The sequence below is a fragment of the Lissotriton vulgaris genome, chromosome 3_1 (genome assembly GCF_964263255.1).
Source record: "Lissotriton vulgaris chromosome 3_1, aLisVul1.2, whole genome shotgun sequence".
NCBI lineage: Eukaryota > Metazoa > Chordata > Amphibia > Caudata > Salamandridae > Lissotriton > Lissotriton vulgaris.
In genome coordinates, this window is record NC_141689.1 from 832,781,077 (window position 1) to 832,853,165 (window position 72,089).

The window sequence follows — 72,089 nt, forward strand, 5'->3', positions numbered from 1 at the left end:
TCTTCCGTAGAAGGACACCCTGTACCCGTATTCCCCAGCTACGTGAATCATGTCACCTGCTTCGAATACGTCTGCGGCACGCCTCACGTATGAGTGGCCCACGACCCACACCTCTTTTCTCACAGCCGGTGATGTCTGACCGCTGGCCCGGTGTTGGGTCGACTGCATAGTCCGCCCCGCCTCGTAGGCTTGCGCAACTGAAAACCAAACAAAAGACAAGAAGCGTGAGTATATTATTACAGCTTCACAACATGTGCAACCGCACATATCTCTTATAACAATTGGAGGACCAATGCCCCACTCGTTTTACTTGTTCAACATTAAGACCCCTGGCTGTAGCTTCAGTGGCAGCCCCTATCCGAAAGGAATGGGTCCCAAACTCGCCCGGGTCCAAGCCCGCTGCGGCAATTGACATCGCAAGCACCCGCTGAAACTGAAATTTCGTCAGTGGGGTGGCGTCCGCGTGTCTCAACAATGTCCCTCCCCATGATGCCACCCTTCGTGCTAGGTAATCTTCTAAACACTTTATCGGACACATGGAGGACCCGGGAATCCTGCGAATGATTATGCAGTCACCCATCCCATCTTGATCGGTCTTGGACCTGACAAAGGAGACAGTCATCGTCTCACCCCTGATCTGAACGTGTTCCCGGCACAAACCCCCCACCACATCCTGTTTGTTCCTTGCCACCAGCTCACTTATCCTCATCGCCCAGTGAAATGCAAGCGTAAAAGCGGCACGGAACAAAAAAGTCTCGAACTGAGACGAGCATGTGGCAGGGAGTGTGGCCAGCAACTGGGACAACCTATCCAGACCTATCGGGCGCCTCTCATCTACTCTGCGACCCTCAAGGCGTTGCCACCCACGCAGCGCTTTCTGTACCACGAAAGACGCTGTCGGGTCCTGGATATTATGAGCCCTGGCAACAAAGGAAATGGCAGCACGATGCCTCTGGGCCGTAGCCACCGACTTCCCAGCCCTACGCAAGGACATCAGAAAATGTACTACCCATTCCTCCTGGCCCCAAAGCCCCTCTCTCTCAGTCCCCAAAAAGGCTAAATAGGCCCGAAACGCCCCTTCATATGCCTTCCTCGTCCTTGGTGCTAGACTCTCTCCCACGAGGTGACGAAGTTCGGGGCACCGTGAGACCAGAGAGCTTCGGGAAAGGGTGCCGGCTCTGGGTCCGCTGAGGGAAGGAAACCCGAGAAAGCCTGCATTTGAAAACGAGACAGTGCATCAGCCGCCTGATTCATCACCCCTGGGACATGTTTTGCTCTGAATATCACGTTCAGTTGCATACACAGTAAGACAATTTCTTTGAGCAGCCTTAAAATCAGTTTACAACGTGCTGCCTGACTATTGATGCATTCTACAACGGTCATATTGTCAGACCAAAATATGACAGAATGATCTTTGAACCCTTCGGGCCAGGTTCTGAGGGCCACCAAAATGGGAAACAGTTCAAGGAAAGCAATATTACCCGTCAGCCCCTCTTCACGCCACCATGTGGGCCACCTTTGTGCCGACCATTTTGTGCCGAAGATGGCGCCAAAGCCCATGCTTCCCGCTGAATCTGTCCATAGACCAAGCTCTTCAGAGGACACGGCTGGTTTGTTCCAGACGACTCGACCATTGAAGTCCGCCAAAAATGCTAACCAAATACGCATGTCCTGGCGGACCTCAGCCGATAGTCTCGTGCGATGATGACCCTCCTTTAGGCCAACCATCGCTTGGGCAATTGAACGGGAAAAGGGGCGGGCCATTGGGATCACCCTCAGGGCAAAATTCAACTTCCCCACCAATTGCTGCAATTGATGCAGCGTAACTTTAGATGCATTTATACATACTTGCAGGGCTGCCCTGAATTTCGACACTTTGGCAGCTGGTAAACGAAAACAACCCTCACTAGAGTCCAACTCGATCCCCAGAAACTCGAGGCAAGTCGTGGGACCCACAGTTTTACCTGGTGCCAATGGCACGCCAAATTGACCCATTAACACACAAAATTCAGCCAAGGCCCGGCCGCATTCGTGATCCCCGGCGGCCCCAAGGAACAGAAAGTCATCAAGGTAATGCATTACATTTCGGAAACCCGTTCTCTTCGTGAAGACCCATTGTAGAAAACTACTGAATTTCTCGAAATATGCACAAGATATAGAGCACCCCATCGGCATACACCTATCCATGTAATACGAACCTTGAAACATGAATCCCAGAAGACGCTGGTCGTCTGGGTGTACCGGGAGCAATCGGAACGCTGACTCGATATCTGATTTCGCCATCAGCGTCCCGGGCCCCAGGCGATTCAAAATGGCTACGGCTTCATCAAATGATGCGTACCGCACCGAACATACCTCTGGATCAATTGCATCATTTACCGAAAGACCATGCGGAGCTGACAAATTATGAATCAATCGAAACTCACCTGGGTCCTTCTTGGGGACCACCCCTAAAGGGGAACAGACAAAATTCTGTACCGGGGGTACACTAAACGGGCCGGCGACCCGACCTCGGATAACCTCTTTCCGGATCTTATCCTGCACTACGGTCGTATGCTGCAAGACGGAAAGTTGATTTTTGCACGTCCCGACACCCTGAAAGTCCCCTACCGGGATGCGGAAACCATATGAAAAACCGTTCCGCAGCACCCCAGCAGAAGTACGATCTGGGTATTCACTGAGCCAGGGAATCATCGCCAAGGTATCAATCGGGGTTGGTAAAGGCGCCCCTCGGACTACATTAGACCTGTTTGGCGCCTCCTCTACCCCCATTCTCACCCGTTCTGGCTCTGCACGAGGACTCAGGATGGGGCGACCCGCAACCACTACATTCGTGCTTGAACTTACACGAACCCTGGGGCCTAGTACATTTACCTTTGTTGAAATTGAAGCAGAAACCCCTTTTCCCTGTATTGCCGGCAGGTCTCGAGTAATCGTCGGTACCCGTACCTGACCGAAAGGGCGTCCCCGCGTATTGGCGGGAGGACTCGCCAACATTGCTCCCCACCAACGGCATTTTCAACATTCCTGACTCTTTCATTTTATCCCATGTCAAAGAATCATAACAGTCCCAGGTTAAACTTTTGTTATGCTCCTTCGCCTTCCTGAAGAGGTTATCATAACAGAACCAATGGTTACCTTGGTGCGATGTCGAGTACCCCATAATTCGTGACTGATAGATTGGAAACTCAGGAAGCAACTCAGGCCTACGTTCCCCCAAAATTGACGTAAAAATTCCCCATGCATTGCCCCAATTGCCAATATTCTCATTCACTTTAAAGGCGGCCGTTTTTGCGCGCCAAACACTCGGATGCATTAGATCCTTCTGACCCTTAACATGCTCCACCTCATAATGATCGACAAGCAAGGAGAAAATGTTCACATACTCCCCCGCCCAAATCTTTTCCTTTATTGCCAAAGGAACATGTTGCCCCAATTTTTCTCTACGAGAGGGTGCTGACTCATCCCTCGCGATCGGCAATGGCCGCTTACCTGCACCGGACGCTGCTTCCGCCACTTGCGGCTTGTCTATCCCTGCAGCCGGCGCGGGCACCTTGGCTGCATCTCGTTTCTCGCGCAACTGTTTCATCAGCGCCTGTGCCTCGGCAGCCGTGGCGCCCTCGCTACTGTCGCCCAACCACGCTGCTAGCTGTGCCGCCAGCTCGGGGGGCATATCCTCAGTGGATGTCGGGGTGACCACGACGGGAATCGGATTCCCCTCCACCGGTACCGGGGTTGGCGCCTCGAGCGGGGTACAGGGAACCGGGACGTCTCCCCCGGCTGGTCCCCTTCTTGGCCTCTTGGCTTTTCCTCCAGGAGCTGCTCCAGCCGATGGATGCCCCGATCCCCCCTCCCCGTCTCGCTCCGCCACCCGCTTCTTTAGTTCGGACATCTCCTTCATGAGGACCCGAACCATCTGGTCAGTCGTCATTCTCTTCGCGCCTTTCTTGGGCATCTTTCCGACAAAGTATCTGGAAGACAAAAAGAAAGATCAAAACGCTCAAAATTGGCTCTTCGTTCTGTCTCGAGCTCACGTGCAGCGAGGAGGTGCAGCTTCAGAGCACAAGAACAAGAGGATGTCTTCTGGTCTTGCGTCCCTTTTTATCCGTCTTCAGGGCGGGCGTAAACCCGCCCCTGCCTGCCCCGAGGGCGTGGCTGGCTGCGTCAGTGTCTAGGCCAGCCCACTCTAGGGCGGGAAAAAGCGCGCCCCTGCTACGCCGCTTCGGGCATACCAGCCGAGACGCGCCTCCCGCCCAACAATGGCTTCCCAGGGGGATCGAGGCACTCCGCCATACGTTCGGGGGGACCGAGTGGTCGCCCCTTTCCATTAACCACATGAGGGTGGCCATCCCCCTCCTCTGGATTTCATAGTGGAAGCACAAGAAAGTGGCATTCAACCACAAAGTCATAGCCGATTACCTTGCATGCAATTTTGAGTTTAGGATTTGGTGGTTAAACCCTTTAAAGAAAACTGCTGAAGCCCTGGGCAGACATCACTTATTCACATCACGCGGGTCTGTTAAGAAAGGTGACAGCTTTAAGGTGAAGGAGCTCTTCATGAGGCTGTCTGCTGCCAACAGAGAGCATAAGAAAATGATTAAACCAGACCCGAGGGATTTAGTTGTTATTCAAACTGACTTGAGAACCGAACCATGCCTTCTCTAGTGAATAATGTCTAGAAAAGGACACTTTTGATCAGATTTCTCTTTGGCAGTATAAGAAGCTATCTTTGTTCCCCCCCTTGGTCAATTGGATTGGAGGTCTATATTGCTTTGCCCATGTGGCAAAACTTATTTTTAGTCTTTAGTACATTTCTTCTTTTTTGTAAATTTTATGAGCCCATCAGACATAAATATTTGGAACCTTTCTTTAAATTTGTGGAATTTAACAATGTAAACGTGCCTTTTGTTTTCTCTGTATGTTGTCTGAACCTCCTGTGTGTTATCCCGAGGGAGGAATTTTAAAAAATGCTATATGCTGGCACAGAACTGCTGGTTTTTAGCCTTTATGTAAGCATCAGCTCATCTTATATCCCCTCTAAGGATGTATGTTAATTCTTTTTTACTCAAAGTTGTCATAATTACTGCCTGAAGGTAATTTTATGTTTATGCACTTTAGATAGATGCATATTTTTATTTGATTCATGGTTTTATACAATATTTGCACCTAATTAGCAATTGTAAATTTTTTATGTCCTTTACTGCGCTCTGATTTGTTTGTACATTTAGAAGATGATACAATTGTAAGTGTGAAATTTTAGGAATTGTTTTTATAATTATTTTATGCGATCATCTGTTTTTAATCGATTGTATTTTCTCTGCTCTTTTTATGATTATATGTGTATAGTCAAAAAAAGATATTCAATCAATCATTTGTCAACGTTGGCAATGTGAAATCCCATTTACTGCATTTGTCAGAAGGTTCACAATTTAAACTTCTTGCGTATGGTGTTTGTGAAGCAGTTCATATTGAAACCCTCCTTCCTGTTATATTTTTCAGAGCTCACAATCTACAACCACTTTGTATGTTTTTTTGTCAAGCAGTTCAATGTAAAACCCTTTCTTATAATATTTGTCAGAGATTGCTCACAAAGTGAAACTCCTTCCCACTGCATTGGTCATGGAGTTACACCATGCAAAGCCCCTTCCTCTTGAAATTGACATCCTCTTCCTAATGTGTTAACAAAGTCACTATTAACTTTGAGCAATGGAACTACTCTTGAGCAGACTAAAATAACAATTTTTCAGTCAAATATTTGTAGTACTGGTAACTCTAATACTGTGTCAGGAGTTAAGGTGAGGATTATGATCATCTTTCTTCACTTTATTTCATACAGCAGCTTTGAAAATACAACTCACTTTCCCAGAAAACCATTAGAGAAGAAGAGAAAACATTATACCCAATCATCAGTCAGTTTATGTAATATAGTTCATTATCACTTTCTTCGCTGCTCAGCAGTCATAAGTTAAGTGCCCTTGATTGTCGTGTTATCTCAGTGTATTTGTACTGCCTTAATTGTGTTATTTGGTGATTTATATTGATTGATGTATTGTTTTTTTGGTTGTGTGTGTTGTAACACTGACTTTAGAGGTCTCGGCTAGAAACGCGCGAAGCGCGTTCTCGCCAGAGAACTATAGTTGCCGTCTCAGCCAACAACGAGAGGGAAGTGGAGACAAGACCTAGCCGCGCGCAGCGTTTCCTCATAGGATAACGTTGGGCGCGGCCAGGTCTTGCCTCCACAGCATGGCAGACAAAACCGGATCGCGACGCGCGCCTCTTGGAATGCAGGGGGAGTCTACAGAGAGGCGTGCGGCGCTGATAAAAGCTTCGCTGACGTGCTCTTTGTTTCTGGTTGCCCTAACCTTGAGCGGCCCCCTCCTTCCTGTTGCTGGAGCAGCTCTGTTTTGTTCTTGGAAGCATGTGGGTATTATAGACAGAATATGTGCTGTACGCGGAATACCATGTCTAAAAACCAGTGTGCCGCCACCGGATCCACCATGTGCATCTTTAAATGCGCGAGCTCGTACAAACTGTGCTAGCAAATGCTCCGAAGCCTAGAATAAGGGGGGGGGGGGTATTATCGTCTGGCTTTAAGCCTTCCATAAAAACCAACTGTAAAAAGGCGTAATTTGAAAACCTCAAAACATTGCACAACGTCAGGGAGAGTTTGCACAAGCGGCCTGCATATCTGAATTCGGCGCTGCATTAGTTTTCCTGCACGTCCAAAAATATGGACACATCCTGCTTTCAAACTTCCAAGTGCTGTCCCCTGCCGGTCACTCACGTCTCTCCTCCACATCTGCAAGTGCAGTCGGCTTCCTTTGTTAATTACCACCTCTCCAGTTGACATTACGACTGCAGAAACAAATACGCTTTTGGCACTGATACACTTGCACACGCTGTCCCCTCCGCCCCTATCTTGGCTGCAAGGACTGCATTCTGCACGCGGAAAGCAAAACAGGTTGATTCCTAGCATGTCTAGTGAGTATCTCTGAACGGGATCTCCGCGGCCCTCCACACACGTCACGTCACTGAAGCAGGGCCACAGGGCCAAACACACAGCAGCATCGGTAGGGAGCCAATTAGTTAAAAGCATTTAAATAGTTACAGCAGCAATGGGCCATGCCGAAAATGTTCCAGAATTACATGTCAGCTAATACAAGTTAATACATGTCAAAGAGAAGTTCGTGTTTACATGACTAAATAAGATGTTTCTTTTAGTAAGTCTGCAACTGTTTGAGACAAAATGAGCAGATTGGATTTCAGCTCAGATTTAAAAGAGATCGCCACGTTTCACATCCGAGGGGCACAACAAATAACACACAGGTCTCTAGCTTGAAATCAGGGGTCGCCTCCGAGGCACCGGGAACAATACTTTGGGGGCTATGATGTGGGACTTTGACAGCCTGGCTCGGGGCACTTTCAAATACATGGGAGGCAAACATTGAGAAACGAGTGAGAGAAATCTCCATCAAACATGTCAGGGATATCTGGTGTGCGAAGTGAGAGGACACATGAATGATTTGTAAGGGTAGTGAAGGTTGAGAAGTGAGGGAACATTTCAGGGGCAAGAAAGGGAAACTGAGGGCTTGTGAGGAGAAACTTAGGGAAGTGAGGGGAGCATAAGCATAACGAGACTTGTGGACCAAACCTTAGCATACAAGTGATGTAAATCTAAAAAGTCAGGTACAGAAAACGTAAACAAAAGTGCGACATACATAATAATAGTCTTCGCTTCGAAGCCCTGCACAATGGTGCCGGGATTTTCACAGCACGTCACCAGAGCACAAAGCGCCCTCTAAGCCCCGAAGGAGAAGCCTAGATCTAGTGGTTTCACAGCGATGACAGAAGCGGATGGCCCGGGCTACCCAAGGATGAGAAGATAAGCGTGTCCCCTCAGCCATGAATACGGTAAGAGGGTGAACATGATGAGTCCAGCCTGTTCCACAGCACCTTCCTCGTCTGTCTCTGATTCTTCTTATTCCCGTGCTGAGGACATGCACTGGCTTTGATGTCAGAGTCCAATGCCATCCCACATCTGGCCACCCTTGCTCTACTACGGGTCCTTTCCTTACCCTTAGTGCCCACCACTGACTAGTTTGTGCCACCCTCTCTTCGCCATCCCACCTCTGGCCACCCTTGCTCCAAGGGCCCTTTCCTCTTACTCCCTACCACCGACTAGCATGTTTTTTTTATTGTGCGTTAATGCTGTAAATGTATATTTATACATAAGTGTGCCCCTCTTGTATAGATCTGTTCCGCTCTGTTTTCTATTTGCAGTAAATCGATAGAAATTGTCCAATTGTATAAAAGGATGAAGTTGTTTGGCGTCCAGCTTCTTCACGGCTAGGAAAGGGTGAAAAATTGATTTGTTGTTGCCACTTTTTTTTCTTCTTGATTTGCAAAACCTCTGCTAACCTTCTCCCCTTACCGGCTGCCGGTCTTTTGTTCCCTGACAATGGAGCTAAAGTGTTTTTCTCCCCCACCAGAGGCAACCTGGGGAACCCCTCACGCGCTGGGGTGGGGTTCACAAGTTCACAGCTTTCATTGCACCGCTCTTACCATAGACCCGTCTCCGAGAGGCGGATATGAGTGCGTCCATGGAAATACACACATTGCAGTTCTTTTATTTGTACTGTTGCATTGGTACTTAAATGCGTTTGTTGGAATTCTTAAAAATAATTAAGAACATATTGCACTATGATTACGACTAACTGTACGCTTACCTATGGGTGATGTTCTAAAGAAGTGTACATTTCCCCCTGGCGGCATTAATTCAAAAGAGGTGTGCATTTTTACTGGCGACATACATTTTTCCCCTTTCCTCCCTAAGGAAATGTTAATGCTTCCTGAATTTGTTTAGCAGCAGGCTTATTTGGAATAAGATTTCTCCACTCCCAAAAATATCTGGAAATTCGATATACTCATGTAGCGTTCCCACATGGTTTTCCAAGGAAACATTTTTTTGCGCGACATATTACCATTTTGTATATCTGCCCCCTGTATTTTAATCTTGTTTCTTACATTTGAATAGTATTCTTCAAGCTTGTGTTCACAATAGTGGACATTTCTTGATGTGACATTGACATTTGCGGGATTGTGTTTCATGTAGCGAGTTATTAATGTTAAGTAAAAATCAAGTCAGCAGCTTTTTGGATTATTTCTCAGGAATCCTGTGCACTACAGTACATCCAGTCCACTTGTTCACTCCAAGCGTGCTCTTGTTTTAAAGTGCTGCACTTCTGCCTCACTGCCTGACCAGGCTCCTTTGCAGTCATGGCTTCTGTATTGGATCATCACTTGCTTGCGTTATTGATTACACCAAAGCACATTTTTTAGTATGTGCAGAGTGAGTGCAGAGTGAGTTGAGAGTGAGGGTGAGTGCAGAGTGAGTGCAGAGTGAGTGCAGAGTGAGTGTGACTGCAGAGTGAGTGCAGAGTTAGTGTGACTGCAGTGTGACTGCAGTGTGAGTTCAGAGTGAGTGCAGAGTGAGTGCGAGTGCAGAGTGAGTGGGAGTGCAGAGTGAGTGTGAGTGCAGAGTGAGTGCAGAGTGAGTGCAGAGTGGGTGCAGAGTGAGTGTGACTGCAGAGTGAGTGCAGAGTGAGTGTGACTGCAGTGTGAGTGCAGAGTGAGTGCAGAGTGAGTGCGAGTGCAGAGTGAGTGCGAGTGCAGAGTGAGTGTGAGTGCAGAGTGAGTGCAGAGTGAGTGTGAGTGCAGAGAGAGTGTGAGTGCAGAGAGAGTGCAGAGTGAGTGCAGAGCGAGTGCAGTGTGACTGCAGTGTGTGTGACTGCAGAGTGACTGCAGAGTGAGTGACTGCAGAGTGAGTGACTGCAGAGTGAGTGACTGCAGAGCGAGAGTGACTGCAGAGTGAGAGTGACTGCAGAGTGACTGCAGAGTGAGAGTGACTGCAGAGTGACTGCAGAGTGGGAGTGACTGCAGAGTGACTGCAGAGTGAGAGTGACTGCAGAGTGACTGCAGAGTGAGAGTGACTGCAGAGTGCGAGTGACTGCAGAGTGACTGCAGAGTGCAAGTGACTGCAGAGTGCGAGTGACTGCAGAGTGACTGCAGAGAGCGAGTGACTGCAGAGTGACTGCATAGTGCGAGTTACTCAGCAGTGTGAGTGTTCCAGAGCTAGCAGGGTATGCTTGTGCGCTTACACAGTGCACTGACACACAGGAGCGAAAACAAAGAACAGCTGAACACGTATCTTGGGAGCTTCATTGAGGCAGCCGGCCCTCTGTGAGGAGAGCAGCAAAAAGTGGACTCCCCAACCAATCAAGCGCAACTACTCACTACCTACTGTACGATTACAACACAGCCCGAAGGGCAGAGCTAGTTTTAGACTTGTAAGTAACACACACTTAGGTCTACTCTGGTCTAGGACAAGAATACATCTGCCTTCCATTAACACGATAAACTATAGTTGATTCCCACACATGTCACACTCACATCCCAAAACAATGCAAGGGCCAAGAATATAACGCTGAATCATTCTATCCCTGGGTCCTCTTCTATTTCACTGCCCCTTTAAGTGCATCCCACATAGACCAAACAACAAGGCATCGTCCTTCCAACAAAGCGTAATCTGCGAGTACATAGCAGTCCTAGACACATTTCAACTAGCCTTACCAGGTATCAGCCGGATCCCCCGGCTCCTGGAAGTTCTGTGTGAAGCTGTGTAAGGCAAATGCCCGTCCACCTTGTGATGGGAAAAGTAGCATAGACATGGCCGAGCGTGGCCCTGCGGGGGCGAACGATACGATTTCTTTCCTGGGAAGGATGCTCATTATAGAGTGCATAATAATTGGATCTACATTGCAGATCGTGTCCCAGGGCCAAATGTTGATGTTCTCTAGCCGACGCCTCTTCGTGGCTCTGCATCAATGTGTAATCTTGTTTAAATCCAGGCACGGGCTGTGCCGGGCGTTACACTGGGTCGGTGACGTTAAGTAGGGGAGGGTCAGGGTGGGGGGATGTAAAATACGGGATAAGGACCATTAGAGGTAAGTATCGAAAAAAATAAATAAAACGATTTTGTTGCCCACTCTGCATCACATTTGGCGATGCAGAGTGGGCAATGAAATTCGTTTTTTTTTTCGATACTTACCTCTAATGGTCCTTATCCCGTATTGTACATCCCCCCACCCTGACCCTCCCCTGCCTGACGTCACAGCCCCAGTGTAACGCCCAGCACGGCCCATGCCTGTTTAAATCAGCATGCTTATAACAAGCAAGACTAGCACTCTATCTTGCTGCCAACTTTGTTTATCATAAGCAACAGCTAACCATTCACAAACAATGTTTATATACCAATTGCAAATAAGATAAAAAAATTAATGCAAAGCATTGTCAATTACAATGCCAGTAACTCAAACTTTAATGCTGCGAGACCTATTGCATTGTAAATGCTTGTTTATTTTAGCCAGCCGCAGGAGTGTGTCTGAGCACTCCTCATATGGTTTAGATACTCTGACGGGGGCTGCATGCTCACAGTTCCACCCTCCAGCTACTAGAGGGTGCTCAAAGTCAAACGAGACGCTCCTTTGGCTCTGTGTGTGTTGAGCCCCATTTCTGCAGTCGCAGAGGCACTTTTTCACATCCCGGAGCCTTGGCCATTCGCGGATGCCCTTTTTCGGGCTAGAAGCCTTTGCACCCTGTCTAGGGTCTGTAATAATAAGGCAAAACGCTCAGTGCTCAGTGCAGTGACAGCCATGTCCGCAGGGTCGGGAATGTAAAATGTAACTACATACGCACCAGAATTACTGTGCAGGTTCTCCCTACAGCATTTTGACAGTCTCTTAGTGTCTTAGGCCTTTTTAGGGCTCGGCCTTCGTCAACCCTGCGTCAGCAGGGGAGGCGGAGCTCCGAGATCCTAATGTTAAAGAAAAAAAAGGTATCTCTAGGGCTCTGGCCAGACACATTCCTTACATTCCTTAGTGTTTTATGGCATCTGCCTAGTGATTCGTCTTCGCTGTGCTGTCTATTTAGTAGCCTTGACGTGATAGGCTATATTTAATTTTCGTCCGTCATTGATGTTAGTTTCATGGCATATTCTGTGCGCGAACGAGCACGCAGAGTGATTAATCTTAATTAGGAGCTGTCAGAGTGCCCGTGTAATGCAATGCAGATGGTGCATGCGCGTTCACCATTGCATTGCATCAAGATTTTTTATCTAACTCCCTTTTTGCATGAAAGTAGCTCTAATTGGAAAATAACTTCCCAGGGCTGGGCCAGGCACCGAGTTCAATCGAAACATTCCGTGAACTATAGATTCTTGGTTTACCAGAGCCTAAAATTGAAATGCCATGGTGTCGCAGTTTAGACCTCGTGAAAAGCAGAGCTAGAAACGCCGTTTCAAAGGCCCTGAGGCCTTGCTCAGCAGTATCAGGCCGCTCTCTCACTGTTCAAACCAATTTCGACGCGGGCAGAGACGAGCGGTTCCACTGGCAAACTAGGCACGGTGAAAATAGCAGATCCACAAAGAAAAAGTCTGCTTTATTCTCAAGTAATGCAATTTTTACAGAGGAAATGAGGAAACGGTCATGGACCATTAACTGCTCCTCTTTTCTCCGTGGCAAATGATGTGTTTACGAACAGCTTATACGTCTGGTGGCTTAATGTATTTCACCTCTTACGGTAGAACATACGGTGCCCGACTGAGCCATCTCGGATTTCTAAATCTGCCCACAAATTAGCTGTTTGCATATTTCCATTTTGATCTTGACAGTGCAGCAAAAAAGCTCGGTGCATATAATCATAGAAAACTAAACAGGTCTGATTCACTCCCCAGCATGCCACACACTCACAATCCCTGCACTCAATTACTCAAATCACTCATCTATTCATCCTCTTTTGCTTCATTCTTGCCTTCACCCACAATAATGCACACACAATCTAACCAATTAGCAAAGAGGCAGTTTTAGTTACCACCATACCTGCCAGCTTTTTTTAAACTATTTTTTGAGGGGTCTGAGAGTGTTTTGGTAGAGTGTGACTACTAGCCCATGGCATGAGAGAGTGTGATAATGCTATTGGTGGTGTTCAAGTGCTGTCAGTGGGTTGTTCTGTCCTTGGTTTGTGAGTGAGTAGAGTAGTGAGTAGTGAGTAGAGTAGTGAGTAGTGAGTAGTGAGTAGAGTAGAGTAGTAGAGTAGTGAGTAGAGTAGTGAGTAGTAAGTAGAGTAGTGAGTAGAGTAGTGAGTGCAGAGTAGTGAGTAGTGAGTAGTGAGTAGTGAGTAGTGAGTAGAGAAGAGAGTAGTGAGTAGAGTAGTGAGTAGTGAGTAGAGTAGAGTAGTAGAGTAGTGAGTAGAGTAGTGAGTAGTGAGTAGAGTAGTGAGTGCGGAGTAGTGAGTAGAGTAGTGAGTGCAGAGTAGTGAGTAGTGAGTAGTGAGTAGAGTAGTGAGTAGTGAGTAGAGTAGTGAGTAGTGAGTAGAGTAGTGAGTAGTGAGTAGTGAGTAAAGTAGAGTAGTAGAGTAGTGAGTAGTGAGTAGTGAGTAGAGTAGTGAGTAGAGTAGTGAGTAGTGAGTAGAGTAGTGAGTAGAGTAGTGAGTAGAGTAGTGAGTAGAGTAGTGAGTAGTGAGTAGAGTAGTGAGTAGAGTAGTGAGTAGTGAGTAGAGTAGTGAGTAGTGAGTAGAGTAGTGAGTGCAGAGTAGTGAGTAGAGTAGTGAGTGCAGAGTAGTGAGTAGTGAGTAGTGAGTAGAGTAGTGAGTAGTGAGTAGTGAATAGAGTAGTGAGTAGAGTAGTGAGTAGTGAGTAGTGAGTAGAGTAGTGAGTGCAGAGTAGTGAGTAGTGAGAAGAGTAGTGAGTAGTGAGTAGAGTAGTGAGTAGTGAGTAGAGTAGTGAGTGCAGAGTAGTGAGTAGTGAGTGCAGAGTAGTGAGTAGAGTAGTGAGTAGAGTAGTGAGTAGTGAGCAGAGTAGTGAGTAGTGAGTGCAGAGTAGTGAGTAGAGTAGTGAATAGTGAGTAGAGTAGTGAGTAGTGAGTAGAGTAGTGAGTAGTGAGTAGAGTAGAGTAGTAGAGTAGTGAGTAGTGAGTAGTGAGTAGTGAGTAGTGAGTAGAGTAGTGAGTGCAGAGTAGTGAGTAGAGTAGTGAGTAGTGAGTAGAGTAGTGAGTAGTGAGTAGGGTAGTGAGTGCAGAGTAGTGAGTAGAGTAGTGAGTGCAGAGTAGTGAGTAGTGAGTGTAGAGTAGTGAGGAGTGAGTAGTGAGTAGTGAGTAGTGAGTAGAGTAGTGAGTAGAGTAGTGAGTAGAGTAGTGAGTAGTGAGTAGAGTAGTGAGTAGAGTAGTGAGTAGTGAGTGCAGAGTAGTGAGTAGAGTAGTGAATAGTGAGTAGAGTAGTGAGTAGTGAGTGCAGAGTAGTGAGTAGTGAGTAGAGTAGTGAGTAGTGAGTAGAGTAGTGAGTAGTGAGTAGAGAGTAGTGAGTAGTGAGTAGTGAGTAGTGAGTAGAGTAGTGAGTAGAGTAGTGAGTGCAGAGTAGTGAGTAGAGTAGTGAGTAGAGTAGTGAGTAGAGTAGTGAGTAGTGAGTGCAGAGTAGTGAGTAGAGTAGTGAGTAGTGAGTAGAGTAGTGAGTAGAGTAGTGAGTAGTGAGTGCAGAGTAGTGAGTAGAGTAGTGAATAGTGAGTAGAGTAGTGAGTAGTGAGTGCAGAGTAGTGAGTAGTGAGTAGAGTAGTGAGTAGTGAGTAGAGTAGTGAGTAGTGAGTAGAGAGTAGTGAGTAGAGAGTAGTGAGTAGTGAGTAGTGAGAAGTGAGTAGAGTAGTGAGTAGAGTAGTGAGTGCAGAGTAGTGAGTAGAGTAGTGAGTAGAGTAGTGAGTAGAGTAGTGAGTAGTGAGTGCAGAGTAGTGAGTAGAGTAGTGAGTAGTGAGTAGAGTAGTGAGTAGTGAGTAGAGTAGTGAGTGCAGAGTAGTGAGTAGAGTAGTGAGTAGTGAGTAGAGTAGTGAGTAGAGTAGTGAATAGAGTAGTGAGTAGTGAGTAGTGAGTAGAGTACTGAGTAGAGTAGTGAGTGGAGTAGTGAGTGCAGAGTAGTGAGTAGTGAGTAGAGTAGTGAGTGCAGAGTAGTGAGTAGAGTAGTGAGTAGTGAGTAGAGTAGTGAGTAGAGTAGTGAGTAGAGTAGTGAGTAGAGTAGTGAGTAGTAGAGTAGTGAGTAGAGTAGTGAGTGCAGAGTAGTGAGTAGAGTAGTGAGTAGTGAGTAGAGTAGTGAGTAGAGTAGTGAGTAGAGTAGTGAGTAGTGAGTAGAGTAGTGAGTAGAGTAGTGAGTAGTGAGTGCAGAGTAGTGAGTAGAGTAGTGAATAGTGAGTAGAGTAGTGAGTAGTGAGTGCAGAGTAGTGAGTAGTGAGTAGAGTAGTGAGTAGTGAGTAGAGTAGTGAGTAGTGAGTAGAGAGTAGTGAGTAGAGAGTAGTGAGTAGTGAGTAGTGAGTAGAGTAGTGAGTAGAGTAGTGAGTGCAGAGTAGTGAGTAGAGTAGTGAGTAGAGTAGTGAGTAGTGAGTGCAGAGTAGTGAGTAGAGTAGTGAGTAGTGAGTAGAGTAGTGAGTAGTGAGTAGAGTAGTGAGTGCAGAGTAGTGAGTAGAGTAGTGAGTAGAGTAGTGAGTAGAGTAGTGAATAGAGTAGTGAGTAGTGAGTAGTGAGTAGAGTACTGAGTAGAGTAGTGAGTGGAGTAGTGAGTGCAGAGTAGTGAGTAGTGAGTAGAGTAGTGAGTGCAGAGTAGTGAGTAGAGTAGTGAGTAGTGAGTAGAGTAGTGAGTAGAGTAGTGAGTAGAGTAGTGAGTAGAGTAATGAGTAGTAGAGTAGTGAGTAGAGTAGTGAGTGCAGAGTAGTGAGTAGAGTAGTGAGTAGTGAGTAGAGTAGTGAGTAGAGTAGTGAGTAGAGTAGTGAGTAGAGTAGTAGAGTAGTGAGTAGTGAGTAGAGTAGTGAGTAGTGAGTGCAGAGTAGTGAGTAGTGAGTAGTGAGTAGAGTAGTGAGTAGTGAGTAGAGTAGTGAGTAGAGTAGTGAGTAGTGAGTAGAGTAGTGAGTGCGGAGTAGTGAGTAGAGTAGTGAGTGCAGAGTAGTGAGTAGTGAGTAGTGAGTAGAGTAGTGAGTAGTGAGTAGAGTAGTGAGTAGTGAGTAGAGTAGTGAGTAGTGAGTAGTGAGTAAAGTAGAGTAGTAGAGTAGTGAGTAGTGAGTAGTGAGTAGAGTAGTGAGTAGAGTAGTGAGTAGTGAGTAGAGTAGTGAGTAGAGTAGTGAGTAGAGTAGTGAGTAGAGTAGTGAGTAGTGAGTAGAGTAGTGAGTAGAGTAGTGAGTAGTGAGTAGAGTAGTGAGTAGTGAGTAGAGTAGTGAGTGCAGAGTAGTGAGTAGAGTAGTGAGTGCAGAGTAGTGAGTAGTGAGTAGTGAGTAGAGTAGTGAGTAGTGAGTAGTGAGTAGTGAGTAGAGTAGTGAGTAGAGTAGTGAGTAGTGAGTAGTGAGTAGAGTAGTGAGTGCAGAGTAGTGAGTAGTGAGTAGAGTAGTGAGTAGTGAGTAGAGTAGTGAGTAGTGAGTAGAGTAGTGAGTGCAGAGTAGTGAGTAGTGAGTGCAGAGTAGTGAGTAGTGAGTAGAGTAGTGAGTAGAGTAGTGAGTAGTGAGCAGAGTAGTGAGTAGTGAGTGCAGAGTAGTGAGTAGAGTAGTGAATAGTGAGTAGAGTAGTGAGTAGTGAGTAGAGTAGTGAGTAGTGAGTAGAGTAGAGTAGTAGAGTAGTGAGTAGTGAGTAGTGAGTAGTGAGTAGTGAGTAGAGTAGTGAGTGCAGAGTAGTGAGTAGAGTAGTGAGTAGTGAGTAGAGTAGTGAGTAGTGAGTAGAGTAGTGAGTGCAGAGTAGTGAGTAGAGTAGTGAGTGCAGAGTAGTGAGTAGTGAGTGTAGAGTAGTGAGGAGTGAGTAGTGAGTAGTGAGTAGTGAGTAGAGTAGTGAGTAGAGTAGTGAGTAGAGTAGTGAGTAGTGAGTAGAGTAGTGAGTAGAGTAGTGAGTAGTGAGTGCAGAGTAGTGAGTAGAGTAGTGAATAGTGAGTAGAGTAGTGAGTAGTGAGCAGAGTAGTGAGTAGTGAGTGCAGAGTAGTGAGTAGTGAGTAGAGTAGTGAGTAGTGAGTAGAGTAGTGAGTAGTGAGTAGAGAGTAGTGAGTAGAGAGTAGTGAGTAGTGAGTAGTGAGTAGTGAGTAGTGAGTAGAGTAGTGAGTAGAGTAGTGAGTGCAGAGTAGTGAGTAGAGTAGTGAGTAGAGTAGTGAGTAGAGTAGTGAGTAGTGAGTGCAGAGTAGTGAGTAGAGTAATGAGTAGTGAGTAGAGTAGTGAGTAGTGAGTAGAGTAGTGAGTGCAGAGTAGTGAGTAGAGTAGTGAGTAGTGAGTAGAGTAGTGAGTAGAGTAGTGAATAGAGTAGTGAGTAGTGAGTAGTGAGTAGAGTAGTGAGTAGAGTAGTGAGTAGAGTAGTGAGTGCAGAGTAGTGAGTAGTGAGTAGAGTAGTGAGTGCAGAGTAGTGAGTAGAGTAGTGAGTAGTGAGTAGAGTAGTGAGTAGAGTAGTGAGTAGAGTAGTGAGTAGAGTAGTGAGTAGTAGAGTAGTGAGTAGAGTAGTGAGTGCAGAGTAGTGAGTAGAGTAGTGAGTAGTGAGTAGAGTAGTGAGTAGAGTAGTGAGTAGAGTAGTGAGTAGAGTAGTAGAGTAGTGAGTAGTGAGTAGAGTAGTGAGTGCAGAGTAGTGAGTAGTGAGTGCAGAGTAGTGAGTAGTGAGTAGTGAGTAGAGTAGTGAGTAGTGAGTAGAGTAGTGAGTAGAGTAGTGAGTAGTGAGTAGAGTAGTGAGTAGTGAGCAGAGTAGTGAGTAGAGTAGTGAGTAGTGAGCAGAGTAGTGAGTAGTGAGTGCAGAGTAGTGAGTAGAGTAGTGAGTAGTGAGTAGAGTAGTGAGTAGTGAGTGCAGAGTAGTGAGTAGAGTAGTGAGTAGTGAGTAGATCAGTGAGTAGAGTAGTGAGTAGAGTAGTGAGTAGAGTAGAGAGTAGAGTAGTGAGTAGTGAGTGCAGAGTAGTGAGTAGAGTAGTGAGTAGTGAGTAGAGTAGTGAGTAGTGAGTAGAGTAGTGAGTAGTGAGTAGAGTAGTGAGTGCAGAGTAGTGAGTAGAGTAGTGAGTAGAGTAGCGAGTAGTGAGTAGTGAGTAGAGTAGTGAGTAGTGAGTAGAGTAGTGAGTAGTGAGTAGTGAGTAGTGAGTAGTGAGTACTGAGTAGAGTAGTGAGTAGTGAGTAGAGTAGTGAGTAGAGTAGTGAGTAGTGAGTAGAGTAGAGTAGTAGAGTAGTGAGTAGTGAGTGCAGAGTAGTGAGTAGAGTAGTGAGTAGAGTAGTGAGTAGTGAGTAGTGAGTAGAGTAGTGAGTAGAGTAGTGAGTAGTGAGTAGTGAGTAGTGAGTAGTGAGTAGTGAGTAGAGTAGTGAGTAGTGAGTAGAGTAGTGAGTAGTGAGTAGAGTAGTGAGTAGTGAGTAGTGAGTGCAGAGTAGTGAGTAGTGAGTGCAGAGTAGTGAGTAGAGTAGTGAGTAGTGAGTAGTGAGTAGAGTAGTGAGTAGTGAGTAGAGTAGTGAGTAGTGAGTAGAGGAGTGAGTAAAGTAGTGAGTAGTGAGTAGAGTAGTGAGTAGAGTAGTGAGTAGAGTAGTGAGTGCAGAGTAGTGAGTAGTGAGTAGAGTAGTGAGTGCAGAGTAGTGAGTAGAGTAGTGAGTAGTGAGTAGAGTAGTGAGTAGAGTAGTGAGTAGAGTAGTGAGTAGAGTAGTGAGTAGTAGAGTAGTGAGTAGAGTAGTGAGTGCAGAGTAGTGAGTAGAGTAGTGAGTAGTGAGTAGAGTAGTGAGTAGAGTAGTGAGTAGAGTAGTGAGTAGAGTAGTAGAGTAGTGAGTAGTGAGTAGAGTAGTGAGTGCAGAGTAGTGAGTAGTGAGTGCAGAGTAGTGAGTAGTGAGTAGTGAGTAGAGTAGTGAGTAGTGAGTAGAGTAGTGAGTAGAGTAGTGAGTAGTGAGTAGAGTAGTGAGTAGTGAGCAGAGTAGTGAGTAGAGTAGTGAGTAGTGAGCAGAGTAGTGAGTAGTGAGTGCAGAGTAGTGAGTAGAGTAGTGAGTAGTGAGTAGAGTAGTGAGTAGTGAGTGCAGAGTAGTGAGTAGAGTAGTGAGTAGTGAGTAGATCAGTGAGTAGAGTAGTGAGTAGAGTAGTGAGTAGAGTAGAGAGTAGAGTAGTGAGTAGTGAGTGCAGAGTAGTGAGTAGAGTAGTGAGTAGTGAGTAGAGTAGTGAGTAGTGAGTAGAGTAGTGAGTAGTGAGTAGAGTAGTGAGTGCAGAGTAGTGAGTAGAGTAGTGAGTAGAGTAGTGAATAGTGAGTAGAGTAGTGAGTAGTGAGCAGAGTAGTGAGTAGTGAGTGCAGAGTAGTGAGTAGTGAGTAGAGTAGTGAGTAGTGAGTAGAGTAGTGAGTAGTGAGTAGAGAGTAGTGAGTAGAGAGTAGTGAGTAGTGAGTAGTGAGTAGTGAGTAGTGAGTAGAGTAGTGAGTAGAGTAGTGAGTGCAGAGTAGTGAGTAGAGTAGTGAGTAGAGTAGTGAGTAGAGTAGTGAGTAGTGAGTGCAGAGTAGTGAGTAGAGTAATGAGTAGTGAGTAGAGTAGTGAGTAGTGAGTAGAGTAGTGAGTGCAGAGTAGTGAGTAGAGTAGTGAGTAGTGAGTAGAGTAGTGAGTAGAGTAGTGAATAGAGTAGTGAGTAGTGAGTAGTGAGTAGAGTAGTGAGTAGAGTAGTGAGTAGAGTAGTGAGTGCAGAGTAGTGAGTAGTGAGTAGAGTAGTGAGTGCAGAGTAGTGAGTAGAGTAGTGAGTAGTGAGTAGAGTAGTGAGTAGAGTAGTGAGTAGAGTAGTGAGTAGAGTAGTGAGTAGTAGAGTAGTGAGTAGAGTAGTGAGTGCAGAGTAGTGAGTAGAGTAGTGAGTAGTGAGTAGAGTAGTGAGTAGAGTAGTGAGTAGAGTAGTGAGTAGAGTAGTAGAGTAGTGAGTAGTGAGTAGAGTAGTGAGTGCAGAGTAGTGAGTAGTGAGTGCAGAGTAGTGAGTAGTGAGTAGTGAGTAGAGTAGTGAGTAGTGAGTAGAGTAGTGAGTAGAGTAGTGAGTAGTGAGTAGAGTAGTGAGTAGTGAGCAGAGTAGTGAGTAGAGTAGTGAGTAGTGAGCAGAGTAGTGAGTAGTGAGTGCAGAGTAGTGAGTAGAGTAGTGAGTAGTGAGTAGAGTAGTGAGTAGTGAGTGCAGAGTAGTGAGTAGAGTAGTGAGTAGTGAGTAGATCAGTGAGTAGAGTAGTGAGTAGAGTAGTGAGTAGAGTAGAGAGTAGAGTAGTGAGTAGTGAGTGCAGAGTAGTGAGTAGAGTAGTGAGTAGTGAGTAGAGTAGTGAGTAGTGAGTAGAGTAGTGAGTAGTGAGTAGAGTAGTGAGTGCAGAGTAGTGAGTAGAGTAGTGAGTAGAGTAGCGAGTAGTGAGTAGTGAGTAGAGTAGTGAGTAGTGAGTAGAGTAGTGAGTAGTGAGTAGTGAGTAGTGAGTAGTGAGTACTGAGTAGAGTAGTGAGTAGTGAGTAGAGTAGTGAGTAGAGTAGTGAGTAGTGAGTAGAGTAGAGTAGTAGAGTAGTGAGTAGTGAGTGCAGAGTAGTGAGTAGAGTAGTGAGTAGAGTAGTGAGTAGTGAGTAGTGAGTAGAGTAGTGAGTAGAGTAGTGAGTAGTGAGTAGTGAGTAGTGAGTAGTGAGTAGTGAGTAGAGTAGTGAGTAGTGAGTAGAGTAGTGAGTAGTGAGTAGAGTAGTGAGTAGTGAGTAGTGAGTGCAGAGTAGTGAGTAGTGAGTGCAGAGTAGTGAGTAGAGTAGTGAGTAGTGAGTAGTGAGTAGAGTAGTGAGTAGTGAGTAGAGTAGTGAGTAGTGAGTAGAGGAGTGAGTAAAGTAGTGAGTAGTGAGTAGAGTAGTGAGTAGAGTAGTGAGTAGAGTAGTGAGTGCAGAGTAGTGAGTAGTGAGTAGAGTAGTGAGTGCAGAGTAGTGAGTAGAGTAGTGAGTAGTGAGTAGAGTAGTGAGTAGAGTAGTGAGTAGAGTAGTGAGTAGAGTAGTGAGTAGTAGAGTAGTGAGTAGAGTAGTGAGTGCAGAGTAGTGAGTAGAGTAGTGAGTAGTGAGTAGAGTAGTGAGTAGAGTAGTGAGTAGAGTAGTGAGTAGAGTAGTAGAGTAGTGAGTAGTGAGTAGAGTAGTGAGTGCAGAGTAGTGAGTAGTGAGTGCAGAGTAGTGAGTAGTGAGTAGTGAGTAGAGTAGTGAGTAGTGAGTAGAGTAGTGAGTAGAGTAGTGAGTAGTGAGTAGAGTAGTGAGTAGTGAGCAGAGTAGTGAGTAGAGTAGTGAGTAGTGAGCAGAGTAGTGAGTAGTGAGTGCAGAGTAGTGAGTAGAGTAGTGAGTAGTGAGTAGAGTAGTGAGTAGTGAGTGCAGAGTAGTGAGTAGAGTAGTGAGTAGTGAGTAGATCAGTGAGTAGAGTAGTGAGTAGAGTAGTGAGTAGAGTAGAGAGTAGAGTAGTGAGTAGTGAGTGCAGAGTAGTGAGTAGAGTAGTGAGTAGTGAGTAGAGTAGTGAGTAGTGAGTAGAGTAGTGAGTAGTGAGTAGAGTAGTGAGTGCAGAGTAGTGAGTAGAGTAGTGAGTAGAGTAGCGAGTAGTGAGTAGTGAGTAGAGTAGTGAGTAGTGAGTAGAGTAGTGAGTAGTGAGTAGTGAGTAGTGAGTAGTGAGTACTGAGTAGAGTAGTGAGTAGTGAGTAGAGTAGTGAGTAGAGTAGTGAGTAGTGAGTAGAGTAGAGTAGTAGAGTAGTGAGTAGTGAGTGCAGAGTAGTGAGTAGAGTAGTGAGTAGAGTAGTGAGTAGTGAGTAGTGAGTAGAGTAGTGAGTAGAGTAGTGAGTAGTGAGTAGTGAGTAGTGAGTAGTGAGTAGTGAGTAGAGTAGTGAGTAGTGAGTAGAGTAGTGAGTAGTGAGTAGAGTAGTGAGTAGTGAGTAGTGAGTGCAGAGTAGTGAGTAGTGAGTGCAGAGTAGTGAGTAGAGTAGTGAGTAGTGAGTAGTGAGTAGAGTAGTGAGTAGTGAGTAGAGTAGTGAGTAGTGAGTAGAGGAGTGAGTAAAGTAGTGAGTAGTGAGTAGAGTAGTGAGTGCAGAGTAGTGAGTAGTGAGTAGAGTAGTGAGTGCAGAGTAGTGAGTAGAGTAGTGAGTAGAGTAGTGAGTAGTGAGTAGTGAGTAGTGAGTAGTGAGTAGTGAGTAGTGAGTAGAGTAGTGAGTGCAGAGTAGTGAGTGCAGAGTAGTGAGTAGAGTAGTGAGTAGTGAGTAGAGTAGTGAGTGCAGAGTAGTGAGTAGAGTAGTGAGTAGTGAGTAGAGTAGAGTAGTAGAGTAGTGAGTAGTGAGTGCAGAGTAGTGAGTAGAGTAGTGAGTAGTGAGTAGAGTAGTGAGTAGTGAGTAGAGTAGTGAGTAGTGAGTAGTGAGTGCAGAGTAGTGAGTAGTGAGTGCAGAGTAGTGAGTAGAGTAGTGAGTAGTGAGTAGTGAGTAGAGTAGTGAGTAGTGAGTAGAGTAGTGAGTAGTGAGTAGAGGAGTGAGTAAAGTAGTGAGTAGTGAGTAGAGTAGTGAGTGCAAAGTAGTGAGTAGTGAGTAGAGTAGTGAGTGCAGAGTAGTGAGTAGAGTAGTGAGTAGAGTAGTGAGTAGAGTAGTGAGTAGTGAGTAGTGAGTAGTGAGTAGTGAGTAGTGAGTAGAGTAGTGAGTGCAGAGTAGTGAGTGCAGAGTAGTGAGTAGAGTAGTGAGTAGTGAGTAGAGTAGTGAGTGCAGAGTAGTGAGTAGAGAAGTGAGTAGTGAGTAGTGTGTAGAGTAATGAGTAGTGAGTAGTGAGTAGAAAGTAGTGAGTAGAGTAGTGAGTAGAGTAGTGAGTAGAGTAGTGAGTAGAGTAGTAGAGTAGTGAGTAGTGAGTAGTGAATAGTGAGTGCAGAGTAGTGAGTAGAGTAGTGAGTAGTGAGTGCAGAGTAGTGAGTAGAGTAGTGAGTAGAGTAGTGAGTAGAGTAGTGAGTAGAGTAGTGAGTGCAGAGTAGTGAGTAGAGTAGTGAGTAGTGAGTGCAGAGTAGTGAGTAGAGTAGTGAGTAGTGAGTGTAGAGTAGTGAGTAGAGTAGTGAGTAGAGTAGTGAGTAGAGTAGTGAGTAGGACATCACAGGCAGCAGCTGTGCAAGCTTCTTACACTCACAAGGAGGCCACAGGCAGCAGAGGTGCAAGCTTCTCACACTCACAAGAAGGACATCACAGGCAGTAACGGTGCAATATTCTCACACTCACAAGGAGATCACTGGCAGTACACACCACATGAACACACTCCATAACACATAGCAACAATACATTGGCATTTACAATGCCATTATCTCAAACTCAAATAAATCCGAGCCCGATTGCATTTCTAATGCTTGTTTTTTATTGGCCTGTACCTGCAATATATATTGTAGTTGTGGTCCCATTGTTTTGAGTGCATGACTCATTTTTCCAGCTAGGTTGCCTAGGGCTACAGGGATTCCTAACATGGAGGAATCAGAAGCTGAATATCAGGAGGAGGAATCTGTCTCTTTCCTGCCTTTGGACAATGAGTTTTGCGAGGCAGTGGATGCCTCAATACAACACCCTGTGTCCCCAGCCTTGGCACCCATGGAAGAGAAATTGAGAAGCTGCCACAGGCGCATCGAAACCCAAAACCTCACCATGTGCCCAAGTACCCTTCAGACCAGGACTTCAATAAAGACATTTTTGAGCACCTCATGAAAGCCTTTCTGCAAGCTCAGCCACAGACTCATCTGGTCGAACCTGACGACAGCAAAACCGGCTGAAGAGCCAGCTGTGCCAGCAGCCGCAGCCCATGCAAGTAAATGAGGTGGGGCTGGGTGAGGGGGATTTCGACAGACGACAACTAGTGAAACTTTTTTATTTATTTAATTTCCCCTCTTGGTCGTCTATTGAATCCCCCCAACCCGGCCCCACCACTCTTACCGGTATGGGCCGTGGCTGTATTTGGCGATGGGTCCACAGCAGGTAAGAACAATGCCTGCACATCAACTGACTGGAGCTCCTGGTAGGCTTCTTAGTGGTTCAGTGTTGGACTCAGGACCAAGTGAGTTGCTCAGTGCTGTTTAAGCTGGACAATATCTCGGCAGTGAGGTACATCAACTGCTTGGGACGGGTCCATGATTCCGGATGCTAGCGCAGCTGGCGAAAGGGTTTTGGCATTAACGCCTCGAGCGCAACGTCTCGGTGACAGCGGAGTACCTTCAAGGGAAGTCGCTGAATGGTATTCATGCCACATACAGAATGGAAACTTCACCCGGAGGTGTTTCAGATACTTCAGAGGATATGGGGGTTGTTCTCCGTCGATCACTTCTCCTCTCGTTTTGGCTGCCAACTTGATTGGTTCTTAAGTTGGAGGCCGGATATGCAAGTGGAGGCAACAGATGCTTTCTTACAAGGCTGGACCGTGGAACAAGGGAAGTTGTTAAGAAGTATGAAAGCAATGTGTGAAGGATCGTGAACGGTGGGGGTGAACGGCAATAATGCAGATTAACTGTTAGCATTAGCGGTGTGTTTGACAAATGCTGTTTCAAAGTGGGAGAGGAGATGAGACATATGAAGAATGGAGGGTAGGAAGGGGCATGAAACCGGATACTGCTAGAAATTTGGGGATGGTTTGTTTGTTTTCTGAAAACACTCCGGCTGCTACTCGGTAAGTATGAGTTTTGGGTTGCCTTTGGGGCACAACATTATCAGTAGAAGGTCACATTGTCCTTTTTTGCACAGAGCACACCTACTTAAAAGTACGCCACAGCGCAAAACAGGGACAATCTGCTCTATCAACAATACTAGAGGATCTGGGGCCTTATTGCAGCGCATTTTCCTTCATTGTGCCGGGAGCACCTTTTAAAAGGACATTCATGGGGGCAGCACATTCATGTGAAAAACAGAGCATCTGCTTTGAACCTGCTCTGTGTTTTCAGAATGCAGGCAGGAACACGCCTGCACTTTGTAGGGGGAATAGAGATCCGCTTGCAAGCGGGTGCAGTGTGTGTCTGAACCCACCTGCAAGGGGATGTCTGGGGGACTTTACCCCTCCTGAGAGCTGCCATCAAGTGCCTCCTAGGAGCTTCTTTGCATCTGCGCCCGCTTCTGTAATACTGCACTGGTGCAGAGGCAAAGGGATTCCCTCGTTTGCATGGGGCACGCCCGATGCAAATGAGGGAGCACCCTCTGAAGATAGCACTGGCGCTATATGTGCACCAGCACTATCGGTATTACAGAAGGGGCAGCACAAGCATCCGCTGCCCCTTTTGTAATACCAACGTGCCCTGGGTGATTTTGTTCACTTTAAATGACAAAACTCCGATATTAAACAGTGGCGGCGGGTGCGGCTCTGAGGTGGTGCGGCGGGAGCAGGTGGGATGGTAGGGCACCGGATTTGCACATTGTAACATATGTTTGGGAAAAATAAACACTTACCTTGCTGCCGGGTCCTGCGTCTCTGTTCCAGCTCTTCTGGGTCAGATCCAGGACCATCATGCAGGATTAGTTAATATAGAAACATTGTTAGCTGCAATTCAGCCAAAAGTTGTCAAAATATTTAACATCGATTGTGTTGCAACTCGGCTCACAAAACTAGAACTATTCGATTCAGTTCAATACAAGCTTTATTCAGAGGGATTATAGCATGCATAGAAGTATCGTACAATATAATCAATCAAGATGCAATTCATAAAATACAAGAATAAATACAGTAATTAAGATGATAATAAAAACTGTAGAAAATACAATAACCAGCACCCATTTTTCAGACAACATGGACCTGTGAGCTCGATCAGCAGATTTAAAAAAAAAGCCCCGATGTGAAAAAGAGCTTCATTGTTATGTAATAATAATACAAATCTAAAAGCAGGCTTGCATTGACTGATATTGTGACAGTTCTTTTTTTAAACGGAATAAAAAAAATGTTTGGTGTATCTTACATAAATGTTACAGAAGAAGGTAAAATGAGGCATGATTGGCCTGATACATTGTCACAGGGGGAAGGCATAACATCTACATTCTCTAAGCAGAGCAAATATTTAATTGTGTCGGATCTAAAACGGAATAACAGAACGTTCTGACTGTGCCCGCACCAAATGTGGTTAGTTGAACAATCAGATTGACTCAGATTTAGGTATTCAGTCACATTGGGCCTTCCTTCCCCTAATCCGTCATGATTCCTCAAGATTATATGAAGTGCTTGTGCCACAGCGGTAGTACTATTATTTATTAGTATTGCTGTACCAGATAGCAAGGTGGCCTTTTACTTTTTCAGGTTGCCAAAAAGTCTGCCCTTGTTTAAGAAATGCTAAGTGGTGAAATGCTCTCTGAACTTGACATAAGGAGGGGAAGCAATGTTACTTGAGACAATCAGTTAGTTCGTCCGGAAATTAAAGAGCAAGAGCTATAAATATTATTTGACTTAGTAAATTGACTTGAAGAGATAAAAAGAATCTACATTTTATCTACATTTTAAAACTATATTTAATGAGGTGCACTATCGACGAGCAGGCAAATATTTAGGCGTCTTTACTTAGCTATCCACCTGAAATTAACGTGCAATAGACACAGAAGATAACCTGCTATGCACGTGTTATCTCAGCGATAAACTACACGCACGAATGTTTGTTGTGTAAAGCTGACTTTTTTATGGTACTGAACGGTGTAATCTAAATTATAATAGCTGAACAAGCATTTCTAAACACACCAGGTTTGATCATATCCGAGAGGATTCATTATTTTCTTTCATTTTGTTTGTGTTTAAGCAAAGAATTGCTCCGACTACAGGTATATATACATACATTTTTTATCCTACTTTTTAATTAAATGTGGATACAAATAGGAGGTGCCTGGGCGCTGAACAATATATACTGTGCAAGGCATCTAACAGTATGAATACAGAAATAAAACCCATAGTAAAGTATCACTAATCTCCAGGGTACAGAGGATGTGAAATTCGTGTCCAGGAAGAACTATTGCTAAACCCCCAGGTCATCATGGCATGGTATGCTCCACCGCCACACGTACCCTGTTGCGATGTTGTGAAATCCCTTTCAGTCGAGAGGCTAATGTAGGAAATCAGCTCTGGAGTTTGTCTACAGCTCTTTGGACCCTACACAGAGAGGTGCATGCTCATTTGAGACCATTGCGTACCTCCACAGACGTCTCGCTGTCATTTCATCTGTGCACCTCATAGCAGGATTCCTGACCAGGGGATTTATCATAGTTTTACGTCTCCCTTGAGCCACACAAGGCGACATAGGGTAACGCAAAGCCTAGAGTCAGATTTCCTAAGGCTACCCTGAGTGGCCCTGTGTGGCTTGGTAAATGTGGTGTAGGGTAAAGCAGCACAAGTCACCGCCTTGAGTTAGACTGCAGGGTGAAAGCATTACATAGGTGGACTGTAAATGGGAGGTGGGCAACATTCTCTTGAATGGGTCTGGAACATGGGTCCCTCTCCATGTACTTTGCAGGGAGCACCACTCAAATTGTGTTAAGCCAGTGATACCATTGATGCTGCTGAAGCCAGAAGTTGGAGCTGTATGTTGCCTATTTCCTCCTGGCTCACATCACACCAAGCCAAGAATTGCTGCCCTCCATTATGCCATTATACTTTCATTTTCAATTGTATCTCTAGCCTCCTGCGGGTTCTTCAGCTTTCCCTTTGTATTGGGCCATGAGCAAGAGAGTGGAAGTTTTAAACCCATGATTACTGTCAAGATCAGAGTTGAATATGTCCAGAAAGGGGGGGGGGCATAAATGCGTTAAAATATTGAATCAGGGACACACCACGATTGACTGTGTGCCAAAAACCAAAACAAACAGTTCCTGGAGCTCTTGGTGAAACCTCATGCTCTATGGGAGCAAAATCTTGTCCCCCAGAGACCTGTCTATACAATATGAGTGAGGAGGATGTGGAAGGGCTGACTTTCATGGTCACCAGTTTCCATATCCACATCTGCCTTTTTGGAAATATAAAAGCTGCTCTTGGTGGACTGTGGTGTTGTGGTTCACTTGGAAAGAGGTGAAACCACCCAATCCTTCTTTCTCTGAGATCTTGGTCTTGTAGGAATGGCCTCTGGGATGGTGGTTTAAGGAATCTGAACTAAGCAATGAACATTGATGCTTGTAGGCAATTGAGCTCTAGTAGGTAGATGGATGGCTTAAAATCCTCTGGCCCTGCCTAAAAATAGAGCTGAATGTTCCCTGAGCAAGCTTTGTAGGGGCAACCACAAAGCGAAATTGGTCTAAGAAATTGATTCCTTTTTTGTATTATCCATGACCAAACATCACAGAGATTACAATAAAAGTACAAGCACACCATGCGGCTGGGACACCCATGTGAACTACTTTTCTTTGCGCATCATCATACCTTTTCCTTTTCCCTATCCCATCCATTTACTCACCTCATCCCAAACAGCTATTAGCATTTGCTCCTGGTTCGACTGCTCAGCCAATGTCTTTAGAGATTGTTCTCTCTTCATTCTCCCTTAGAATTGCTTCACTCGTTTTTCCTATTCCTTCACCAACCCCTGGCCATTTTAATAATATACATATGATTATTACTTTTTTATGTACTATTTTAGCACAAACTATTAACTTAAGCCTAGTACTCTCAGTACAGCAGTGTATCATGCAAGGTTTGTTGAAGTATTTATATTCCTTAAAAATTATTCCACGGAGTGGAAATTGCCCACATGTACTAACACTATAATGTGCTCCAATGTCAGGGCTTTTTCCTGGTCTTCCTTTCTTGGTTGTATTTGATCCTCTTCTTCCAGCTCATAATAAGTTCCCCAGTGTCCCGATGTTTTCCTGTTCTTTGTGGGCAGCCTATGCATTCCTAAAATACTTTCTCTGCTTCCATATACAAGCTCATTCCAGATTGCTGAGTATGCTTCATTTGGACTTGTTGGATGCTCCACTCATTATCAACACCTTCTTGTTCTGCTTCAGCACTAACCCCAAGGCAATCCCAATCCTCGCTCCTATCTACCTTATATACCTTCCTAGGTCTCTTAATTTTCTTTCCAGAGTGCCTCCACTAAAGCTGCGCCACCACCTTGTCTCTTACTGCACGGTTAATGCCCACGCTGATAGGATTTCATTCTAATGGTGCTGCCTCTACCACATTTTTTTTAATACAATTAGTTCTTTATTTACTCCTTGATAAGAGGGCTGCCTTCACCCTCCTGGTAGCATGGGAAAAAGTCTCCCTGGAGGGCTGCCTGGTACAGGGTGTTCCAAGGGCTTTCATCATCGTTTACAGGTTCAGGTTTGACCACCCCCCCAGAACAGCTGAACGTCATCGGGGTAGGCCAAATCATGACCCTAGGTCTTTTGTGGATTCCCACAAATGAATCCCCACATCAATCTAGCACTGCAAGTTAGTTAGGTGGGGATGAGAATGAGGGGAGTCAAAGTGCCAAGGGTGACACTTCCTGAGTTTCGGTTTTCTTTAAAAAACAGTTCCTGGGGGTATTGGTTGGGTGACCTGCATTTCACTAAGGACTGCAAAGGGCTGTAAGCTGTACCTGGCCACACCCACACAAAAAATAATGTTCCTGGGTTTCTACAGATCTATGTTGGAGACTGCAGGCCTGGGCTGATATTTATCATTTGTTCATACAATGCAAAGCAGCAAGACAACTTGCTGCACTGTGCTAATTCAAAGGGAGAAGTCAGGAATGTTCTACCACAAAAAGAGAGTGTGAGGAAAAAGTCCTATCTACCATACAACCTTCACTTATAACGTGTGTTGATCTTGGCCCTTTTTGCAGGGTCATCCCTGAACTTTTTGCCTTCCTCCTAGTATTTATTCTGACCTGGTGTTGGCAGTTTTAGGACTCTGGGCACTTTATCACTGCTGTCCAGTGTAAAATACATGAACTCTCTATAGTAAAACATGGTAAGATTGGTCTACACCTGTTTGGCGTATTTAGTTCACATATCAGTCATATACCCAGAGCCAGTAAAATAAATGCTACTGGTAAGCTTGCAGCGCTTATTGCTCCACCCACCAAAGTAGCCTTTCAAACCTGTCTCAGGCCTGCACATGCAGTTTACTGCTGCTGTGACGTGGCACATAAAATGGGTGTCACGTCTGTGACTCCCCTTTTACTACAAAACAGTAACCCCTAAAGTAGGCCCTAGCTAGCCCTATGGGCAGGGTGCAATGCAGGTAAAAGGTAGGACATGTGCCCTAACTGTGTGGCATGTCCTAGTAGTGACAAACAGCCATTTTGGTTTCTCATTACAGTGAGGCTTCCCTCTTATAGGAATACATTGGGGATTTCCAGACATGTGTGTCAGTGGTAATTCCTGATATGAGAGGAGTAGCGGGATCAAATTTGGTATGTTTGGAACAGTGGTAATAAATGCTGCGTAATGGTGTTCACAGATTTATTATGACTACTTCAGAAATGCTACTTTTAGAAGTGGTCATTTCTGTGTACTATGTGTCTTTGTGCCTGCCTGATGTGTATTGCATGTCTGGCTCCGGAGTGACAGGGCTCCAGATGGGCTGGGTGAGACAGTGCTAGGCTGAATAGACAGATCTACATTTGGAGTAGGGGGAGTAGTCCCTCTCCCTGATTAGGTCTGTGCCTGGCTTGTACAATGCTGGCTCCACCCCCCCGTGGTGTGTCTGGGGCTAGGACCTACTCTGTCAAAGGGAACTGTTGTGCACTATAAACAATGAGTTGAGTACCCCCCAGAACTGGGTTGAACTGGGTCCCCAAGCCCTGCCCAGGGCAGAACAAAGACATTTGAGGTATAAATATTGGGGCTGTGACCCCATGTTGATTGTACCTGTTTTGGAGCTTAAGGACTGCTGGGCATCAGAAGGGACTGATGTGGGAACCAGCTGCTGTCTCCTGGGGGTCCCAGGTCTGCCCCAGGGAACTTTAGACTTAGCGCCTCGTAGGTGCTACCTCTTCATCGCCTGGTGTTTGAGACTAATGAGGGGGCTCCAGCTGCCACAGCTCAGCAGGCACAGTAGCCCGAAAACAGTGACATCGACGGATGCAATGAAAATTTTCACTCATAAAATTTCACTCACAAACAAATACTCAGTTTCAAAATGGGTTAAATATTATGGGTGGGGCTGATTAGATGGCGTGAATGCGATTATAACTTTCGCTTACATACTAATACCCAGTTTTAAAATGGTTTAATACTATACTTGGGGCTGACAATCTCCATTTTTTGGATAAAGTTAATACATGACTGCTGCTATGCTTGCAACAGTATAAAAGACCCGGGCTATATGATGAGTGATACCCCCTCTCAACATCTAAATCGAGGTGGGAACTTGTTCTAAAGCGAGAAAATGAACAATTGTGAATACATTTCTTTGAGAATGAATGAATTGACATGGACAATCAGAATATATGTATTATTAATAATTCCCCTATTACAACTATAGGGGTTTACACAGAGTATAGAGTTCTGAGTATATCGTAGAGGTGGGGATTCCTATGAACCCCGTGGACATGCAATGCTGTGATTTCAAATGTTTAGGAAGAATAACTCACCAACTGCATTTATGTTTGGTGTTATGTTTCCTTCCTAGAGCGGTGCCTCCTTTGCCCTGAGCTTGTTGCCAGGTGGGGTGAGGCCTTTCCTCTGTACTCTTGAGGTAAGGGGGTATTGTTACAAACCTATTGAGGTTGTATATGGGATGGTCAATTTTGACTACCTAAAAAAAGGCACTTATGTTTTTCCTTCCAAGACTCTCTGTTCTGTATACCTCTTATTTTCTTTTTAGATCGTCCAAGAGGTTGAAGGAATTGTTACTGTGGAAAGTCTATCCCACGGAGTATCCTTTTACAGTATTCATTTAATGTTTCACTATTTACAGTAGCAGCTTAATTATTGCTTGGGTCCTGATGAAAGCACTGATGCCCTTTTCACCACTTAGTGCTGAAACATGTTGACCAGTATACATCTAGGGATGGCTATTTATTAAAACTATCCCCCTGCACTGTTTTTATTGATCGTACGCTGCAGAAAAGAATAAATTAGGTGTCTGATAACGCTTCAATTTTATTATTCACTTTATATATAATTTTTGCACTGCATTTTTGTTCCCATACACTTCATAAATAATATCTGCGCACATCTCTATTAACGAACTTTGAAAACATCCTTGGGCTCCTCCATCATTAGGGTGGAGTGTTAGCCCTGTTAAAGGAGACCCAGATGATGAAGCTTGTCACCTGGAATGGTGAGTGATGGGAATCCATACAAATTTGTTGTATTTTTTGAGAAAAGTCTTGGTTTGGTTTTTTCATGTGTTGCCTTTCTCTGAGACTACGGGCTATATAGTGTGTTATTACTTTAGAAATGCCACTTTTAGAAGTTGGCATTTCTGTGTACTATGTGTCTTTGTGCCTGCCTGATGTGTATTGCATGTCTGGCTCCGGAGTGACAGGGCTCCAGATGGGCTGGTTGAGTCAGTGCTAGGATGAATAGACAGATCTTCATTTGGAGTAGGGAGAGTAGTCCCTGTCCCTGAATAGGTCTGTGCCTGGCTTGTACAATGTTGGCTCCACCCCCCTGTGGTGTGTCTGGGGCTAGGACCTACTCTGTCAAAGGGAACTGATGTGCACTATAAACAAACAGTTGAGTACCCCCCAGAACTGGTTTGAACTGGGTCCCCAAGCCCTGCACCAGGGCAGAACATAGACATTTGAGGTATAAATATTGGGGCTGTGACCCCATGTTGATTGTACTGAAGGACCTGGTTTTAGAACCCAGCGGCATCAGGGAAAACGCCCGATGCCTTCGAGTTCCCCTGCTTTGGCAAACAGAGACACGGGATACTTCTTGATGACGTCAAATACCAAAGTTTATTGGCTGCCACCAGGAACAGAGATCTACGAAGCACACACGGGTGGTTCGCTAGAGACTGCACAAATTCAATGAGCGGAGCATGGTCTTTTATGCCAAAAATCAAGCCTCAGGCAACATTCTAAATTAGCATTGCGTTTATACAAACTGACCAATGACAGTGTGGCAATTCAAAAGTAGCGTATGACGACAATCTCACTTTCCGTTGTCCAGCCCACCAGAAATGACCAAGCACATTCCAGGTTTCTTGTCGGATCAGGCCGGACAAACCCATCATAAAAACCCTCAACCCAAATCAATGATTATGTCGTAAAGGAAAGGCAGAAACAGATTGGAAGTGAGATAGAAAGGTGGATGCAGTGTACTGTAAACTCGGGCATGTCCTACTCTTTGATCTTTATCAGACCAGCTGTTTAACAAGGAACTGGCTCAGCAAAGTCAGCCTCGGGCAAGGAGTCAGTTCGGCCAGGTCAATCAGAAGTCAGCTAAGGCATACGTGTCTCAAGAACTCGCTCGGCCGCAGTCATCGGCCTATGTGAGGGCAACCATACAAAATGGCTGCCGTTCACAAAATGAAATCCGAAGGTTCAAACTAAATCCTTGAATACGGAGTGTTCTCATTGATCGATTCATGCGAAAACACTCCGACACACTACACTCGTCATTTGCGGTCTGCTGACATCAAAATCATCTATTTCCAACGACCTTAATTGTACAGGTTCGGAACCATCGAACCTCACTCACGAACCATGGAACTACAGTACCTGTTTTGGAGCTGAAGGACTGCTGGGCATCAGAAGGGACTGACGTGGGAACCAGCTGCTGTCTCCTGGGGGTCCCAGGTCTGCCCCAGGGAACTTTAGACTTAGCGACTCGTGGGTGCTACCTCTTCATCGCCTGGTGTTTGAGACTAATGAGGAGGCTCCAGGTGCCACAGTTCAACAGGCGCAGTAGCCCGAAAACAGCGACATCGACGGAGACTTTCGCTCTGTGACTTGCGGCATACTGGAAGCCGGCAAGATCATGCCTGGTGGATGGCAGATCTCCACTGTGCCGGGGAGAGACCCACATGTTGCCAGAGAAGGAGACGCGGTCGACTGAGACTCCGCTCTATGCTGAGATGTCTTCGGCATTGGCCAAGAAGGAGGGCGGGATCCTACTCCGCATTTTGGTGCCTGGAGAAAGCAGCTGTGGTGGGGAAGCTGGAAGTCAGGCAAAGTTTTTGCCTGACTGTGGGTGGGGCGACCAGCAAGGGAGACGGAGCCTCACAGGCTTTTCCTATCCTACCGGGGGAAGTCCGGAGCTTCAAGGGCATTCAGTGCCGAAGGAGAAGTCAGCTTAGGGAACTCCTGTAAAGCTCCAGAAGCCAGCCCGATCGCCCCTACGAGGGTAAAGAAGCCCTGGTGAGTGGGGCTTACGAGGCACACTGGTGAAGCCTGCGTGTGCACATTTCCCTGCTTAGGTAAGTCCAGGTGAGGGGGGCTTATAAGGCACTCTGTTGGTGCCTATCTTGTGTCTACAGCTGCACCACCAGATCGCGGCCAGATGCAATTTGGGGAGCATTTCTTTTTGTGTCTATGAAGAGATACGGGTGAGCTGCACCCTCACCCCCATTTTTGGTACCGGCCTAAGTGGGGCCTGCAACCTGCTGCAGTGGCAGCCTGGTCGCAGACGGAAGCCAAGTACTCATAGAGCACTGACTTTGTGGACATAGGGCATTGCGGGGAAGCCCAAGACGGGCCCCCGTTGAAAGCCAGTTGGCCTGGGATCACTCAGTGTTCTGGAAGGGCGTAAGGCCCTCAGGTGATGTGTCCGCTCCTCAGCCTCAGAAGGAAATGAAAAACCTGGTTGTTTCAGTGAGTGTAGAACTCTTGTAGTTGCTTCCAACTGCTCAGTCTATAGGGTTAAGTCAGCGCCGGGACACTCGTAAGAGTAGCTGTGTGCTTTACAAATACCCCCTATAACATATAACACCCTACCAGTGTTACTGTGGTGCACTTCTGGATTAGAATGTGGTTTATGTCTAATGTAATTTATGCATAATGTGTTTATGCCTAATGTGAATGCCTAATGTGGTTTATGCCGAAGTACTAATACCAGTAGTTGCTGGTTGTTTAATTTTCACTACTTGCATTCTAAGGTTATGACAGTGGCCCGATTGGCCCTGTCATGTATATAATCCCCTGTAAATTATATCTGATGCCAGGCGGCACAGTGTACATATGTGATTAAATTCTAATGTGTTTATGACTAATATAAAGTCAATCCTTTTATATAACCTTGTGTGGAGTTTCTTTTGTGGTGTCGCTGTATGAGGGTGTTGCGCAAATGCTTTACACATTGCCTCTACGATAAGCCTGACTGCTTGTGCCAAGCTACCAAGGGGGTGAGAAGGGCTTATCTTCGGTGTGTAACTCCCTTGCCCTGACTAGAGTGGTGTTTCTACCTGGCTTAGGCGCTTGCCCTAGCCAACCGGAAATCTAATTTCTAACAACGTTAAACACACAACAGATTGGAAGTGATCTAAACACTATTGAGGTTTGAAAAGAATGTCTAAAAAGAATGCCCTACAAGAGCATTATATAAAAAAGATGTGAATCCTCACCCACATAGTTGTGGCAAGATGGTCTCTTGAGAACATCTTAGTGATACTATCTAACCAAGATGGAACAGAATTGCCTATGATGAAGCATGTTACATTTATTTGGGTGAAGCTTTTCTGTCGACTTTTATAAAAAGCTCCCAGCAGGGCTTCGGGATTCTTTTCAAACCTCAATGCTGTTGAGATCACTACCATAACAGGTGTGTGGCTCCTCCCTGTCCTCTCCTTGAGCTGATGCACTCAGGGCAGTCTAGGGCCAATTCAAACACCTTTGCCTCATGGTGCAAGGGCGCCTGTGTTGCTAGGAAGGTGGTGCACCTTCCTAGCAAAAACAATCCTTAGAGGAAACTTCCTCTTGAGAAAGCAAGAAGGAGAAGTAAAGATACTGCTCCTCATTGGGCCTCTGGTGGAAAGGGTAACAACTAATGCATGCCCAGGTCTATCAATGTTGGCAAATCTAGGAATGCATCAGAATGCATTAGTAGATACGTGGGAAAACATTGACCTGAAGCAAAAATATATTTGGGGTTTTAAGAAGCTCACAAAGGAACCTCGGAATAATCAACTTCAAACTGGACACAACTACAATAGTCAACATTGTAACTGATTCCTACTTCCACACCCTGAAGATGATTTGGAAGATCTTCAAATGACTTCCAAGCAATACTAGAAAAACTGTTACTTATGACCTAGTGCCAAATGTAGAAAGCCTAAAAGCGCTCGCAAATGCTGAAATTCGCAGAATTTCAGCCTTTGCGAACGCAAATAGGACAGTGTGCTACGTAGCACACAAAAACCCACATGCAAAATTAGGAATCGCAAAATTTGGGATTCCTTATTTTGCAATTGCATTTAAGGAATCATAAATTGCGATTCCTTAAATGCAATGTAGGAAGCACCCAAGTTGTGCGAATTTTGGCTTAAGGAATCGCAAAATACCACCAACTTCAAGTTGTGCATTTCTTTCAAAAATGCACTTTTTGGCATTTTTCAAAGTGCCATGTGGGTCACATACATGCCCTTAGGGCATGTATGTTGGCCACATGTTCACACATGTTAATTTCAGGGATGCAAAAGGGTATCCTACTGACACCCTTGCAACCCTGAATTGCATTCTCAATTTGCGTTCTCTAATTGAGAATTGCATATTGAGAATGTCTTCCCATTCATTCCTATGGGCCTTATAGCCCATAGGGATGAATGAGAAGGTATTCCTTATTTGCGAATCTCAATTTGCGATTCGCAAATAAGGAATAAGTGGGATTCGCCAAAAAATGTGCTAATCCTACCTACAATGCGTTTTGCGTTTCTCTAATTGCGATTCCCTAAAAATCGCGATTTGAGAATCGCAAAACACAAATTACCTACATATGGCCCTATGTCACCAGCAAGTTGGACTATGAGAATGCCCTCTTCGCCTATATCACCAAGCAATTCACTGGAAGACTACAAATCATACAGAACTTAGAAGCCAGACTCAACCTCATACTCCCACACATAACTCATATCCCACCACACCTCAGGAGACTACACTGGCTCCTACTACAAAACGTGCTCACTTGAAAGTCCTTGCACACACATTCAAGGTTCCACCCAACTCAGGCCCCACCTACTTGAACAGTAGCATCTCCTTTCACCAACCACACAGACATCTCCGCACCGCGGTACTCACCCTTACACACATCCCAAACATACAAAGAACCAGATAAGGAGGATGGCCATTCTCTTACATCACTCCTAAAGGATGGAACAACCTCCCACTCTACATAAGAGCTGCCTCCTCTCTTCTTTAATTCCCCAAGAAGCTGAAGTTCTGACTTTACAATAAACTAACCTACCATATTCTCTTTCTGTTCTATTCTATTCTATTCTATTCTCCGGGATTTCTAAAGTGCATGGCCACCCAAAAAGGCTTCCCAGCGCTAAGCTAACAATTAGGACTTTTAACCTTGCAGCAAGTTATTCCAAAAACATAGTTTTTAACAATTTTCAAAATTTTAATTCGGAATCAGTTTGCTTAATTTCCCTCAGGAGAGCGTTCCAAAGCTTGGGAGCAATGTAAGCAATGGATAGGTCCCAAGTTCTAGCTTTCTTTATCCTGGGGACTATCATCAACTGCTGGTTAGTGGAGAGTTGCAGCCTTGAAGGATTGTGGGATGCAATGAGTCCCTGGATCATCTTAGGCCCTTTTTCATACACAGCTCCATGGGCAAGGTTGAGTGCCTTAAAGTGAATTCTTTTAGATACCGGGACCCAGTGCAAGCTTGCCAGTGCTGCAGTTGCAGACTGATGTTTGGGTATTTTCAGAAAAATATGGACCTCAGTATTTTGCATGACCTGCATTCTTTTGATAGCTGACGTGGTACTCCCAAGATAGAAGGAATGTCCATAGTCACGTGACGAGATTACCAGATCTTGCACAACTACTGTGCGTGCTGATTCCAGCAACCATCTCAGTAGCCTTCTCAAGGGCGGGAGATAGTCAAACCAGTTGGCTGACAGTTACTTGTAAGTTTCTTGTCTAGCCAAACTCCTAGACTTTTAAAATCTGCCTTAGAGGTGGGTTGATTGCCCAAAGAATTTGTCCAGTGCATCTTCACCCACCTGGTGGGGTTATTTCCCACTACCATCATCCATTTAATTTAAGATTGCTTGCTACCATTGGGTCTTCTACATGCTTAAGGCATACTACATGCTTGGTCTGATAGATGTGAGGGAAGGTAAGAGATGGTTTTTACTACACACTTCAGAGTCTGACTGATCAAAATAAAATCAATCCTTGATTGATGATGATATTTATAGTTACGAAATGAGACACCCAGTTGTTGTCCAGACCTTATTCTCCATATATCTAAATAGCCGTACTGTTTCATATTATCCAATAGGAAGGCCCTAGTTTTAGAAGGAATTGAGGCCCGACTATTTGGTGATTTATCGAGGAGGGGATCTAAAACTATATTGAAATCTCCGACCATTCAGCTGTATGGATGGAAATGGAAGGCTTTGCCAAAGCTTCCCCCAGAATTTGGTTGTTTGATCGCTCGCTTCTCTTGGAACACGAAGAGACTTCCTTTCTGGTAAATGAAACTGAGTGGTTCATGAATGTGAACATTGGTTCAGCCTCATTAGGCTGTGTTTGGGACTCCTACGAGGCCTTTTTAAGGGGCCAAATAACTAGTAGGGCTACCTATAGGTGGAAACTATACAGAGAGGAGGTATCCTCCAGTGAGGCTGAAATTATTATGGTACAAGGGGAAATAGATTTGCATTCAGATGCCTCGGTCGACACATTACAGGAGTTACAGAACAAGTTAATGCAAGTAAAGGGGCACTTGGATTCAGTGTTGAATACACGTGTTTTACAAAGGTGGGAAGCGAGTAAAATCGCTCATTTACAATATGGAGAGGGTGCAGGTAGACTTTTTTCTTGGAAATCCAAGACTGACCAGGTGCAAAATAATATTGGTTCAGTTACCCAGGATAATTTGGTATACACATCGGATGAAGATATTCAGAGGATTTTTAGGCTGTTTTTTCAAGACATCTATAAGGAGGATAAATGTATTAGGATAGTATTGAAGATTGGTTGAATGAGATACCATTGCCTTTGTTGACCTTGGAACAACGTGCCTCTCTAAATCGGGTGATCACGCAGGACGAGGTCAAAGCGGCTATTGTGAGTAGTAAGAAGGGAAAGGTGGCAGGCCCAGATGGCCTTCCTGCTGAGATCTATAAGGTTTTGGAGCAGGCAATTGTTCCTTTCTTAACTACATTATTCAACCAGATCCTCCATGAAGGGGTGTCACCCCCAGCCTCATGGGATAATGCATCCATAACCCCGATTTTCAAACCTGGTAAACAGGCATCAAATTGTGGGTCTTATAGACCGATTTCCATTCTCAACGTTGATTATAAAATCTTTGCCTCCATTATGGCAAATAGATTGGGGTCGGTTGCAGGTGACATCTTGCACCAAGACCAGAGGGATTTCGTCAAGGGTCGACGACTCTTTGAACTGACCTATGACCTGATAGGAGCTATTGATATTGCATCCACTGATTCTCTTCCTTTGGCTGTTCTTACGCTCGACGCCACTAAGGCCTTCGACAGGGTTAATTGGCCATACCTGTCGGGGGTCTTAGGTAAGTTTAACATCGGAGACAAATTTCGTCGAGGGGTGAGATTGCTATACCAGAACCCTTCAGCCTGCCTTTTGGTGAATGGAGCATTGTCTGACCCTTTTAACATCACAAGGGGAACACATCAGGGCTGCCCACTCTACCCTCTCCTGTTTGACCTATATATTGAACCCTTCGCCCAACGGCTGAGGGAAGACCTTAGCATCAAGCCTTTTAGGTACAGGGAGTGGGAGAAGAAGGTGGCCCTGTACGTGGATGACATCTTGATCTTTTTTTCGGAACTGTGTACAGCCCTTCCGTCGGTTACTAAATTAGCTCAGGATTTTGGTGAAATCTCCGGATATGAGATTAATGCCTCTCAAACAGAGATCATGGCCTGGAACAACGAGGAATCAGTGGTAGGGGAGCATCCCAGTTTAAAAATGAGGTACCTTGGTATTAATATTGTCCAGGATGTCAATAAAATAGTTGAAACTAATCTTTCTGTAGTAGCGAAAGACTGTCGAAAAGTCATGAGATCATGGTCTTCACTACCTTTGTCCATTTTGGGAAGGGTAAATCTTATAAAAATGTCCATTTACCCAAAATCACTTTTCTGTTTAATACTATTCCTCTTTATTTTGAACCTTCTTCTTTATCTAAGTTGCAGCGTGATATTAATTCATTTATTTGGGCTTACCATATACCCAGGATTGCTTGGAAAAAATGTAGGCGCCGAAGAGAAAAGGAAGGACTAGTAGCTCTGGATCTTCAATTGTATGCATGGGCATTCCAACTTACCCACTACCGCATGCTATTGAAGATGCCCACTAACATCGGGATTGGCTGTATGTTCAAGGCTATGCTTAGTGGGGCAAGTCTATCGCAGGAGGGGTTTCTGTTTAAATTTGGGAACCCAAAATAAAAAATAAAAAAAACGAAAGGTTTTACAGGGTATGGCTAGAACGTGGGCCAAAGTGCGTAGCTCTGTAATGGTAGGGAATATCTCTAGTAAGGCACCTCTGTGGGATTCGCCTGGGGGCCTGGGTTGGCTTAAGGACAGTCTTGCTTTGCACTTGAGAGAGGCAGGTGTGGAAGTTTTGGGTGACTTGTTTCTAGAGGGGGTTCTTGTATCATGGGAATCCCTCAGAGATAGAGTCGGTTTAAACCTTTCTAGGTTTAAATACCTACAGATAGCTAGCTGGGCTCAGTCACAGTCTACACTAATGGTAGATTCCCAGTAGGGGGAGATAACCATCTTGAGGTCCAACTTCTTAATAAAATCCCAGCTAAAAAGGAAATCTCTTTTTGGTACCATGCAATTCTAGAGGAGATTGAAGGTGAATTTCAACTTGCTGATAAGCTTTGGGGGAGCTCCGTCTTGGACCAGGATGTGGGAAGCCTCTGGCTTAATTCCTTTAAGCTACTGTGGGATATTGTCAAACCAGCATGGCTCCGAAGGAATCACCTCTCCACCCTGCATAGGCCCTATTACTCACTACAGAGGCTCTCAAAATTCTCAAAAGACTCATCAATATCTTGTATGAAGATGTGGGGCAATAGCTGCCTCGGACTTACAAATGTTTTTTGATTCCCCATCTTTGTCTCCCTTTTGGAATGTCTGACATAATATCGACAGACAGAATATCGATATGCAAAAATATCGGAGCAAAAATATCGACAGCAAAAATATCGGAATCCTATCTTCATTAAGGTAAGTACAAAAATATCGAAAAAATAATATCGAAGTACAAAAATATCGGAATCAAAAATATCGTTTTTTTAAATGTATTAATAATAATGTACAAATAAATTTAAAATACATATAATTTTACAACTATTAAATAAAAATATTAAAACAAAATTAAAACTAATACATATACATTTAAAATAAATAAAACACTTAATAATTTAAAGTAATTTTAATTTCTTTCATGTAATTTATTTGATTTAATGTAATTTTTTTTGGTTTTTACCCTGTACGCCTGTACCCCAAAAACCCAAAACTGACCCTGAACCCTAAAAATAGCCCTGTACCCCAAAAACCCAAAACTGACCCTGAAACCTAAAAATACCCATTTACCCAAAAACTGAAAACTGACCCTTATCCCTTAAAATACCCCTTTACCCAAAAACTGAAAACTGACCCTGAACCCTAAAAATACCCCTTTACCCAAAAACTGAAAACTGACCCTAAACCCTAAAAATACCCCTTTACCCAAAAACTGAAAACTGACCCTGAACCCTAAAAATACCCCTTTACCCTGAACTGAAAACTGACCCAGAACCCTAAAAATACCCCTTTACCCAAAAACTGAAAACTGACCCTGAACCCTAAAAATACCCCTTTACCCAAAAACTGAAAACTGACCCTGAACCCTAAAAATACTCCTTTACCCATGAACTGAAAACTGACCCTGAACCCTAAAAATACCCCTTTACCCAAAAACTGAAAACTGACCCAGAACCCTAAAAATACCCCTTTACCCAAAAACTGAAAACTGACCCTGAACCCTAAAAATACTCCTTTACCCAAAATTAATTAATATTATTTAATTACCAATTAATTATTAATTAACAATAACAATAAAGTAAATATATTAGCACATTTGCTCTAATTAATTTAATTTAATAATTAATATTATTTTTCCCAATTAATTAATTAAGAATAACAATAAATTATATATAAAAAACATTACTATAATTAATGTAATTAAATCATTAATATTAATTAATTACCAACTAATTAATAATTATAAATATGTCAAAAATTATATTAATTAATTAACTAATTAATAGAAATTAATTACCAATTAATTATTAATTAAAATATGTACAAACATATATCAATTAATTAATTATTATTAAATTACTTCCCACCCTATTCCCCTATAAACCCATAACCCGCTACAGAACATATTTATCAATTAATCAATTAATTAAAAATAATTAAAAATTATTTCTCAATTAATTAATTAATAATTCCTACTAATTAATAATTAATTTAACATAATTAAATTACTTCCCACCCTATTCCCCTATAAACCCACAACCCGCTACAGTAGTAAAAGACAATATTTAATTAAATTACATTAAAAATAAATAATAAAACATAATAAATACAATATAATATACACTAAATTTATTTAAAAATTGATATTAGTAACATCAAAGTTATTAATTTCGATATTATTGACATCGATATTTACAACTTCGATATTACTGATATCATACCAATATCGATATTAAGACTGTCGATATTACTTACCTTCGATATTTTGTACCATCGATATTTAAACTTCGATATTTTTGTATATCGATATTTTGTCTGTGTACCCCCTTTTGGGACTCCAAAGGTAGTCTACTGTCAACTTCTCTCGGCTTCCCAAACACAATATTTCCCGTACTTGCAATATTTGGTGTGATGGATGGTGTCATGGGTCCTGCCAAACATCTTCTTTTCTATACCATCCTCCTGATTAAGAGAGAAATCTGAAAAGAGTGGAAAGACTCTAAACCACCCTCCTTTCCTGATTGGCGGGCATCAGTATTCCAGGTTTCTAGGCTAGATCTAATGAGATCGGGCAACCAAAATAAAATAACCTTTTGGTAACTTTTAAATTGAGGTCAGCAGTGAGTTTTCGGATGGGGTTTTTTCCCCCTGTCCAATGATTATGCTGCCCTTGCTTTCTCTTCCTTTTCAGGCATATCCAGATATATCAGGTCGCGCCCTGATCGCTGGGACACAGGCACAGCAATGTGGCTCCCCTATGGTCTCTGTACGAAGGTCTCGGAGGCTTTGACATCACTGATTGGTGAAGGCTACCTGATCAATAGCCTTGCTATCCAGTTTACTGAGGCAGTGTGTCACTCTCTTCAGACTTTAACAGAATGTCCAGGGTGGAAAATGAGGAGAAAGAAAAGGCATACTACATGCTTAAGGCAGTTTTTGAGGTAAATAGAGGTGCTTTCCATTTGAAGGGAGAGACTAATGATAATTTGCATATCGTCTGCATCGGAGATTGACATAAAGCCATATGTCTTCCTGCTTATATGAGCTTAACTTAACATAACATAACAGCACTTCAAACACATCGAAGGCACTACTGGGTGTATATATACGAGCCTCTGACACCATTACTTTAGTACATTTCCATACCTGTGGATACTCTGTCAGACAGAAGGACTTCTGTGCTGCTGAAAGGACTGCCACTCTTTTGGACTGCTACTCTGAAGAACCTGCTGCCTGCTGTGCTGACCTACTGCTTGCTGCCCTCTTGCCTGGGTGAGGACTGGACCTGCATTGCTTGAACCCAGAACACCAGAGTTACTCCAAGGGCAAGTTGACTGGCCTCCCTATCTGAAGCCTCAGGTACACAACAAGCTTCCAACATCCTTGTACCTTCCCCCGGACTCTATCATTGGTCAGACCACTGTCAGCTGGAGTGATTGCATGTCGGAGATGCAGCGTCTCTGGTCACTGTGACTCTGGTCACTGCTGCGGTGTCACTCGGGACACCGCAGCAGGACTACAGGTTTACGGAGCTAGCAGACCGACAATTTCGGTCCTCTCTCCCCCTGCCAGGTGACCCATGAGGCTTTAACAGCTAATAGCGAGTTAAAGCGGAGGGAATCCCCCTCCACACACGTATAGCACCTTAGCGTGTGCGACACTTTCTAAACACGTATCACTTAATATAATTTATAGTTTTTTCACCCACACACTCATTGGTCCTGAGGAAAGCCAGTTGTAAATATAAAAGGCCTGGCTGAAACATGTCGACCACATAGGACGTGGGAGTTCATAATTCGCTCCACCGCGTCCGTCTGCCTTTTTATTCGCTAGCGTGGGCCCAGATATTAAAGTTTTCTATATACCCTCGGGAACTGGGACCTACTGCATAGCTTTTAAATCACTTTCTTACACACCCCCTCACAGCACACTCAGGGAAGTATACCAGCTCCTCAGTAATCTGGAGTCGAAGCACACCCGGGACACATTCGGTGTCACTGTGGTGGGCCCGATGATGAAGCATGCCACCAACTAGGTTGGTGGGTGAGGGCTTAACAACCAAACCAAATGGTTTGCCATCATACGTACTGAGTCTTCCCATAAACACAACGAGGCTAGTCCTTTTTTGATAAGTACATAGTTATTTAATAACTTCATCCCTAAGTTTAGGGCAAGTTCTGCTCCATACTCATTTTGTATTTGTCTTAATACTTCTGGTATTACTGCTAATGAAGGAATACCATGAGTTCTGGTATTTATGGCAGCAAAGACGGTACCCCAAGAGGTGTAATCCTCTAACTGTGGTGTAATCCCCATGGGCAAGCAGATTGTTAACATTCTGTGTTTTTCAAATGGTGTTGTACTTGGGAATACTGCTTCTAACTGGGTTATTTTCTCAGCTACCCAGAAAGGAATGTGCTCAAGTTGTGTGGGCACTTTGCCCATTACCGCATGTAATATTTGTGGAGTAATTTTAGTACCTGTGCTCTGGGTAGGAGCTGCATTCGCTGTTGGTTGGACCGCAAGTGTCCTTAAGACGAAGTGTGTCATGTTTCTGTAGAGTTTTATCAACTCTTTGTGTTGAACAAGCAGTTCATCACCTGGCATAGTGTCAATGTCTGGGTGTGGTGCATAGGTCGCTAATATCGGCCATGTTGCTCCTGGTCTTCCTAAAAGACCAAGCCTTGCTCTTGTTCTTGGATGGGTAGGGCACCATTAAACAGAAAATATGTTCCTGGTAAGTACGCAGAATCTCAATCTCCTCAAACAGATTGTAGACCCCTGGAACTTCTTCATGTTTTTAATAATGAAAAGTTTTTGTTACGGCATTCGCTGCTGGGAATGTAATCCATGAGTAGAATACCTTTGTTTTGAAATCTTTGTGTGCCTCAATCATGTATATTACTAAACCTTCTCTGGGTACCAACCCATGTTTGAGTAGTCTAACTGTCAGAGTATGTCTCACATTGGGTGCAGTCTGTATTGCATCGGTATCTTACTCGCCCTCTGAGTGATTAAGCACCTGGTCTATTGGGTTTAAATCTCCATTCTCAATAGACATTGTGTTTAAGACACAGAATTACTGTCCAAGGAAATTTAAAAAAGATTGTTATGCACAATTTTGGGAAAATTGTCGTTCAAGCTTGATTAACCAACATCCAATAAATAGTATATCTTGCCTACTCAGCTGTGGTTGAGTTTTTTGCCTACCCACTCCAGACGTCTCTAGGTTTTGTAAGTAGGCTCTCTGAGAATAAGCATGACTGAGCAACGTTGGGCGCTATGCAGTGTAGTTCCTATAGTACCCTTCATGCTGGACTGAGCTGTTTAAGGATAACATATACTGTGTGTCTGGTGGTAGACTGACTCTGTACACCCCCGCCGAATATGTTAGCCTATGCTTTGCATTAGCTAGCTTGCAGTGCCACTAGAATCTCCTATTATCAGAGAGATTAGTTTTTGGCAACCTTAAAACACAACAAACCCTAATTCCTCAGCCTCGTGGAAACAATATACTACTTTTCACCCAGTCACTCGTGCTTGCTTGTTTTGTTCTCAGAGAGATACTCAGAAAAAACAGTCAGGTGTCTTTATAATAAGAATTTATTGTACCGTTGTTCTTCTCATGCAAAACAAATGTGCTGCTACAACTGTGACTCAGTAGTAGAGATATAGAACCAGCAGTACAGTGAATAAAAAGGAATAGTATTGTTCTACCATTTTGCAATAGTCATAAACACATACATGAATATAATATGCATTCATAAAATAAAGTGCATTCTCCTAAAATGCCTGTCTAGATGTACCTAAATGTTCCTAGCATGTAAGTAGGTGTGAACAGAGCCTAAGCCTAAGATTCTAAGAGTATAAGAGCATCAGAGTCTAAGAGCCAGGAATCTCACTAGGATTTAGTCAAATCCCATTACCTGAAGAGTGAGAGTGGGGGACTTCATCCTGGACTTGAGTTGGACACCCCCAAAGGATAGTCAGACCACTGTCAGCTGGAGCGATTGCATGTCGGAGGCGCAGAGTCTCTGATCCGTGTGTTGACCTTGACGTCTCCGTTCCCTCCTGACTACTGATAGCAAGATGTGCTGTATTTATACGGTCTATGTGCGTGTGTTACCCATTGTTTAGTATGAGGATGACATTGGGGATCAAACCTTGTGTGTCGATGGGAGAGGTGAAGTATACCTCCTGGAGAGTGTACTCATAAATTATACATATGTGCTAAGGATGACGTTTTAGCAATATCAATTGCGAAAAACCCACCCTCTGATTGGAACTAGGTGAAAGGTTTAGTCCATAAAAGGCTGCAGTCCTTTAAGGCCTCATGTCCCTATAAGGCATTTTGTCCTTATTTGGAGTTATGTCCTTATAAGGCTCGTTCATCTGAAATGAAGGGGAGCTGATGTAGGGAAAGTGTACGATGTTCCCTGGACCTATATTAGGGTACCGATATGAAATATAACAGACCCTTGGAAGTTGGCCTAAGGTGCCTGCCAGCCTCTGTGGATCCAGCAAAACTGACGCATCTCCTCTGCTGTGAAATCCAGAAAGGACTACTTCAATGCTGATGCTACGTGGATTGGACCCATCGCTAATGCCCGCATTCCCTAAGCAGTCTCTTCAGAACCCCAGCTGCGTGATTCATCTTTGGCGTAGACCCTTGCATCCCTCATCGACAGCCGTCTCAAGGACGACACAAGACTCTGCATTTCAGACTCAAAGTTCTTCAGAACTGAAGCATTGCCACAACTGCGCGACACATCTTTGTAGCTGGACTTCACATCACAAGCCTTCATTGACGAGATCCTCGACAATGACGAGAGATCTCGCAACGCAACCTCACTGCCCCTTGGAGCCGACGCATCGCTTCGGCAGCTCAATGCATCTTCAACGCAGATCCCCACAATGCTTCGTTAACCAGGATTGAAGGTACTTTTCGTAGCTGGCCTAACTGGGTCCCTAAAGCCAGGCTCCTTCACGGTCGGCCCAAACTTGTGATTTTGTCCTGATTTAGTGAGACCCCAAATATCCACAGGTGATGATTTGTGCTCTTTGATGCTATTTTCACTAAAATCTTTAAAATTGCATTTTGTTATTTTGGTCTTGTTTTATTATTTAAATACTACTATATTTTTCTAGCGTGTTGGATGCTTTTTCTGTGGGTTTTTTTGCTTAAGTACTGTTTGAAGTGTTGCACAAATGCTTTACATGTTGTCTCATGTTTAAGCCTGACTGCATTGGGCCAAGTTACCAGAGGGCTGAGCACAGGTACTTTTAATGTTGGCTTGTGCCTCATCCAGACATGGATTGTGGTTGCTGCTTGACCAGAGTTCACTCGCCAGTCAACCAACAACCCAGTTTATTAATCTGGTTTATAAAATTGGTTGTACCCTTAGCATATGATGTTACCCCTTTTATAAATGGTTTCACATCAACATACTTTGGAAAGGGCTCAAATGGAATTAACTCCTGCTATGATTGGTCTTCCTGGCAGTTTGTCTTTGTCTTTCTGTATCTCAGCCCAAAAAACCTTACTGGTGTTCTAGTGCTCTTATTTATCAGAATATCGTGTTCATTTTTAGTCAGCCATCCTTCCTCAGGGGCTTCGTCAACTGCATTCTTCATCTCTGCTTCTATTTCTTTAGTGGGGTCATACTCAATTTTTCTATTGCTGGCATTATTGTTCAGAATTTGGAAAATTCAAGTGTGAGTTCAATGACCAGCAGTAAATATTGGTCACCTTGGATGTGGAGAGTCTTTATACCAACATTCCCCAAATGATGCACTGGAAACCACGGAGTGAAATTTGGAATCACGACCATAGTCACACTTAGGGCCCTTTTACAATGGCGGGTGAATCCCCACAGCTGGGCGGGCAGTGGCTACCGCCGGCCTGGCGGTGGTGATCCGCCCTCCAAATGTCCCTGGTTCTTCCCCAGTCATATTAGTATGGCGGGGGCACCGCGTGGACAGAAAGACCGTCCGACGCTTTTCCGCCGGTCGAATTGTCGACCAGACGGAAAAGGGACACAATATGGTGGCGTTGTCTGCAAGACACCACCATTCATATTATTATGTAGGCAGAAATTGACCTTCCCATGGAAAGGCATGCAGTCTTTGATGTTGGGGGCCCATTGCAGGCCCCCAGGGTGTTGGGGGTGCCCATGGGGGGTACCTATGGTACCCCCCTCATTTGCAATGCACTATGTGGCAGGCACCACGTGGTGTCTAAAAACACAACAGGGATGCTAAGGGTCTAAAGAGAAAGCTACAAAGAACCAGTACATTCATAAGTAGTTGTGTAAGGAGAGCAGGAAGAATGTGAAATAATACCCATCAGCCCACCCAATGGCGGAGTCTCATCATCTGGGTTTTGTTAAGAACTGGTATCTGCTAAGTACCTCCTTGATTGTATGTAGAGGAATACTAGCGACAGATCCACCAGTGATAGAGAGCCAGCGAAAAGTATAGGTGTGTTGAAAATGGAGTATTGTTGCAGTGCTAAAAAGAAATTTTGTGCAGTGGTGAAAGGGTGTGTATGTTAAGATTGCCTAGTGTGATGCCAAGAAACGACTTTATTAAGGGGAGGTCATCATACTGGCAAGATTAAAAGCAGAGTGAAGATAGTGTGTTAAACAAATATCACTATCAGTTGTGAAAATGGAATGGTCAACATGTTTCAGCCATACAAGGCTTTCGTTAGGACCTGTTGGATTTACACTACTGTAATTTACACTACTGCAACTATAAAAAGTGAAAAAAAATAATAAATGACCGACCTGTCCGTCGGTAGGTAGCAGGAGGTACCGACGGACAGAGCGGGCCTCTTTTTGACCTGAGCGACTGCCAGGCGAGGTAAGGCTATCTCCATATAGATTCATGGGAGAGTTCTTTGTTCATGATGTTGAGACCACCATACAAATAATGTATTTCTGGTAGGTCATTTATTATTCTTTTCACTTTTTATATTTGCCGTAGTGTAAATCCAACAGTTCCTGACTTGTATGGCTGAAAGTAATGGCAAGAAAGTAAATAATATAAGAATGAAAGACAATCTTATAGTAAATCTTTCAGACTATACCCTCACCGATGACGAAAAAAGTGTCCTCAATAACAGTCTATCTTTTTGTCCTGAAAAACATCATGATTACGTAGAGACAAGGATTGACCTATATAAGTATATAAGAAAACTAAAGTTAAGAAAATTCTTTTCGAAACCTCCAGATCCAAAAAGTCCTCCAATTTTGAATTCTAGTCAGAACCAGAAAATTCCGACACTGGAAGACAAAACCTTACAAAAAACGAACGTACTGCCCTTACAAACTAAATGAAAAATGAAAAAATACCTATAAAGCCTGCAGATAAGGGTAGAAATGCAGTAATAATGAATACAACGGACTATGTCGATGAGGCCCAAAGACAACTCACAGTACAAGAGAACTATATCCAACTACAGGAAAATCCAATTAATGATTTAACACTAGATCTTGCTAAGAAGATACAAGTATGGAAACAAGGTGGCCTCTTAAATGACAATGAAGCTACATTTTTGCTGAACGACAGTCCTGTGATACCAACGATTTATTTTCTGCCGAAAATACACAAGACACTAATTAATCCACCTGGGAGGCCAATAGTATCTAGCTGTGAATCACTATATGAAAATGTATCCATATATGTCGACAAATTCTTGGCACCTATAGTGATGAACTTAAGCTTGTACATTAAAGACACGGGAGATTTTTTGTGGATACTAGCCAATATGGGATGGCAAAAAGGTTTTCAATTGATAACAATCAATGTTGTATCTCTCTATACATCAATAGACCATAAACTAGGTCTCAAAGCTGTGGAATACTTTCTCCGTCAACGGAATATCGAAGAACTAAAACATTCGAAAATGCTGCTGGAAATGATCAAATTGTTCTTACACAATATTATCTTTCTCTTCAATCATAAACTATACAACCAGAGACGTGTACCGCCATGGGAATATCTTTCTCACCGAGCTATGCTAATATAACCATGGGCTGGTGGGAGAAATTTGTGGCGTTGCAAGAAAAATTTGAACAATACACGAGCAAAATAGCACTTTGGTTGAGGTACATCGATGACCTTTTTATTATTTGGAATGGGAGCCAAAACGATTTTAAAGATTACTTTGAACTCCTTAACAAAAATGAAGTAGGATTGCAATTTACCTACAGCATGAGCCCAAAAAGAATCCAATACTTGGACGTCGAAGTATTTATAGAGAAAGAACAGATCCAAAATAAAATCTATCGAAAACCTACTTCAACAAACAGCATTCTCCATGGAACAAGTTTCCATCCGTCAAAACTATTGAAAAGTATTCCGTATGGAGAATTCGTTAGAATGCGACAGAATTGTGCAACTGAAGAAATGACACATAACAGCTTCTTAGACAGTAAAAACTGGTTTCTAAAAAGAGGATACAAACACAGTGATGTAGAGATGGGACTGTCACGTGCGAAGGAAATCCCCAGAGAACAAACTTTAATCAACAAAACTAAACCAATGAATGATGAAACAACGAGATTGATCCTAACATATAGCAAGGAAAGCTATAAAATCAAAAAGATCTTGAACAAATATTGGAGTGTCTTAGAAAAAAAAATATAGGAACATCGATCGGAAAATATGCTCAGATCACATATCGAAAAGCCCCCTCATTGAAGGATAAATTGGTAAAAAGCCATTTTTCATCAGCAAAGAAAATGACATAGCTGACACCGAAACAAATGGGATTTGTACATTGTAACAAATGCAAAGCTTGTAAAATCAGAAAATCGATATCCAAATTGAAAGATGGAAGAGGCAAATTTTTCGAAATTAGAGAAAAAATCATTAGTGAGACGCGGTATGTAGTCTATATGTTGGAATGCACATGCGGGATGCGCTATATAGGAAGTACTATTTGCCCTTTGAAAAAACGCATCTTGGAACATCTAAGGGCAATTCATAACAAAGACATGTCATATGCAATCTCTAAACATCTTCATCTACAACATCAAACAAATTGGGAAGACATCCGCTTTTTGGAATTGCCACTGTGCCGGCCAAAGGAAAGAGGCGGTAATCGAACTATAAAACTGAGAAAACTTGAATCACGTCTTATCATTCGTTTCAAACTAAGACCCCGTATGGTTTGAACAGGGATGAAGAAATGCATGTTCATTTATAATATTGTTAAGAATAGGTGACCCTACGAGTTAAAAATTTAATTATTGTTAAAATAAGGTACTATACCTCATAGCAGATCAATAGCAGATCTTGGGTACTAAACCGAGACATGTCTGCAAAGAAAACGTCTGATAATATGCCGTTGTATAGACTATAACTAATGTTACAATATGTTTACAATAATGCATCAAACTCAGGAAATGACAACAAATGCGTAAATACTTGACTTTTCCAATAATGATAAATGTAACATAATATGCAAAAAAGTAAAAGCAATAAGAGCTACATGCATGTTATCTATTTGATAAATTTGTATCTGAAACGAAAAAAAAGGAAAAAAAGAAGTGTAAAGGGGGCCGATGTCTCTATGAAAATACAGGGACCAGAATGCACTGTTCTGGCTTTTTAACTTAAAACTATAAATACTGAAAGTAAAAAAGGACTCACAATACCGTGAGAAAGAAAAAATGTTGGTCGAAACGTTGGTGGGTGATGGTGGCTGTTTCTTCTATGCAATAAAGACGCTTCAAAACGAAAAACATCGTGTTCAGGAGTGCAATTTCTACAAAGTTTTGCTGGTCAAAGATTTCATGAGACTTGGTCTGGTCTCGGAAGCTGCACCCGCTATATTGTTAGCGCGCCGGTTAGTCAAGTCAAGTCAAGTCAATAAATTTGTATAGCGCGCTACATACCCAGAGGGTCTCAAGGCGCTTGAAGAAGGGAGGGGAATTACTTGTCAAATAACCACGTTTTAAGTTGCTTTCTGAATGCTAGGTGGTTCTGAGTAAGGCGAAGATGAGTGGGAAGTGAGTTCCAGGTTTTAGCTGCCAGGTAGGAGAAGGATCTACCTCCCATGTTTTTAGCTCCCAGGTTTTAGCTGCCAGGTAGGAGAAGGATCTACCTCCCATCTCAACAGGTTACAGACTGTTTGGTGAAAGAAATACATACATATATATATATATACACATATATATATATAGATATACACACACACACACATACAAAGGTCTGTGTTCCTCGTACAGAGAGTTACAAACAATATTCGATGTTGCTTAAGGAAATCCTGATTCGCCACATTAAGCATGAATAAGCTTTAAATAAGTTTTAAAGTGGTATATTCTATGGATGAGTGTTTGGTTGTATGAGTTCTTGACTGGGTCCATGCATGGGTATGTGAGTGGATGTGTGGGAGTGGAAGTGGGTGTATGAGAGGTTCTATGGGGGTGCGAATGGTTCTGCACACAATGTAATTTGAGATGTCATCAGTGATGTCACTGACCATATCATGCATGATGTAATAGGTTAGATCATAAGCAGTGCATTGCAGGGGCATAAGTTATAGTTAGCTCAGGTAACTATAAATGCTGAATTTCTATGGTTTGTATGAGTGAAATCTGAGCTTAACAATACCATCCCTGTAACCCTTGTTTTTTTGTGAATTTCAAAGTTTTTTTTATTGTATTTCCTAACTACAACGTCCCTGTAACTTTTGGCTTTTGTAAGTGAATTTCTATGTTTTTTAAAAATGTTATATCCTAACTGTAACTAATAACCCTTCACAGTAAGTGTGTGAGTGAGAGGATGAGATTCTCAGTAGGTCTATGAGTGCATGTGAGAATGTCTGAGTGAGTCTATTAGTGGCTGCATAAGTGTCTTACTGGGTGTGTGAGTGGGTGCATGAGCATCTGAGTGGGTCTGTGAAGGGGTACGTGAGTGTCTGAGCAGGTTTGCGAGTGCCTCCATTGGTGTGTGAGTCAGTCTGTGAGTGAGTGCATGAGTGTCTGAGTGGGTCTTTCAGTGGGTGCATGAGTATCCGAGTCGGTATGTGGGTGTGTGAATCTCTGAGCGGGTCTTTGAGAGTCCCTGAGCCTCCGATTGGTGTGTGGGTGAGTGCATGTGTTTCTGAGTAGGTCTGTGACTGAGTTCACAAGTCTCTAATCGTGTCTAAAAGTGGGTGCGTGAGTCTCTGGTTAGGTCTGCGAGTTGGTTTGTGAGTCTCTGAGTGGGTCTGTCAATGGGTGTGTGATTGTCTAAGTGGATCTATAAGTCAGTGCATGACTGAGTGGGTCTGTGAGTGGGTGCATGGGTGTCAGAGTGGATCTGTGAATGAGGGCATGAGTCTCAGTGGGTCTGTGTTGAGTGCATGAGTCTCTGAGTGGGTCTGTGAGTGGGTGTGTGTGTGCTCTCTGTTTTGCCCTAATATACTCTGCTTTTCCTTTTTTGCTTGTTTGTCTGCTCTCCTTTTTGCCTTTCCTGCTTGTTTTTCTGCCTCAGTTTTGCCTTTCCTGGTAATTTTTCTGCCTCCATTCTGCCTATTCTGTATGTTTTTCTACTCTCCGTTCTCCCTCTTCTGCTCTGTTTTGCCTGTCCTGCTTACTATAAAGTTTGCAGCCTTACAAACTTCTGTTTTATGTACATTACTGCCATTGTTTACACCAATCATGTAAAGCAGGTAAAGCAGGTTTAAAATGTTTTCAAATCTATATTTTCAGTAAAGTCAAATGGCAATTGCTCCATTACCATACTGATGGAAGAAAATGCCACTATGCAGGCGACCAAACCATATTTGCTGGAATGTGCTACTCAAATCACGGGTTGAAACTTTAAAATAAAGGCTTGAATCAATGTGGCAAAGGGTATGCCCAGAAATTGGTATCTTGCTTGCTGTGCCACAGGTTGTATGATGGTACAACACATGCCAAAACTACGCTGTCTCAAACATGACTGCACCTTTATAGTGCATGACTTTCCCATGCATGCCTTTACCACACAATTTTGAGGTAAAGACATGATTGGTAAAGTGACGTATGGTAATGATGACACACCTGCCCCGAGTCCTGAAAACTGTTCCTTTTCCGCCAACCCACCCCAAAAACATCCCCGACTGCAATCGCACCCGCCCAGAGCCCTAAAACTGTCCTTTACACCCGGAAAATACCCCAACACAGCCCCCCCATCCTGAGGCCTAAAACTGCCCACAGCCCTGAAAACTCCCCCTTTTCCTGCTCACCCAGATCCCTAAAAACGGTACAAATGCCCTACAACTACTCCAACCCCAGCTACTCCGCTCAATGCCCTAAAAACTGACTCTTAGCCCTGTTAACTATGCTGACCCAACCCTCGGGCCTGAGGCCTATAACTGCCCCATCCCTGAAAACTGTTCCTTTTGCCCCCACCCTAAGCCCTAAAAACTGACCCCATGTCCTAAAAACTACCACAGCCCTGCGTCCTGAGCCCTAAAAACTGACCTCCAACCCCTGAAAACTACCCCCCACCCTGAGCCCGAAATCCCAGCACCCTGTCCTTAAATTAACCCAACCCCTGAACCCTAAAAACTACCCCCCCCCCAAAACCCAACCCCAGCCCCACTTACCTGACCGCATCCTCTCCCGATCCTTCCTCTTCCTGCCCCCCCATTCAAGCATCTAAACCGCCCACTGCCTTAACCACGCATATGGGTGGTTAAGGCAAGCATGGTACAGCTTGCGGGGAAACAGCACGCGTGGCTCGGCCAGTGTTTTTTCATTTTTTTCTCTGTGCCACATAATGCAAACTATACATCGCTGACAAGGCCTTACTAGGCCAAAACCATTCTGGGGTGCCTGTGTTCCCCTTTGGAGGGGCATCAATTGGCATTTTGGGATGGACTGGTCTCATAACGAGCAGGAATAGCACTGACACTGGTTATCATAAACTGGTCGTCTTTGTAGAGTGGTGCAGTGGGGAAAGCGGTGGGTTAGAAGGCTAGCAGTATTTGTCAGTGGTTTAGACTATTATCAAGCATTCCTCCTTTTGTGTGTTAGCATCATTGTGAGCCAGTCAAGTTGCGTCCTCCATGACTGAGTGCCGATGACACTCAGTTGATCTTTTCATTCGAAGGATCGGAGATAATTTCAAGGGACACTTTTCACCTTTGTATGTCGGCTACAGCAGCTTGGTTGCGAGCCAACTCACTCCAATTTAATGGATCAAAAATGGAGGTGCTCAATTGCTCTTTAGACCGTCTTCCACGTGCATTACTGGATGATTTTTGGCCAGCCTCTATCCCGGGCTCGGTGGAAGCTGCAGAATGGGCTCGTAATTTAGGAGTTCTGTTTGAACCCAATTTACAGCTCGATGCTTCTGTAAACAGGACGACAGCGACATGTATGGTCGCGCCCTACGTAAAATTCTGCCAATTCTTCCTCGAGGAGCCAGAGCTGAGGTAGTGCGTAGTTCTATCCTCAGTAGGTTAGACTACTGCAACGCACTACTTCTGGGAGCTCCCAAGACTCTGATCCTAAAGTTGCAAAGGATTCAGAATATGGCCGCCAAACTGACTCTGTCCCGACCCCGATCTGCTTCCTCATCTGCAGCTCTAGCTGACCTCCATTGGCTACCGGTCCAGCAGAGGATCGCTTTTAAAGCTCTTTGTCTTGTGTTTAGGGCTCTGCACAGACTAGGACCGATACCACTTCAAAACCTTTTTTCCTGGTATCAAGCCGCCAGACCTTTGAGATCCTCCTCTGCGTTCCTGGTGAGGATCCCCAGGATAAACAGAGTGAGGATGGGCGACCGTGCCTTCAGCTTTACGGCCGCCACATTATGGAATACTTTACCCCTGGCTTTGAGTGGTCGCTCCCCAGTGTCTCTGGCGACATCTGGTATCGTTGTGCTGCGCTTTAAATCAAAACTGCCTCATAATTATTGCCTGCAGTCTGCCTTGGTTCCCGCTTTGCTTTGTATGCATTTTTGAATTGCCATTGTAACTTTCACTTTGAATGCGCGTTATCCCCAAGCGCTCCGCTGTGCTCACCCCTCCGCTGCCATTTTGTTTGTTGTTGTCGTCCTCTTAAGCCCGCCCCGCCTCCCAGCTGAGCCGCCCTCCCACAGACTACATACAGCGCTCCCTTACCTGGAAGCGCTGTGACTCTCTCTTCGCTTTTGGGCTGAGTGGTCGCTCCCCAGTGTCTCTGGCGACATCTGGTATCGTTGTGCTGCGCTTTAAATCAAAACTGCCTCATAATTATTGCCTGCAGTCTGCCTTGGTTCCCGCTTTGCTTTGTATGCATTTTTGAATTGCCATTGTAACTTTCACTTTGAATGCACGTTATCCCCAAGCGCTCTGCTGTGCTCACCCCTCCGCTGCCATTTTGTTTGTTGTTGTCGTCCTCTTAAGCCCGCCCCGCCTCCCAGCTGAGCCGCCCTCCCACAGACTACATACAGCGCTCCCTTACCTGGAAGCGCTGTGACTCTCTCTTCGCTTTTGGGCTGAGTGGTCGCTCCCCAGTGTCTCTGGCGACATCTGGTATCGTTGTGCTGCGCTTTAAATCAAAACTGCCTCATAATTATTGCCTGCAGTCTGCCTTGGTTCCCGCTTTGCTTTGTATGCATTTTTGAATTGCCATTGTAACTTTCACTTTGAATGCGCGTTATCCCCAAGCGCTCTGCTGTGCTCACCCCTCCGCTGCCATTTTGTTTGTTGTTGTCGTCCTCTTAAGCCCGCCCCGCCTCCCAGCTGAGCCGCCCTCCCACAGACTACATACAGCGCTCCCTTACCTGGAAGCGCTGTGACTATCTCTTCGCTTTTGGGCTGAGTGGTCGCTCCCCAGTGTCTCTGGCGACATCTGGTATCGTTGTGCTGCGCTTTAAATCAAAACTGCCTCATAATTATTGCCTGCAGTCTGCCTTGGTTCCTGCTTTGCTTTGTATGCATTTTTGAATTGCCATTGTAACTTTCACTTTGAATGCGCGTTATCCCCAAGCGCTCTGCTGTGCTCACCCCTCCGCTGCCATTTTGTTTGTTGTTGTCGTCCTCTTAAGCCCGCCCCGCCTCCCAGCTGAGCTGCCCTCCCACAGACTACATACAGCGCTCCCTTACCTGGAAGCGCTGTGACTCTCTCTTCGCTTTTGGGCTGAGTGGTCGCTCCCCAGTGTCTCTGGCGACATCTGGTATCGTTGTGCTGCGCTTTAAATCAAAACTGCCTCATAATTATTGCCTGCAGTCTGCCTTGGTTCCCGCTTTGCTTTGTATGCATTTTTGAATTGCCATTGTAACTTTCACTTTGAATGCGCGTTATCCCCAAGCGCTCTGCTGTGCTCACCCCTCCGCTGCCATTTTGTTTGTTGTTGTCATCCTCTTAAGCCCGCCCCGCCTCCCAGCTGAGCCGCCCTCGCCCCTCCCCCTCCACTATCCATATATGACAGTTGCTCCCGCGCGCAGCGTTCACGCGCAGCGATCGCGCCCCATTCGCGCCGAAGGTGCGCCAAAGGTAAGCCCGTCTACGCCCTTCCGCGCCTGGACCATGCCCAGCACCAGACCCCCTGGTCCTCGTAATGCCCACTTCTCCCGCACTACCTACGATGCCACCACCCTCCTAGCCCTTAACCCCGGACGCTCCACCAACTGCGTCCAAGCCGCTCCTGGACAAACCCACGGACCTTTCTCATGCAACTCCTGCAAACTCAACGGCACCAACAACAACTCCGCTACGATCACACCACAGATATCCGACCCCAACCACCTAAAATGCATCCTGCTCAACACCCGATCGGTCCACAGGCACGCCATTGACCTATGGAATCTACTAGACACCATCTCTCCGGACGTCGCCTTCCTAACAGAAACATGGATGAACGCCTCTTCTGCCCCAGACATCACCATTGCCATCCCAGAAGATTATAAGATCATACGCAAGGACCGTACCGGCCACACAGGAGGAGGTATCGCTATCATCCATAAGAAATCCATCCGCATCTCTACCAGCTCAGACGTCAACCTCGCCAACTCTGAACACCTTCACTTCCTGATCCACATCGACCCCAAAACCACACTCAGGGGCACCCTCCTTTACAGGCCACCAGGACCCCGCGCAAAGTTTAGTGAAGACATCACGGACTTCATCACTCCACACGCGCTCCCCTCCGAGGATTACATCCTTTTGGGCGACCTCAACTTTCACCTTGAAAAGAACAACGACCACAACACCACCACCCTTTTGGACAACCTCGCCAACCTCGGACTTAAACAACTTGTCACCACCTCCACCCACATCGCAGGTCACACACTCGACCCTATCTTCACCTCCAGCAAACATGTCTCCTTCAGCCACACCACAGCTCTCCTTTGGACTGACCACAGCTGCGTTCACTTCGCCTACAACAAACCCACTTCCAACAACCACCCCCAACCCACTCTGCAAAGAAACTGAAACAAAATCACCATCGACCAGATCTCCTCATCGCTTCTTCTAAACCCCCCAGCCCACTCTTCAAACCCAGATCAAGCAGCCACCAACCTCACACAATGGTTATCCAACAGCGCCGACATCTTAGCACCAATGAAAAAACGACAAATCAAACTTGGCAGCAAAAAGGCCTCCTGGTTCAACGATGATCTTAAGAAATCCAAGAAACTCTGCCGCTCCCTTGAGAAGGCCTGGAAAAAAGACCCAACCACCAGCACCAAGGACACCTTTAAAAACGCCACCCGCATACACCACCAACTGATCCGAACTGCCAAAAGAGCCGCTTTCAAGGACAGACTAGATAACAACGCCCACAACAGTAAGGAATTATTCAACATCGTCAAGGAATTTACCAACCCCTCGGCCAACTCCAACGACATCACCCCTTCTCAAGCCCTCTGCGACTCCCTAGCCTCATTCTTCCACAACAAAATTGCAGACATCCACAACAGCTTCGACAACTGACCCGAAGACCGACCCACCCAACCCCCTTCAGGACCCCCACCCCCCCTGAACATCCTCAACGACTGGAAGCCTATCTCCACTGAGGACACCATCCATCTGATGAACTCTATCCACTCAGGATCCCCCACAGACCCATGCCCTCACCACATCTTTAACAAAGCAGACTCCATTATAGCACCGCACCTCCGAGACGTCATCAACTGCTCCCTCAACTCCGGCACCTTCCCGGAAAGCTGGAAACACGCCGAACTCAGCTCCCTTCTGAAGAAACCCACAGCTGACCCCACCGAACTCAAAAACTACCGCCCTATCTCACTCCTTCCATTCCCTGCCAAAGTCATCGAGAAAGCTGTCAACAATCAACTCGCCCCCTTCCTCGAAACCAACAAATCCCTCGACTCCTCACAGTCCGGCTTCCGAGCCAAACACAGCACTGAGACCGCTCTCATCGCTGCAACTGACGACATTCGATCTCTACTGGACAACGGAGACACAGTCGCCCTTATCCTCCTCGACCTCTCTGCAGCCTTCGACACAGTCTGTCATAGCACCCTTCTACAGTGCCTCAGAAACGTCGGAATCCAAGGAAAAGCACTGGAATGGATCACTTCATTCCTCTCCGGAAGAACCCAGAGAGTCCGCCTCCCACCATTCAAGTCAGAGGCCACTGAAGTCATTTGTGGCGTGCCACAAGGATCTTCTCTCAGCCCCACCCTCTTCAACGTATACATGAGCCCCCTTGCGACCATCGCTCGCAAACACAACCTTAACATCATCTCCTACGCTGACGACACTCAACTGATCCTCTCACTTACCAAAGACCCTAACACCGCCAAAACCAACTTACACGAAGGAATGAAAGAAGTAGCCGAGTGGATGAAGCACAGCCGTCTGAAACTGAACTCCGACAAAACAGAAGTTCTCATCTTAGGCTCCTCCCCCTCCGCCTGGGATGACTCTTGGTGGCCAGAGGCCCTTGGAAAGGCACCCATCCCGACAGACCACGCACGGAACCTGGGCATCATCCTGGACTCCTCACTCTCGATGACCAGACAAGTCAACGCCGTTTCATCATCTTGTTTCAACATTCTTCGCATGCTCAAAAAAACATTTTGCTGGATCCCCACCGAAACTCGTAAAACGGTCACCCACGCACTGGTCACTAGCCACCTGGACTACGGAAACACCCTCTACGCCGGTACCACTGCAAAATTCCAGAAAAAACTCCAACGCATCCAAAACGCCTCTGCCAGGCTCATACTAGACATCCCGCGTAATGAACACATCTCTGGTCATCTGAAAACCCTCCACTGGCTCCCCGTAAATAAGAGGATTACTTTCCGCCTCCTAACCCACGCACACAAAGCACTCTACGAACTTGGACCTGAATGCCTCAACACACGACTATCCTTCTACACCCCCTCCCGTCAGCTACGATCCTCCAACCAAGCTCTTGCCACTGTACCTCGCATCAACAAAACAACCATGGGAGGCAAATCCTTCTCCTACCTGGCAGCTAAAACTTGGAACTCCCTTCCCACTCACCTTCGCCTTACTCAGAACCACCTAGCATTCAGAAAGCAACTTAAAACTTGGATATTCGACAAGTAATTCCCAACCCCTCCGTAAGCGCCTTGAGACCCTATGGGTATGTAGCGCGCTATACAAATCTTTTTGACTTGACTTGACTTGACATGATCTGTCTTCGTTTAAGAGGGATCTTAAAACCCACCTGTTCCCTAGAGCAATGTAGCCTACTTCATCTGATGATTGGATATAGTCTCAGCGTCAGGATACCCTTCTGGGTGAGAGCCGCACTTAGCAAGCATTAAATAAAATAAAAATAAAAAATAAAAATGACCAGTAGTGACTCGTGTCCCAGAAGAGTGGTGGGGCAGGGGGTGAAGGATGACAAACACAGGAGACTCAAAAAATAATAACAAGAATGTACCTGCCACATTGCTGCAGTGCCACTCTTCTGCTCTGTCCTCACAAGCCCAGGTTCCCAGAATCCCCTGTGGCCAATCCTGATGCCTCTTTCATGCTGCTACAAGCAGCATCAGGAATTGGCCTGAGCATAGATGATTCGCGCTCCCAGTGAGACTGGGAGCCTGTGTTTCTATCTCCAACCAAGCAATGCAGCTTTGGTTGGAGACAGCTTCAGTGCGCATGACGATTTGGCCAGCTTGAGACAGCCAGCCAAACAGTCATGCGCACTGACAACAGTGCCCTGCCCACCCCTCTCCCTCCATGACGGACCCCAATTAGGCCCAGCCCCCAAGCTTTGGCTATTCTAAGAAAGATAAAACAATAAGAAACACTTTTTTTAAATGTTATTTTAAATTATTGAGGTTGATGAGAGGGCAATGCTTTTCCGCCATAGCAGAAGAGCCATCTCTGTCCATGACTGACTTGTCAGACCCTTTTTGGGCAGTGGTATGCACAATTTCAAAGTCTACAGACCTGCAGATGTAGGATTTTGTTTTTTTAAAGTCTATGAAATGTGTCGAGTTCATAACTTTTAAAAAAAAAAGAACATCTTCAATCACTGGTTTAAATTCTCAATCCATTCCTACTGTGGCAACAGTCCTTTCATGGCATGATGCACATTCTCTGCGAACTCACCCCTGCCCCGAGGAACATTCCTGCCTCAGGCTTCACATCATTCACCAAGCTGTTATCTAGTACCAGCTGTGACCCATCCCACTCTTAGCCTGAACCCCTGTTAATACAATTTTACTTCAGTTTCACTAGCATATATATGTAGGTATGTTGAATGTACATGATATTTCTGATAGCGTGAACCTAGCCAAAAGGCAGCGGAGCGCTGTACATGGTCAAAGACAAGCATAAAGTCAACCAGTAAGAGGGGAGGAAGCTAGGTTATAGATGTTGATGCATTGTAATGTAGTGTTCTTTAAGGTTAGTATTTAATTTTTCTTTATTAGAGCACTGTTGGAGTGGGCTTGATTGATACAGGTATATTGTTCATAGATGAAAAAGGCCTTTTGCCTTATTTCTCTTTTTTTTACTCTACTTAGGGCCAGATGTAGGTCAATTCAATGTAGCGAGTCCTTAATAGCGATTTTTACCGAATCGCTATTAAGGACTCGCTAAATTGAATGTAGGTAGGAATTGCTAAAATATTAGCGATTCCTTAATATTCCTTAATAAAGAATCACTAATTGAGATTCATTAATAAGGAATACCTAGCAATTGATTCCTATGGGCTAGGAGGCCCATAGGAGTGAATGGGAAGATATTCATTATTTGTGATTTGGTATTAAAGAATTGCAAATAGAGGGGGCTATTTCAAGGGTGCCAGGGTACCCAAAGGACACCCTTTTGCACCCCTGAGGTGTGCAGGCGTGCACATGTGTTGCACATCCATACCCTCCACAAGGCACTTTTAAAAAAGCAAAATAGTGCTTTTTTAAAGGAAATCAATACTTACCACCAACTTGAAGTTGGTGGTAATAAGCGATTCCTTATGGTAAAGTGCACTTTGTTTAGTGCTACTTACATTGCACTTAAGTAATCTCTATTTCCGATTACTTAAATGCAAGAGCAAAATAAGGAATCGCAATTTTGCAATTCCTTATTTTGCAAGTAGGTTTCAACTCCCCTACATTGCTCTCAGCCAAATACCGGTCGGTAACGCAGAACTTCTGCGAATGTCTGCATTACCGCTCGGTATTTGGCCACCTACATCTGTCCCTTAGTCTGCAGACTGAAGTTGTCCTGGCTGCGATTGTGCTGAGACCCACCAGAGATCACAAGCTTGCCTGCAAGATAGGTGTGGGTGTTGGTTGCTTTGTAAGTGATGGAGCTCATTTTGAAGATAGTTTGGGCCAGCAGGGGGAGCCGATTGAGTTCCTGCAGGATGGGGGTGATAGCATCATATATGTTCAGTCTCTGCATCAAACATGCTGTAGCATGAAGGATACACCTAAATGTAGAGTCTAGGAGGCTATGGAATATGACATTATCACCATACAGATGCAAGAGTATGAGAGTTTGAACAGTAGTTCTGAAGTCGCTTTCTCTAAGAAAGTGCTGGTACCAGGGCATTGTTTGTTTTTGGCAACGAGAACTTGAGGGTGAGGTTGGTGAATAGGGTGAAATCAACTTGTCATTTGGTTAAAGTTGCGGTTTGAAGTCATCAAGGTTCATAATATTAAGCAAAGTTTTACTGTATTTTGGTTATTGTTCTTCTTAAATTACAGAAATTCTGTATTGGTTCTGTTGAGCTTCAGGAAAGCACTGGACATCCAGGTCTGAATGATCAGCTAGCTGTGTTTGATGATTTGAATTTCTAAAGCAGAGGAGATTTTCAAGTAGATTTGTGTTTCTTTAGTAGACTGGTAAATTGATAATGTTATCTGTGATCAGAGCACAAAGTGGCTCCATGTACAGCTTGAAAATGACAGGAGATAGCATGGAGACCTAGGAGTCCCCACAGGTGATACAGATCTTTTGGGACCTGGATTGATGTCCAGGTTCCAAAAGATCGCTATTTTGTGTGGTCCAGGTCACAAAAGATCCCTATAGTTTGTGGTCCATGTTGCAAAAGATCCCTATTTCGTGTGTGGTCCATGTCACAAAAGATACCAATCATCTGTGGAGACCCCTAGGGCTCCATACTGTCTCCTGTCATCTACAACCTATACGTGGAGCCACTATGTGCTCTATGAAGCCTATCTTAGTGTGCTAATCTCAGAGCAGCTCCAGCGGCCAACAGGCAGTCTACAGTCATATCTTGAGAGCTATATCACAGGCTGCTCCCTTAACAAGTTAGCAAATCCCACAGGAGACACAGAATCCACTGTCTTGGGCCAAACAAGGCAGAGATACCAATTAAGTTTCCCAAAACATACATGCTTTGTCTTTAGGCAGCAGAAGAGTTACTATGTTTTCACAGGAAGTAGAAGTTCAGGCCTTAGACAGCAGAGCTGTAGTTCAAGCCAAAAATCTGACACTCTGAGGCCTGACAGAGGATAGCTGTCCCTAAGTTTCACTGCTCTTATAATATGACTGATTGAACATAAATTGTAATGCAGGGTAACCGTGTAGGTTGTCCAGCAAGGAGGTGGTACCTCATGCCTTGATGCCTACCTTATGTGAGGCCTCTCATCTCTACACCCTGATAACTTGATGCCGAACTTATATAATGTCTCTCAGCTGTATACCTGTTCTCTGATGGTTGCTGCATCATGGAATTTCAGTATTAGACGTTCACTTCGTATTTGTATTTCTTGCATTCGTTCGGTTATAACTGAAGTCTGACTTTTGTTTATTGCATAAACAGCTGTGGTGTCATTTATCCCTATCTGGTAATAACTGTGGCAAATACACCCCGGGCAAAGAGCATCAGAGAGGTTTTTGTACTTGATAAATGCATTTGTGCCAAAAGACGTGGAATAACATACACAAATGGTGTTCATGATGTAGAAGTGTATGTTATTGACTGTATTTAGGCTAATGTAATGTCTAGTGGGATGCAAGGAACCAAGAGGAAATTGTTCTTGTGAAGAAAAGAGGGTGTCCTTAACAAATGGTACCATGATGTGGGCACTTCTGACGTATAACAACAAAACATTCCCAAATAGTGCCTCACAATCAATGCATAGAATTTAGAGAAATGTTGTGGTCCAGGCATGATGGAGTTCTGGGATAGAATGTGGGAGAAAGATGCACAGACTTTAATTTTCAATACATTGTTCTGATTAGTAGACCAGTGGATGTTTTGACCATATCAAGTGATGTTGCAGTGGCACCTTAGCTATGTCTATGTTGCTCCACCTAAAATGAGATGTGAAGTGAGCATAGTTAATAATTGTATATTGTGTTCAGGGTTGGACTGGCCTATAGGCAGTCCAGTACTACCTGACAGGCTGGTCTGAAAGATTACTGTGTGGGACGTTGTTGTGGCTGTTTATGGGTCTAATTAAGGCTCTGTTGGGCCTGATATATTGTTTATTTCGCTGATATTAAAACAAACACTGCTTGAAGCAAGCTCAAATCCATGCAGTCTTCTAATATCTAAAAACATGCATACAACGTGACTTTAGAAGTTCAAAATGACCCCACCTTGCAAACAGAGGCCTCTTTTTTACCTTGCTAATTAGCTAAGAGGGACCACTTTTATTTTGGTGCCCAGGCCTACATTCTGTCTCAGTTGACCCTGTGTGGTATGTTATTGTTTGGAATGACGCGCGTGAATGCATGCGCGTCATCTACAAACAATATGCATGTTTTGTTGTGATTTAAATGTGTGAGTGTCGCGTGTTGTGGTTCGCGTGCTGTATGAATGTAGATCCTGTGTCTCGTGTGAGTGTTGTGGTTTGAATGGGAACTGAGTGTATTAGGTATGGGGACTGACGGTTTAGTGGTATTCAGAGATGTACGGTACTGGCGATTACTTGTGAAATAAAGCTCCGCTTTACCTTCCTACGGATTCTGTCTTTCTTCTTCCTGGAAATGGATTAACTATTTTTGCAACACTGGCAACGATCGGGAACACATTCCTGCGTGTGTTTACCATGGATTTTTGAGCAATTTTCTTGAATTTCGTTCATACTGTGTTTTCATTGGTCATCTACACGGAAGATTTCTCTTTTTGGCTTTCTCCATTGGATGTTGTTTTTCCCTTCTATTGGATGATAGCAGCAATGGATTTCAAACAAATCTTTTCATTGGATGTTCATCTGTAATGCTGCATTGGTGAGAAATCGGTTTTGTATTCACTTTTCAGTTGACCATCGCTTCAACAAGGAATTGTAAACAATTCAGTTATTTCTACTGTGGGAATACTTACAACGAGAAAATACAAATAATCATCACTGCCACGATATGATGAACAGTAAGTGACTTCTGTGATTCGCACACAAAAATTGCGAGTCACATTTCTTTTATACTAAAGGAAGGGAAAACAGTACAAATAAATATTATTTTATTTAATTTACATTTATTCATTTGGATTAATCTGTTTTAATATAGATATCTATATAACTATGGCGGGGATTCAGCCTCCTCCATCCTTTTTAACTATTAAAGGTGATCCTCTAATTGAATGGGACATTTGGGAACCCATGTTTTTAGCTTATGTTGAAGTCCTAGAGGAAGAAGATTGTGGATCAGAAAGGAAATTAGCTTTATTAAAGCATTGCCTTGGGGGGATTGCACTTAAAGAATTTAAAAGTTTACCTCCATTAAGTGGTACTTCCAGTTTGAATGTATATCAAATTGCAGCTAAACAACTTTCCATTAGATATGGGAAGAAAATTAATATGGTCATGGAAAGATTTAAATTCTACTCAAGGAAACAACAAATTGATGAGTCTATTGACAACTATGTTTCTGCATTGAGAGCATTAGTGGTTACATGTGACTTTGAACACATTAATTATGACCAAGTACTAAGAGATCAAATCCTCATGCGTACCAACAATAAAAAGATACAACAGAGGTTATGGACAACTTCTGACATGACTCTAAATGCTGCGATTGAGATAGCCAAGTCAATAGAGCACTCAGAGAAATTTGTGGATGAAATTCGATCACAAAACAGCAATAAACCAGATGTGTTAATTCTTAATAAAGAAAATGACAAATTTAAGGATTCGGATAAGTATAAAAAGACTATCAATCCAAGGAATGATAACCAATACAAGGGTGAAAATAAAAGTAGATGGCAAAAACCTGGTCAGAGAATGAATAATTGGCAAAGATCAGATGAAAGGATGAATAACTGGCAAAGACCAGACTCAAGAGTGTACAATATGTATTGTTTTAGATGTGGAAGTGGTTACCATCTAGGAAATTCAAGGCCATGCCCAGCTTTAGACAAAGTATGTTCAAGATGTAAAAAAAGGGGGCATTTTTCAAAAGTTTGTAGATCAGCACCAAGAAAAATCAGTTTAGTTCAAGATCAGGAGCAAGAGAGTTCAAGTGATTGTGAATTTGACGTTAACACTATAATGTGCATAACCAAGGAACCTAAAGTCAAAAAATTTCCTACTTGTGACATTATTATTGATGGTGTATCTACTAAAGTTTTTGTAGACTCTTGCTCATGGTACACTATTCTACCTGACACTTTATTTAGATCCAGTTGGCCTAACGTTGATCTAATGCAACCAGACATTACACCAAGTGGCTATACGGGTCATAAATTGCAACTTATTGATTATTTTATAGCTGAATTTAATTTCAAGAGTCGTTCTACATATGGGAAAGTATATATTACAAAGTCTGGTGATTCACTTTTAGGTTGGCCACACCAAGAACAACTTGGCATCAAGCTTGATCCAAATGCTGATCCTCCTGTTTATTCTATTGATTCTGAGCCAAGTAATTCTGTGTTAAGTAAAGGGAAAGAAGATATGTTAATTTCAGAAATCAAAGAAAAATTCCCAAAATTATTCTGCAATGATTTAGGAAGATATAAAGGATTTGAACATCGGATAAAAGTACATGCAAATGCCTTGCCCATCCGTCTTAAAGTTAGGAATGTTCCTCTTTCATATAGACTAAAATTAAAGGAACGGCTCAATGATATGTGTGAGAAGAAAATAATAGAGCCTATTGAGTCATCCCCTTGGGTTTCACCTATTGGGATTTCAATTAAATCGGGGGGAGATCTTCGTGTATGCATAGACTTACGCAGTTTGAATAATGCTATTTGTGTGGATTCACATCTTCTACCTAACTTACATGAAATGGTTTCCACTTTGGACAATGCTAAAGTATTCTCTTGTTTGGATTTAGCAAGTGCGTATCATCAGGTGGTTCTACATGAAGACTCAAGGGATTTAACCGCCTTTATTACACCTGAGGGTTTATATAGATTTTGCAGGATGCCTTTTGGATTAGCAAGTGCAGCTGCGGTATTTCAAAGGTTGATGAAAGAGACTTTAGTTGGTTTAATAGGAGCAGTTGCATTTCAGGATGACATTCTAGTTTTTGGGAAAGATGGGGATGAACATAACAAAAATTTATTGAAAGTGTTAAATGCACTGTCAGATAAAGGACTAACACTTCGTGCTTCCAAGTGTAAGTTCAGGAGAGAGGAAGTGGAATATCTTGGACATTGCATTAGTGGAAATCGAATTAAACCTAAAGCTTCACATTTGGAAAATATTAGCAAAGCACATGTTCCTCAAAACAAAGAACAGTTGGTAGCTTTTTTGGGGCTTGTAGAATTTTATGCTAAGTTTATTCAAAACTATGCAACTGTAATTGAACCGTTTAGAATGCTCTTGAAGAAAAATGCTACATTTGAGTGGGCAGACTCTATGACAGTAACTTTCAATGCTGTAAAGTCAATGATTATTAGAGCACCTTGTCTTAAACCATTTGTGATTGGGAAGAAATGTATTGTGATGGTTGAGGCAAGTAACTGTGGATTAGGTGCTGTGCTGATTCAAGAGGAATGGGGCAAAGAATGGATTGTGGCATAAGCTTCAAGGACATTAAGGGAGTCGGAACAACATTATTCTGTAATTAAAAGAGAACTTTTGGCGTGTGTTTGGGGAGCAGAAAATTTTCGACCTTTTTTGTGGGGAACAAAATGTATCATTAAATCAGATCATAAACCCTTGGTGCACATATTGTCACCTGGTGGGGGGCGTACACTCTCTTCTAGATTAGCAAGACTTTCTTCTAGGTTACAAAATTTTCAGTATTCTTTAGAATACATTCCTGGGAAATCCAATGTTCATACCGATTGCATGTCAAGACTTCCATTGGGGTGCAAGGAATCTGATGTGGTCGATAAAGATGAGTGTGAAGTTGCACATGTTTTCAGTAATGTCAATCTAGTATTTGGAGAGAATTCAGTAGTACAAGAGGAAACATGGGATGAACAAATGGACAAGGATTTAGGGCCAGATGTAGGTAAAATAGATTTACCGATTATTAATTACCGAAAATTACCGAATTTTACCGATTCGGTAATTAATAATTGATAAATCTGAGGGGTGGATATGTAGGTATTCCAGATGTGTTGGAATAATGAATCGGGAAAATTCGGTATTTACCGATTCGGTAAATACCGAATTGGTAATGCCCATTCATTCCTATGGGCTTTGAAGCCCATAGGAATGAATGGGCATTAGCGATTCGGTATTTACCGAATCGGTAAATACCGATTTTCACAAGGGTGCAGGGGGTGTCACTTTGACACCCTCTGGCACCCCCAAAACAGGCTTGGTTGCCATGTGGTAGGCATACATGCCCTAAGGGCAGGTCTGCCTGTCACATGGCATAGGTGTGCATGCACACATGTGCATGCACACCGCAATCGGTATTTTACCATCAAATTGGATTTGATGGTAAAATACCGATTGGGTAAGGCCTCTGGGACTCAGAAGAGTCCCACTTACATCTGGGGGCCTCAGATTCGGTAAATTTACCGATTTTATTTTTTACCGAATTGGTAAAATTACCGATTTGGTAAAAATATGCCCCCTACATACCTGTCACCCATTTACCGATCGGTAACGGCCAAAATCGGCCGTTACCGGTCGGTAAATGGCCTGAAACGGCCACCTACATCTGGCCCTTAGAACTTAAAGAGGTGAAAGAATATATATTAAAGGGTTGGCCTGAAGGAGGAAATTTTACTGGAGGTTTAATGAGCTATCATAAAATTAAAGATGAACTGGCAATAAAAAATGGCATTTTATTAAGAGGTGACAAATTTATTCCACCCTTTGGTCTCAGGAAGAAATTTCTTGATTTAGCTCATGAAGGGCATTTTGGTATATCAATCACCAGGAGGCGATTGAAAAATAATTTTTGGTGGCCTGGTATTGATTATTTTGTAGAACAACAAGTGAAATTATGTGGATTATGTGCTAATAGTGATAAAACAGCAAAGGCCTTGCCCAGTGTGCCACAACCTGTAGAGTTACCTACATCACCTTGGAATAAACTTGGTATTGACATTATTGGACCGTTTAGTGTGCTGCCACAACAGCATTCTTTTGGCATAGTGTTGATAGACTACTTTTCAAAATGGCCAGAAATAAAGATGGTCAAAGAGGTTACCAGTGATGCCATTATACAATTCATGGATGATATTTTTTGTAGAGAGGGTATTCCTCAAGAGGTAGTAACGGACAACGGTCCACAGTTTGTTAGTAAGCAAATGGAAAGTTATCTTAGTAGGTGTGGTATTTCTCACAAAAGAATAGCGGTATTCCACCCAGAGGCCAATGGCCAGATAGAAAGATTCAATAGAGTAGTCAAGGAAGCTATTCAATTGGCTGTCAAAGGTAGTTTATGCTGGAATAAGGCGATACAGTCCATGTTATTATCTTACAGAACTGCTCCTAATGCAGTTACCTCGTTATCTCCTTTTGAGTTGTTGAGAGGGCGGAAACCCAGTACCAATCTTGTTCCTTGGTGGTTGCAGAACAAGGATAGTTGTCGCATTGATTTTGCAGAGGTCGATTTTGGAGAAATTCGCAAGAAAGTTGATGCTTATAAGGAGAAAATGAAGAATAATTTGTCAAAAAAGGGGACAAGAAGTTGTGTTCCTATTCAAGTAGGGGATTTTGTGAGATTAAAAAAGGGAAGTTATGTACATAAGGGGTTGGCAAAAGGGTCTGATCCAATTGAGGTAGTTGAAGTATTTAAGAACGCTGTAAGAGTACTAGATGGAAGTGTTTGGCATTTTAGTAGAGTTTCAAAATTTAATAATAGCAAGCACTTTTCTGAGGATGATTCATCTAATGTGTTTTTGGATGTCACTACTGATAGTTTAGGGTTATCTGAATCAGCTGCTGTTTCGGGTGGTTGTAATTCTAATACAAAAGAATTATTAAGAAGTTCAAGAAGTCGCAGGGCTCCAGATTCGTTCAGAGATTTTATTCTTACTTTAAAAAAAAAAAGGAAAAGTTGGGAGGTGTGTGGTATGTTATTGTTTGGAATGGCACGAGTGAATGCATGCGTGTCATCTACAAACAATATGCATGTTTTGTTGTGATTTAAATGTGTGAGTGTCGCGTGTTGTGGTTTTCGTGCTGTATGAATGTAGATCCTGTGTCTCTTTGTGAGTGTTGTGGTTTGAATGGGAACTGAGTGTATTAGGTATGGGGACTGACGGTTTAGCGGTATTCAGAGATGTACGGTACTGGCGATTACTTGTGAAATAAAGCTCCGCTTTACCTTCCTACGGATTCTTTCTTTTTTCTTCCTGGAAATGGATTAACTATTTTTGCAACACCCTGCTTGAGCTGTGCCTATTATAAAGGGGTTTGCCACAGACTAATTGCAAATGTAAGCACCAATGTGTGACCTCTGCAACGTTCTTTCAGTAGAATTTACTGGAGATTACTCCTAAACTTGACTTCGTTTAAGATCTTATAAAAAAGTGCTGTGATAGTCCTTCTAAACATCAGACATGCTTTTTAGGAACTGGGACAAATTGATTTTAGACTTTTTCCTTTAAACATGTCATCCCTCATAGGATGCCTTGAACAATACTAAGCATGTATTAACATGTAGAAACTACTATTTATTCTTGAAGTCAATTCAGATATTTTAGAAGTGTGTGTTTGTTTAGCACCCACACTTCTTCATGTTCATTGGTG